This window comes from Nyctibius grandis, chromosome Z (genome assembly GCF_013368605.1).
Source record: "Nyctibius grandis isolate bNycGra1 chromosome Z, bNycGra1.pri, whole genome shotgun sequence".
In the NCBI taxonomy this organism is placed as follows: domain Eukaryota; kingdom Metazoa; phylum Chordata; class Aves; order Nyctibiiformes; family Nyctibiidae; genus Nyctibius; species Nyctibius grandis.
In genome coordinates, this window is record NC_090695.1 from 7,402,065 (window position 1) to 7,472,767 (window position 70,703).

The 70,703-nt window shown below is 50.8% G+C and overlaps 2 protein-coding genes across 2 annotated transcripts in view; one reads left to right on the forward strand and one right to left on the reverse strand.

The window, feature by feature from the left end:
- Nucleotides 1–6,516: 6,516 nt before the first annotated feature.
- NOL6 (nucleolar protein 6) lies at nt 6,517–35,806 on the reverse strand. The gene is made up of 26 exons (XM_068422103.1): nt 35,801–35,806; nt 35,516–35,722; nt 33,647–33,763; nt 33,202–33,381; nt 32,384–32,552; nt 31,469–31,603; nt 31,161–31,324; nt 30,469–30,589; nt 30,093–30,151; nt 29,832–29,933; nt 29,177–29,292; nt 28,593–28,770; nt 28,068–28,190; nt 27,760–27,908; nt 26,922–26,997; nt 24,933–25,073; nt 24,516–24,633; nt 24,150–24,304; nt 23,759–23,922; nt 23,198–23,350; nt 21,931–22,028; nt 20,444–20,568; nt 20,194–20,283; nt 17,451–17,648; nt 8,156–8,257; nt 6,517–6,904 (listed from the first exon to the last, which is right to left on the reverse strand). The coding sequence occupies exons 1-26, from the start codon at nt 35,804–35,806 to the stop codon at nt 6,755–6,757; spliced, it is 3,396 nt and encodes a 1,131-aa protein (XP_068278204.1). The 3' UTR covers nt 6,517–6,754.
- Nucleotides 35,807–56,253: 20,447 nt separating this feature from the next.
- Nucleotides 56,254–70,703, forward strand: part of LOC137676066 (ubiquitin-conjugating enzyme E2 R2) — a 55,414-nt gene continuing 40,964 nt past the window's right edge. Inside the window, exon 1 of the mRNA XM_068422579.1 lies at nt 56,254–56,449. Within this exon, the coding sequence (XP_068278680.1) occupies nt 56,273–56,449 (177 nt within the window). The 5' untranslated portion in view covers nt 56,254–56,272. The remainder of the gene's footprint in view (nt 56,450–70,703) is intronic.

Here is a 70,703-nt window from a genome sequence, read left to right on the forward strand (position 1 = left end):
CCCATGCAAAACCGCAGCCAGGCCACCCCCTATTTCCAGGGGTGACCACCTTGCGGGGGAAATCCCTCCACTCAGGCAGGGCTCTTCTGCCCTGGTCACAGGAAGGACGGCAGCTTTGCAGCTCCCATGTCCACAGAGCTGCCCCGCAGCTGCATGCCAGCACCCGGAGGTACAGGAGGGGCCTCGCAGAAGTGTGTTACAGGCTGATAGTTTATCTTGGATCGCTCCCAAGAGCGAGCAATCCCACACCCCTTGCAAGAAAACTCTCTTGGCAGCTTTGAATGTTATTCTTCAGGTGCAGCAGCAGGCGCGTGGAAGTATTTTCATGCTCGGGAACAAGCCATTTTTGAGATGCTGCTCTGCCCTTCCCAGCCTGCAAAGCCCGAGGCAGCATCAGCTCCTTAGCAGAGGGGACGAGAGCAGCTGGAGCCATGTCCCCACTCTCAGCCCTACCAGGGACTTGCCCTGTGGCTTTGGCCCCATCACCTCCACAAGCCTCACAGCTGCCAGCTGACATGAGAAGATAAAGGCAGCCACATCCCTGCATCACCAGACCGAGGCTGTAAGGCACTTTTGTAGCGCTTTTCGCATACAGGTTGCGAAGAGTGCAACCATGCAGGGAAACTGCCGGGTTTGCTCCCTGCCACTGCTTTTCCCCAGCATGGTGGCAGCATCAGTGCCACAATCCCACCCTGGGATGGAGAGCACATTGCCAGGGCAAGCAGGGATGCCAACACGCTTCTGGATGCTTTTGTTGAGGGATGAGAAAAGGTCTGTGTCCACAGCAGGAGAAGGGGCCCTGCAAGCCCATCTCGCTGCAAGCCAGCATAAGCAAGAGAGGGAGCCAGGCTGGGACTCTGAGGAGTCCAGACGAATCCTTCAGCCTCAAATGACAAGGACGGGCTCCCTCCATTTTTGGGATCATTCCAGGGCTTTTCAGCCATGGCAGGACCCACGTCCGTGATGTACCACCCCATTCCTGCCCTGGACCCCATGCTCCCCCCAACGCTCCCTCCTCAGCTGCCACTCACGCCCTCCATGTCTCATTCCGTCTCCCTCCAACCGTCGGTGCTTCAGGGCAGGGAAAGTATCTCATTGCCTCTTTCCGAAGGGCTGTGGCAGATCGCTGGCACTAAACAAATTGCAGCTCCTGATGAAAAACATCACCGTCACGAGGCAGGAGTTGGGAGTACTACTCACTCTGGGAATTGCTTCTGGCTGGGGCAAAAGGGGCCGGGGCCAGGAGCTGCAGGGACGGAGACCGGGAGCCCCTGCTCTTTGCTGCCGGCTGGTGATGATATGGCACAGGCCACCGCTCCCCCTGCTACCTGTGCCAGGGAAAGGCATGTGGTTCCCCAACACCTCGCCATCCCCCAACAGGTACCCAGGCACCCTCACAAAAGTGAAGGAAAAGGTGCAGGCACACCTAGAGAAATATAAGGTACAGGGCAGGTATAAGGCAAGGCAATATATTGCCCTGTGTCCCTGCAAGGGAGAGGCACCAGGGTCTGTTTTGACAGGCACAGGGAAAGGAAAGGTCCTTGGGATGGGACTGCCAGGGGAAGAAGGGATGAGGTCCTGGTGCCCTGGTTGCGGGAGGAGGGTTAACCTTCCACAGCCCCAGGTTGGTGTGGGAGGGAGCCTGGGATTCGGTTGCCCATTATTCCACCTGGCTGAGCCTTTAGCAAAGCTAATCCCCACCGACAAGACCTAACAGCGAGAGCTGGCTCGGCCCTGTGCTGCAGGACACCCCTCGCACCAGGCGGTCCTGCCCACCCCACTGGATGAAGGAAAGCCGGCACCCCCTGCACCCCCTGCTCTGCCTTTGGTTCGGGGTGTCCTTGCTCCAGGATGGGGTCTGCTGCTCCCTGGTGTCACTACGGGGCTGGCTGCCCACCAGCAATACAACACCCCTCATCTCTTGCCCTGTAACAGCACTGAGGACTCCAAGCATGCAGAAGGACATGGTTACCCTGTGGCAACATCTCCAGCCCATCACCATGGTCTCACCCTGTGTTAACACGAGGCAGGTCAGCATTCAGCAAAACCAAGCTTGGCTATCACATGTTTGGGCAGGGAAGAGCCAGCAGGCTACAAACTCACAGCCCAGTGGAGATACCACTGCAGTTTTCCTCCCAAACACTGCAATCCTCAATGATTTAATATGCACGGAAACAGCAGCCAATGTAGCCAAAAGGGAGAGACTCCAGCTAATAAATCAACACCATCCCAGACTCCTGCCATGCCCTTTACTGACACCTCCCTCAGCCTTTCCAGGCACATCCAGAAGCAACATGAACAGGAACAGTCTGTCTGGTACCTTTGGCAGTGCAGGAGCCACCAGCACAAGGCAAGAGCGTTTCTGTGCCAGCTCATGGCCAACGTGAGCCCTTGGCACCTTCGTTAGTGACCACAAATGAAGCCCTGAGGAGCAGATCCCCCCTCTCTCGCTCTCTGGTGGGAAGAGGCAGTGAGTTTGCTGAACCTAGTCGCAACACTCAGCAGGAAAGCAGGGAAATTGAGAGATCCTTGATGCACCCCCAGTTCGTTCCTCTGCAAGAGTGCACCATGGCATCACCAGCCACGCAGCACCTCCCCACCATGTTCATGGACGATACTTGTTTTCCTCCTGGTGGCTGCTGAGCCTTTAGCACTTGGGTTTGGTGCAAAGACTCCACGGCAAAGGAGGCTGCATTTTCACGCCAGCCAAGGTTCATACTCTTCGAGCAACTTGCAGTTTCCTCCTGCTCCCCCAGCACAGCCTTAGGGTGCCAGCAACCAGCATCTCTTCCTCAGCCCCTTTACAGACCACATTTCTCCCACTTTTCAATCCCCCCCCCCCCCCACCCCCCCCACCCGACATTTTGATTTTCCTTTCCCTCTGTGCGCCCTGCACTTGCCAAGTGCCACCCTCACTCCTCGAGCAGCATCACTCTGCCTTCCCGGGGAGACCACATGCATCGAAAGCTGCCGCCCACCAGAGCCGCTTCGCTACTGGCACTTCCAAAAAGCTGCTGCCTTGGCCAGGAGAAAATCACTTCAGGTCCAGAGCATTTTCCTGATAACAGAAACCCTGGCAAAGAAGCCAGCCCCCAGCCAAGCAGCACAGCCCCTGTGGGAACAGCAGACTAGGGGAGGATATTCCCTCTCTGTGCCAAAAAACAGGCAACCGCTCCTTCCCTGACCAGCCCTGGAAATTTAGCCTAAGGGTTTTCAGAAATGACCAGTGATCGTGGGTGCCCGAGCAAAATGCTCCCTACGAGTGCCTTTATTTCCAGAAGACACATGCTTCTTGCCTTCAGGGGATCAGCCTGACGTCAGACAGCCACAGAGACCCCAAACTGCCTCTGAAAAGATCTCAGTGGCCCCTATGAGCAAGGGCTAAACAGTTCAGCAGGCAGGAAAACCCCACAGCACTCAACCTGCTCTGATCATCCCATCAGCCCAGCTGTGTTTCATCAACTAATTTCCCCAGCTTCCTTTCATAAATCTTGCGATTGCCACTCAAAACTATCAAGAGCGCCTGGCAAGCAGGGGCCTGGTGGCAGAAGAAAGGCTCCATCCATCACCCTTCTCCTGAGCCAGCACCAGCTGCATCCCAACAACCCCTTTTTCAGACAGCATCGTTTTTGCAGTGATGCTGATCCTTTTAGGATAAAGCTGTCCAAAGGGTGGCTTAGCTAAAGGCCCATGAGGACACACCAGCTTTTGGAAAAGTCTGCTAGAATGCAGATACCACTGAGCCCTGTCTTCGCTGACTCCGTCCACCTGCTAAGCATATCATTGCTCCAGCCCAGCCTTACATTTGGAAACACCTTGTTTGCGCTCACCCCCCATGCACGAGGGGCTCGCCGTAAGGAGCTTCAAAGGAGCTTCAAAGGTGGCTTTGCAAAATCAACATGGTAGCAGCAGCAACACATCAAAGCCCACTGCTATCACCTCAGCTCCCGCGCTTCCCTCCCCTTCCCCTTATCCCACCTCTTGCAACACACCAACGCATGGGCTCTCCAGGGCAGCAGTGTTTGTACAGCTCTTGTTTATGGACGGGACCACAGCTAAGCAAACACCTGCAAGCAAGCAAGTGCCCACGCACTGCTCTGGAAGTGGAAACCCAGCACGGGTTGTCAAACAAGCGTGCTCTGAATAACCCATGCCCTACCCCAGCTTCCACAATAGAAATTAGTCACAGCACACCAACAAGAGCAGTAAATTGGGCAACAGGAGATAAAGTTTTGCAACAGAGACCTCACTTGTCCTCTGTTACTTACCCAAGACACCCTTTTCCTTTGGATCTTGCCTTTCCAGACCCCTTAGAGGCACAGGGACCCTCTGCTCCTGAGGCAGAGGTGCTTTCCAGTTTGCTTTAGATATCAACTGTTGCTCAAGAAGTCAGAAAGCACCAACACCCAGTCCCTAAGAGCATCTTCCACCCACATTGGCCACAAGGGTCTGACTTTAGCAGAGATAAAACATCACGACCACCTCTCCATAAATATCCCCAGGCAGGGAATAAGCCAGTGAGGGGCCATATCCGTGACAGCCCTGGGGAAGGGGCAGTAGGACCTTCCAGTCTGCCTGGTGCAGTAGTGGGGGTGGAGAAGCTCTGCTTCCCTGCAACCTAACACGGGCTTTGGCACATGCCTCTGCCCTAGGGAAATGCACAGACATACGGAGCGAGGAGAGTACCCTGGCTCAAGATCATTTACGTCCGCAACATACAGCAAGGGGAAAAGCGAGGGCAGGACCAGGCGGGGAGGGAACATGCAGAGCTCTAGCACAAGCAACCGCTGCGGCAACTCAAGTGTCGTCCAACAGTTGTGTTGGCAAATTTACAGGATCTCAATGTCAAACCACGTGTTCAAAGCGAGGGCAGAGGTACAAAAAGCAGGAACAATCTGACTACCGAAGAAAACCACAGCCATCGCTGAAGGCACATTGGGTGATTCCAACATGTAGAGGATGATAAAACAGAACAAAGAGAAGCTTAAAAACTAATCCTTAATCAACTGCTTCTGAAACCTGTTAAAATCCCTGCCTGCACCTCATTCACTAATGGACCTGTCAGAAGCTTCTTAGGCTGCAGGGGTCATGGTAGCAACAAAAAGCCCTGCTTTGCTCTCAGGTGTGATATCTGTTTTGTGCACTAAGTGCTTTTGATGTTTTCAGTTTAGGTGTACTCAAAAAGCTCTTGCACGCAAAGCATGGGCAAAGGATTTTACCTACAGCCTCCCCTGAGCTACCAGCACAGGAAAGAGAGAAAATGTTTCTTGTGATTTTAATACAGCAGATATAGCCACAGCCCAAAACCAGGGATGCTGCCCACACGTGTCTGTCCCATAGGATACACTGTGTCTCCAAACACTGGGTCAGTGGGCACGAGGTAGGCAGTATGAGCCCAGCGCTGCGTCTCTGCCACAGCCCGCTTTCAAATGCTTCGGAGAAAAGATTTGAAAACCAAGTCGTGAATCTCCTCCACAGAGCCTCAGATCCATCTGCAACAGCTGGAGAGGCCAGCAGGTCTTGAAGCAACAGATTTAACCTTCTATCCCATCCAAAATGCTCCTTATCAAGCAACAATTGTCTACAGTTATCAAACTGCCTGAACATCCAGTTGCCATTCCAAGTTATAGCTATTTTTGGTTTCTGCAATATCTGCTGTTACCAAGTCTGTTTTATTTACTCTGTATGTGACTCACCCGTGCTTTGCTGTTGGAACATGTGTGCTGCCTCCACCAGAAGAGGGGATGGGACTAGTGCATTTGGTCTCTCTTACTTTTCTCCCTTTCCCCATCACGAGTCCCATGATCACTTCAGACGAGAAATATTACAGAATAGCTGACGTTGAAAGGCACCTCTAGAGATCGTCTAGTCCAAGCCCCTGCTCAGAGTAGGGTCACCTACAGCAGGCTACCCAGGACCATGTCCAGTTGGGTTTTCAGTATCTCCAAGGATAGAGACTCCACCACCTCCCTGGGCAAACTGTGCGTGTGTTCAACCACCCTCATAAAAAAAAAGTTTTAAGTAGAATTTCCTGCATTTGAATTTATGACTCTCATCCCATTAGTGGGCACCACTGAGTGTCTTCTCTACTCCCTCATCAGGTATTTATACACTTTGGTAAAATCTCCCTGAGCCTTCTCTTCTTCAGGCTGAATGATCGCAGCTCTTGCAGCCTCTCCTCATAAGACAGAGGCTTCAACCCCTTTATTATCTTCATTGCCCTTCGCTGGACCTGCTCCAGTGCGTCCATGTCTCTCTTTTACTGGGGAGCCCAGCACGGCAAACAGCACAACAGATGTGTCTCACCAAGGCTGAATACAGGGAATAACCTGATCATTTTTGAATGGCTCAGTATGTCTTTGGTTTTGCTAACCACTAGAGTAACAGCAGCTGCTAAGAACTCTCTATTTAACCAAGAAACTGCCTTCCCAATGCACACCTCAGCCAGAATTTTCAGGCCTTGACATTTTCACGTGAACACAGCTTTGTTTCCTACAATGAACAGGAACGCTTACAAAAACTTTATCCCATCTTTATGTTTTCTTCAAAATAAAAAGGCATTTGTATTCTTGAAAACAATAACAGGTCCCTTTGCTTTTCTGAACAACGCATATAAAGATAAATAGAGTAAAGCACACAGTTCTGGGATTTAAAAAGCTGAAAGCCTTTCCTCGGACTGATTTATAAAAAGGAACAGTCCCAGTGTGAACAAACCCTGCTTCAGGACGGGTCCCTCTGACACCTCTCAGTGGCCTCAGATAGTCCATTTCTCTGTACGAGCTTCCACACTTTTGACCAGGCCTTCTCCCAAAACCTCGAAGTCCTCCAGAATTGCCTCCACATTGGGAACGCAGACCAGCTCATTGTTCAGAGTTGTCACCATCCTTCCTTTCATGCTGGAGACCTGGAGGACACACACAAACATTGCACAAAGGGGAGCACCTCCTCAGAGCTGCTTCGCAACCTCTGCAAACCCCAAATAGGAGAAGTAAATTGCTCTCCTGCCTTGTCACATCCAACCCCTGCCACACCACTACACCCAATTTTCTAAGCTTCACTTCTCAACACCATCACTGGTTGTTATGAGAGCTAATAAACTGCAAGAGTGGTCCTTCTAGCCCCTTTTAGGGTGTACCCTGGAGCCACAGTCCAAAGACTGCAAGGGAAGAAGAGAAGCAATGGCCAGGGGCATAGTGGAGATGGGAAAAGAATGTGCAGGTGCACGGCAGAGCCTGTGTAAGCAGAGCAGACGGGGTATGCAAAAAGGGTTCATGCATCGTGACCCCAAGTAAGAGCTGCCTGCTCTGCTCTGTTGTTGGGTGTCAGAACCTTGAGTGGGAAGAGGTCCTTGGCTCCACCAGTGTGAAAAAAAAAAAAACCCCTCATGTTTAATCAAGCCACATTCAGCTCAGATACAAGCATCTCCTCCTCTCATTTCACCACTGTGAATAACTGGGTTTCACAACAGCAGCTAGGCTGAATAGCCAATGCCCTCTGGCCATGAAGAGAGGGGAGATAAACCACCCAGAGACTGACAGCAGAAGAGCCTGCGCTGCCAACTCTGAGCCATGAGTCACTGGTTTCTTTGCGTCTTTTCTTCATAGAAAGCAGCATGAATCACTCCCGCATGCCTCACACCTAGCTCAACCACCCTCTAGAGTTTGCCAACCCACACAGCGCAGCTGGAAAATACCTCTGTACATCAACAGGGCCTGGGCACTATGAACCTAGGCTTGCCACCCCAGCTTCTTGCAGGTTGGGTATTTCTGGGTAAGACAACCAAAGCCATGAGAATGGGACAGCCTGCTGCACACACCAGATGTCTTTGGCAAATGAAGCATCACCCATCTCCCAGGTGGGGACCAGGGAAGAGCACCTGGGACAGAGCTCTGTTCTGACCCATGATCACGGTGTTGGGGCTTGTTCAGGGACAGATGTTCCCTTCTTAGCTCTGCTGATGACTGGGGGCACTGTGGCCACAGCCCTGTCTTGATTTCATCCTTTCTAAGAAGGGACAGAGTATGAGCTCTGTTTCTCAAAGGCCTTTGGGGCTGACAAGATTTAGACAAAGCAATTACAATGCAGATTAAAAAACCCTCCAAGCTTTCAGGGTATAAAAGGTAACATGAAGCTTAAAGTAGAGTCAAAAACTCACCTTAAAAGGCTGAGGTTGAAAGCTCAAAGGTTTCCACAAAACTGCAATCACTTCCCCACCATGCTTGTCATAGAAGAACAAGGCGAGATCGCTGAAGGCATCCTAGGGGAGAAAACAAACAGAGGTTGTGCCAGACAATCCAGAGCCAGAGCCCATCGCTGATTCAGTCTCCTTACACATCAACACACAGTAGCTGCACACCAGCCAGGACCAAAGCTGCAACCCTTCCAGTGAATTCCCAACAAGGAAAGCAACTGGCAGCCCATGGACAAGTCCTGAGTGCCTTCTGCTGCCCTTTCTAACCCAGCCTTGATGGACACAGTGCACTGCCTCCAAGTTTTGCATGCAGACCTCATTACTGACTACTTCTTGCTATCCCAGAGTGCAGAAACATGATCCACCACCTTCCACAGCCCTGGAAGAGCACCCAGAAATCAGCATCCAGCTTTAGGACATTGGTGACACCCTTAGGTGACAACCCACTGAGTGTTCCTTACCACTGTCCCCCACCAGCTGGATCTGGCACTACCAAGCTGTCTCACCCCAGTGTCCAACAGCCATGTCCAAGATTTCACAGTGCATCAGATGGCAAGTGGTGGGCCCTGCCCAGCATGCAATCCTGCCACAATACGTTTCACTACATGGCAGCAAAGACCAACCCCAGTCAAGGATCTTCGAGGTCAGCATCTCGAGTTCTGCAATCTGTGCAATCAAAGTTTCAAAGCTCCTTCTCCCTCAGGACAAACCCCACATGTCCTGTTAGCACAGGGCATCCCAAAAGGAAACATAACAGCAGAAATTGTAAGTTACACAAAGTCCTGTGAGGTGCAAAGAGACAGAATGCTCAACGGAGGCACTGCAGGAATCTGCTCTCCTTGCCCCTGTGTTTCAGCAGCTGTGTCAGCGAGTAGCTAGCTCAGTAGTGCTGAGCAGGAGAGCTCAAAAAGAGATCTTGCACAAAGAGATGACTAAAGTCCACGATCTGGTTTCCCCCAAGCCCACACAAGCTGGATTCCCAGCACTGCAAGAAGGCAGGGGATGAGCATTGCAGCACAAGTAAACAATGCTCTGTGCAAGCAACTTTTCAAACTCAAAAGTCTGGCCCTACAGCTCAGCACCCAACACACTGGTACCTGGAGATATGCACCCTGAGTGCAGCTGAGCAAGACAGTGAAGAAGCTGCTCCCTGACACTTGTTCATCTTGGTGGTGATTAACATCAGGCAATGGCACATGTTTACCAGGCAGAGCAAACAGTACAGGACAAGTTTTTGCACATGGCCTCAACAGCTTTGGAGCAACCTACTACAAGAAATACAGACCCTCTGCTCCCTCTTCATCCTTCTCCTGCATCTCCTTAGTTTCCTCAGCTGCAACTTGGCCACGCTCTTACAAAGAGAGTTCTCTGCAGGCATCATTGTATCATGAGGTTCTCACGATACACGAGAACCTCATGAAAAAAAAAATCAACATCAAAAGCAAGCTTGGACGGGGTCTTGTATGGACATACCAAGATTGCAGTAGGAGCACAAAAACATGGATTGGGTTGGTATTACCAGTGATCCCAAAGGGCGGGGTGGCATTTAAGAGTAAAGACCTGATAAACAGGCAGGGGTGGTGGTGTCTGCAACCTTCAGAGCCAGATTTATGAGTTCGGACTTGAAGCGCCACAAACAGAGGGCAATAGAACTAGCCCATCAAGCTGGGAAGATCCCGAGACCTGCCAGCTCATCCCATTTCATGGGATCTTCACGGGGGCAAGGCTGGTCAAGGTATTATCTCGCCAAACTGGCTAGAAAAAACAATGTCTAAAAATACATTGAGAAAGAGGCAACCCGCCCTGGCATTTCTCAGCTCAGAGCGAGGGGTTACGCTCGGAGCCCAGTCAACAGAGAATACTCCTCCTTTTGCCAAAAGGCAAACAGCAGGAGGGAGGGAAAGCTCCACGAAGGGCCAGAAAGCTCAGGGCACACTGACCGCCAACGTGCAGCTTTCCGAACCAAAGGGGAGCAGAGCATGTGAGAACCTGAAAAAGCCCCACTACTCTACTGGGCGAGGTCGAGTGCCACGCGATGCTCCCGGAGAGAAAGGTGTTTTTTACGGGCATGTCTTGCTGGACAGGAGCCAGGAGCATTTGCAGGAAAGGAGCCCTCCCAGGCTCAGCTCATTTCCCAGTAAAACCACTGTTCGGCCTGATACCCAGCACCTTTTATCGAGGCAGCAGGGAGCAGAGAGCAGATATTAAAACAATGGCATCCACTCCAAAATCCCAGCAAAGGGCAAGCTTCTGCACTTGTGCTGCTCCTGGTGTTGTCCTCATCATAGCGCTTCGGGCCAGCTCCCCCGAGCTCTGGAGATGCCCATTCAGCTCTTGGGAAACTGCAGCATTAAACGGGTCTGGTGTATTAGTCACCACGCTTGTTTGTACAGAGGCTTGTGGAGCGAAAGCAAACAGTTCACCTCCCTTTCCACAACCCATGTTCTATGCCTAGCACCAGTGGGCTTGCCTGAGCCTGCAAACACCTTCTTCAAGGGAAAGTTTAGGAGAAAAGGGACAAAAGGCAGGGACTGTATTCGAACACCTATTCCCTTCTCAAGCTGCTCTATCTTTGGTTGCAATTCAGCTTTAAAGGCCCAGAAAAAGCTCTCCCTGCTCAGGAGGATCCCTGCCATGAGCAAAACCTACAGCTGGCTCCCAGCTCACAGAGACAAAGGGGACCTGCAAGCTCAGGGCTGCAATTCAGAGGAGCCTCACTGTCTGGGAAGAGGTACATGGCGCCTGGAAGAAGATTAGCTCAAGGTCTGTAAGGAGCCATTTGGGTTGTAGGAATGAAAGGATAGAGAAAGGTGGTGAGTAAAACAATACCTGATCTCAAATGGGATTACTGGATTAAGCAGCTCAGGCTGAAGCGTGGATTTTGCAATGAGGTAAGAACTCACTGCTAGTTAAGCAACTACATCATTGTTGTTTAGGGGTGGGTTTTTTTCGCCTAACCATTTATCCATCCTTTTTTTCACTGCTCCTACCCAGGCTCATTGCACCACAGCTGCTGGAAAAAGAGCAGCCATTTAGGGAGGTCTCCAGATCCGAAATGCACCTAGTAGCTCTTCCTGGTGTGAGGCAGTTCAAGTGGCATCAACCAACATTTGCTCAGTGCTCTCAGTAGGGATCTACCAGTATAAAACCCTATTAAAGCTACTTACTTCCAACAAACAACTACATTTGTGGTTAACACTTTACGGTCCTTGTCATCCTACTGCAACCTGCCCTGATGCTCACAGGTTATGTGATACACAGAGCCTTCCCCCACGCCCAAACAGAGCAAGGAGCCCTGTTAAGAAAATCAGGCTGAGGTTACTCCTGTGTCAGAGAGGTTTTAAAACTGAAAAGAAACCCGGGTGTTAGGTTTAGGATTCAGCTGGTAAAAGGCATTTCAAACTACCCAAATTTTTCCATCTTCAAGTGCCTCATCAGAGCAACATGCACATCCTTGTCCCATGGGTCTGGGGCAGTGGCAAAGAAGCACGGCAAGGAAAAAAGCCACCCATGTTCTCCTGGCTGCATTAGCAAACACGACTTGTCCACCAATCCACCAAACCATCTGAGACTGAATTCTTCAGTCACTTCCTACAGGACAAATCCAAGGCAGACCTCTGGGAAGGCATTACCAACATGGAACAAAAGTAGCCACAAGTACCCTGTCAGCTCACCCAAAGAGCACAAGGGGCTGATGCCTCGCTAAGTGCGTGTGTGCCCATATGTGTACGCACATGTGTGTGCATCCACACCCAACCCTGGACACTACGCTAAGGGTCACATAGCTGCTCTGCAGCTGTAAGAGCGGGGAATTTCCTGCCACCTCTGCCCCTCCAAGGGCGTAGATCCAGACAGGATGGTTTCCTCCATGCTACGAGAGTCCACAGAGCTTTTTCAGTTCGTCTCTGCTTGTCTGGAGTCGCCATAGGAGGAGTCAGCCCTGTCAGTCAAAACAGGAAGGGAGCAGTCTGACCTGAAAAGCTTTCACCAGTTCCAGTTACATCCCATAACCACAGCTTATATATTTTAAGAGACCAAGAACTTTTAATATCATTAATTCCTTCCTAACGTGCAGTAGCAAGATACACATTCCTACACCGTGGGAGGAAGAAAGGAAAGGGCTGTAAGTCTTCCAGATAGGTCTTGTCTGAAGGTGCAAGAAATGCAAAACATTGCTTTAGAGGCAAGGATGTTTACAGCAAAGCAGAAAACATTTTCCTGCTTATCCGTATAGGACAGATCTCTCGGGTACAAGATGGCCAGCTCCCCTTCCACAAGCTCTTCCACAGGCATGTGCAGCCAGAGAAAGCTAAATCTCAGTGAAAGAGAGCACTTCACACCCAGCAACCTAGTGAGACCACAGACCCAGTAACAAGTGTTGGGTCTTTTCACAGCCATTATAGACACACAGATGGACATGGCACAGGCAGCTTCATCTGATTTTCCCCACCATGAGAGAACAGCTCTGGACCTCAGGGAGGGGATCAGAGCATTTGGGCTTTGTGAGCTCCTGAATGCACACAGATGGGCACAGCAAGCATATCCACAAGTCCTGTGTCCTCTGGATTGGCTCGTGAGTCTGGAGAACAACCAAGCCACCCTGGAGCAAAAGCTGCACTGACTGACCCTTCCCACGCCAGATCCCCAGCAAACGGCTGGGGGTTCTGCAGCTCAACAGCCGCCACGACACAGACCAGCAGTCATGATGGCGATCCAACAGGAGCCTCACTTGAGACACTTAAATTTAACGTAGCCTTGCTGGAGGATCCCTGCCATGGTTTGCTCACCAAGGTGCTCAGAAGCGTAAGTGGCAGGGAGGCTGGTGATGGGCTGAGGCTCCAGGGAAGCCCTCTCTGCGGGACATCTGGCACCTGCTTTCCCTCAAAAACATCTGTCTGCAAAGCCTTTTCATCTGGACAGACTCCCAGAACAGGCCTCTTCTATCAGATCTGTCCTGGAATTGAAGAATTTGCCATCTGAACCCCACCACCAGCTTTCATCTCTACCCAGAGTCTCCCAGGCACCAGAGCATCTCAATCAGACCAGCTCCTGCAGCACATCTCCTTGAAGCAGGAAAAATTAAAGTAGTCAGGACTCAACACTTCCCCTCCTTTCATTTTCTCCTCTGATTAGGCTCCTTGGGGAAGGCATGCAGCAATCCTTCAGCTCCAGAGCACTCCTGCCTTACTAACCCCTTTGATTTGAGAACAGGGACGTCTCAGGAGCAAACAGGTTGGGCAGGAGAAAAGTTGGTCTCCTAGTTGGTGGGCCAAGGACACTGGGGAAGATGTTACTCTCTGCCCCTCTCAGTGCCCAGGCATTTAAATCCCTTTTCATGTGGGAAGCTCAGAAAAGGGCAGATGTTTTTTTTCTGCCCATAGAAGAGACTAAATTCCCGCAGCATGTCTCCCTTTGTTGCTATAAACTCACCACGGCTGCACTATCAGCCTTGGCTACAATGCTGTTGCTCAATTCTGTGGTTTGTGCTATTAAGGGAGAGCAAATTACTCTGAGTCAAAGCCAGCCAGTTCTGCATCCAAGTGCCTTCTCAACAAACTGTCTCAAAGATTCACTGCTGTCACCACACTGTTTTCCAGCACCAACTTCTTGCTGCTTCTGGATCACCCCTGGGAGCTCCCAGCCTGCAGGATGAGGAGGATCTGAACACTGCTTAGAGCAGCGAAAGCCAGGGAAGGAGAAATACAAGGGTGCTGGAGATGCTACCAACCAAAGCCAGGCCAAGGCACAAAGCCAATGCAAAGGTCTTGCCTTCAAGCAACAACATCAGTACACTGAGACATGAAGCCAGATGATTTCTGATGGGGAAGTTTCTACTGACAGATCAGCATCACCTGCTTGCAGGTGACCCCACAGTGAGAAGTCGGCTTGTGAGGCCCTCCAACAGAGGTGGACGTGGCTGAGTTATCTGAGAGCACATGCAGCATCACCTCTGTGATTTTTCCAGAAGAAACACCTCTTGCCCAGAAAGATATATTCATCAGCACCTTCAGGTCTGCCTGCTACTGATCTGGAAGCTACACGAGCCAAGTGAACTGGTACTGCAAGATACCTCCGAAACAACTGGTGCAAGTGAACACAGCCATACTTATCTCAGAGTCTTCAAGAGGAGGAAAATACCCCCAGACACGGCTCCCAAGGCAGATTTCAGGCTCTCTACCCCATAGCTCGCTCTTGGGAGAAACCCGTGACCAGTTCCTGCTCTGTTCCCTCCTGAGCACCCTCAGGCCAAAGAACAAGAGACACTAAGCGAATGCAACACTGCTTCCGATGAGGCAGTGTGACCTTTGCTCATATCCATGTTTCTTCATTGGGATATCAGTATACTGGATTTAGGACCAGCTGTAATTTGTAACCCAATCAAAGCCTATTCCAAGTCTATTTATTACCTGTATTAGTGAAAACAGGCAGTAAAAATCCAGACAGTTTGGATGTCACTATTGACTGGGCCAATTAAGTCATAACTGCTTAAAAGATAATGAAAGCTGCTTTCCAGGGAAGTCTCTTCTGCACCTTTCACTTCTGGAGCCACTTGCTGAGTTGACTAGAAGCACAAAAAAGTCTTATAAATTGCAACACACCCCGATGAATTCCCTGATCGAGTGCCTCCATATACAGCGTGATTTGCTGCAAGCCTGTTCACAGCCTCCCCAGGGAGCCTGCTCTCACATAGGCTTGCCCACCAGTCTTCAGCTCCTCTTTGAGCAAGAAGCCAGCCTCCTGCCAGTTCTCTGTGAGAGCTGCTTAGTCCCGACCCCTCTGGAGACATGGAGGCTCCGGCCCCATGCACGCAGGCACCTCCAGCGCCTTGGCAGCTGCTGAAAGGCTCTGTTCAGCTCTAACCCCCCTGCTTCCAGCACAGCATGGAGAGGGATTTCAGGCTTAAGGAACTCCATTTCCTACCCAGATCTATACCTCCCGATTAAGGTTTCATGGTGGCAGGTCAAATCCTCATCACACACAGAACAGAAAAGAGGGGCCAGTCTTGATATTACTCCTCAGATCCAGATGCCAGGAAAGAGGGAAATAGCAAACGGTTTCTGATCGCTCTGCTTCCTGCTCCCTTTTAGAAGTTTTGTGCAGTGTGCTTCTCCCACTCCTTCTTGCATATCCTGAACCCCAAGAAACCCCCCAAATACTCTCTGCAATGTGTCCTGCAGGACCTCCAGCTTCAAAACCACCTTCCTCAAAGGCAGGAGAGCACTGAACACCTTCCCTCCCCTCTCTTCTCCTCCATGACTTTTCAGTTAAACAAGCAGCACTACTTTCTGGGAAATCGTGGGACAATTTTGAGGTCTTTCTCAATTTAAAGAGGTCTTGCATGCAGCCCTGTCTCTCACTTCCTTGCCCCCATCCAAGCCTGTCCCAACCTGCTGTGGGTGACAGAAGGACCAAGCTCACACCTTGCTAGACCAGGCAGCTCTACTGAAGCCACAGCAGATTCCCATACACTGGGCAGAGATCAGCATGAAACGCAGCTGGCAGGCGGCTTGGGAGGTAACGGAGCTGGGCCTAGAGTCGAGGAAACCTTCAAAGAAATCCTGGCATGTTTTTTTTAGCCATCTCCTAAGCTACCTGGGTTAAGATAAAAGGGAAGCTTGAACCTAAAGGGCCCAGCCTCTTCTAGCCTGAACTGGAATTTTAATTCATGCACCTTTGCAATTCCTTCTATGGAACTGGAGGCAAGATCTGGCCCTTTCTGCTGTCCCTCCTTGCAGCTGCCACCACCGCCAAGCCTGGCAGCGGCAGCAGAAAAACACTTGGTGGCTGTGCAGGATTAGCCATCTTGGGAGCCAGCAAATGCTAAATGCCGCAGAGCTCACAGGAGGCAGCCCAGGAAGGGAAGAGATGCTACCCAAAAAATACTTCTCTTTTGCAGGCACACCACCCTCCCCAGCGCAAGCTTGGAGAGAAGCTGATACCACATCTGCAGGCAAGAGAAGCATACACGAAGGTGGACAAAACCTTCCCAGTGTGTCAGCTGGGAGAAAGGCAAGAGGAAAGCCCTCTGACATGCTATGTTGCCCAGGAGAGCTGGCAGGGCTGGCTGGGAGCTGCCAGAGCACAGCTAAAGCCCCCCCAGCTCCAGCTCTGCCTTCTGCCAAGCTGCCACTAGCACAGCCTGACTGCCACAGGGACCTGAGGAGCCACTACACGCTGTAACAAGGGAAATCCCAGTCAGGTATTAGGAAACAAATTTTCACAATGGCAGCCAAACACTGGGACAAGGAGGTGGGAAATCTCCATCCCTGGAGACAACTGGCATTCAGCAGGGCTGGGCTCTGTGCAGCCTGCTCTAACATCAAAGTTGGCTCTGCCCCGAGCAGGGAACAGGGCTGGAGACCTCCGCAGCACCCTTCCTGCCAAAGCCAGCCTACGATTCCTACAGCAGTTCTGACACTGCTCACAGCACTTCTGTGGGTGATGATGGCACTTGAAAGTCAAGCCAGGTTTTGAAAAAAGGGCATCACAGCCCCACCTCTCTGCGCACTAACATTTACTCAGCTACTGCACATGAAGCTGGGAAGGGCCAAAGAGGCAGAGGCTGCACATCTGCAAAGTACTGGCTGTCCAGATCCAGTGTGGATCACCGCTGCCACGCAGCATCGTGTGTATCTCCCCAGCCTGCTGAGGCTTTGGCATGGCCACGTGGTGGAAAAACACTGGGTTGATGACTTTGGATACTGACATTCTCCATATATCCACATTACCAACTTCCCTCTGCCATCATGCAGGTAACCAGCCACAGAGAAACCACCCTGTGACCAATATTCAGCCTCTATGGCTCATGCAACCACTGGCCTAACAGCAAGAGCCCAACTGGTACCATGCCATGGATTCCTGTACATCCCCCCAGAAAACACGGGTAGCTACTGTCCATCATGCACCCCAGTTGGTGCAAGAAGCCATGAAAAGTCAATTAACTGACTAGAGACAAATGACTTACAGATACTTTTGCATTCGAATATCATATTCTTCAGCAAAAGCTCCAGGTGCTTTGTATCTGAGGTCATTCTCACATCAGCAGCACTCCCATTTCCATGGAACAGGTGGTGCATTCACCAGGTGTTCTGCTGAAGCAGTGATTTCAGATGCACACAAAGAATGACCATCACATGAAAAATACATAAAGATGTCACCAACTAGGTCCTGCAGTGGCAGGCAACTAACGATCTGAATGCCAGAAGGCAGCTCCCCCTCAAGCAGGTAGCCCCGTGCCTCCCCAACAGGCCATGCTTACTCTCAGCTCCTGGAGGTAGCACTGTACAGGGTCATAATCCACCACAGGAAAGAGGATCTTCACAGCAGTGCTGTTCTTCACCACGCCCCGGAAAAACGACTTCAGTGGCCGGTCCACGCTCTCCAGATGCCGAGGAATCTGGTTTGGATTCAGGTGGATTAAGACATCATAGAAGTCCAAAGGAGGGCGGAAGACCATCTGCAGGGAGAAAAGACCAGTGTTACTCAACATAGGACACAGGCAAGTAGGAGAGATGAGAGAGGTTTCCCAAGTCCTTGCTTTTATTTTATTCCCTTCTCCTTAGAAAGCAGTAAACAAAGCCAAAATTTTTGTGAGATTATATCAGAAGTTTGCCAAAACATCCACAGGAAACACATGGCTGTGATGGAGCCACAGGGAGCTCCAGCCCGTATTGGTCACCACATTCCCTTTGGGTTGAGACACATCCCTGATTCAGCATGGGCTCTGCTGACATCAGAAGGATGTGACCCTCATTCCCCTATATCGCATGCAAGTGCTGTGAACAAGGACTCTGTCAAGAGCAAGGTGGTTCCCCCGTGGCCATCTCCTGGTGGATAGGCTAAATGTTCTCTGGACCACCAAAGCGCAGCAGGAAGGACACACTCGATTGCCACAGCCCAACTGTACAGCAAGCTCAACCCTTACAGAAGGGAGATGCTCCCTACCCACATCAGACATCCAGCCAGAAGGACTAGATTCTCCACCCTATTGGTTTCCCAGGTCAGAAGAAAAATCTAACTGCTGTCCTCAGGACTGGGGGACAGTCCCTGGAGAAGAGCTTTCCACAGGGCCAACATGCTCCTCTCCAGCCCTGACCACAGACCCCAGGAAGCCCACCTGAGTGCATGGCAGTGAGGTGAGCAGTCAAGAGAGGGACAGACATTGAGCTGAGAGAGGTAACTGCGCCACATGTGGCAGAGTCTCAGAACAAAGAGGGAAGTCAATAAGCTAAGAGGAGCCAAACGACACCCAGGGGACACAAGGAGCTGTGTAATAACAATACAGTCCCATCTGTCCAACAGGAGTTGCCCCAGAGGACAGCAGCATCTTCCATCAAGCAGACAGAGGGTGAAAGCAAGCCCCGTTAATGGAGGGGAGCAATCCCAGACACATAAATATTTGGACAGGCAGGATCTGGCACTGTGGATGCAGCTGTATTCAAATGGAAAAAAACTTAGAACTACGTGCGCTTTTTTGTGGAATAAATGATGCGGGGACATGAACAGAGGCATGAGACACCACCCAACTTGGTGCTGGCAGAAAACCCACTGCTTGGAGCCGGTTTATAGCCAGGTTGGGGAGAACACACATGAAGAACATCAGTGACCAGCACCAAGTCCCAGCTCTGGTCCATGCAACCCTGCTTTCCCACCCAGCTGACCAAGTCCGTGGCTTATTGTACCCCTCTGGGAGCAAAGAAATGGATCTCACAAGCCCATGTCTGCATACCCATGAGAGCAAGCACGTCCCCAGGCAACCCAAATGCAGACAAAAAAAACATGGGAAGAGAAGACAAGTCCAACTTGCACTGGAAAGGCTTTTCCCTCCTCCCATCCCCACGCTTGCTTTGCTTACAAACAGATTAGCAGCCCTGGAAACAGCGTCCTGTGTTTATCCCTAAGGAACGCTGCAGGCCTGGGAGGATGCTGGTACATACCAGAGGAACACCCTGGGGATGAGAAAGGAACCTGCTGCAGTAGCCGAGGGGAGGGGGAAGGAGGACTGAGGAAGCTGAGTCGAGGGGTTGGGAGGATGCTATGGACAGGCAATGGCTCCTAACCACCCCCAGCTCACACTGCAACTCTTGTGTTTCAGTCTTCTGTCCGCACTGCGACTGCGGCACACCAGCCACAGCTCACATGTGCAGTGTCTCATCCCTTCACAGCCCAGTAACACACACCACCCCCTTCTCAAGCAGATCTCACCCCTCTAATACTTCCAGCTCAAACTGCAGAACTGAAAGCAATGTCAGTAAATCCTTTTTATACTGTCTAGGCAGGAAAAAAAAAACCACCACTCTGTGGGTTTTCTCCTAATGCAAGTCTGTCATATCTAACCACTGTTTGGTTTTTTGAGTCCTCTCAGGTTCAACTGCCTAAGTCACTACTTGGTACGCCAACAAGCTCCTCTCCAGAACACATATATCTCCCTTCAAAGGGCAAATAATTGTGTTTGCATCTCCCAGGTCCATTTGAGTAATGGATGTTTTAACTTAAAAGAGAAGATGAAGAGAGTTAAACTACATATGGCCTTGCTCCTCTGCTCAAACCAAAACAACATCTTCCTAAAGTGCCTGTTAGCGTCCTACCAAAACCACCACCACTCTGGGCTTGGTTAGACCTGAGCACACAAGCCAGATTTGCACAGTTACACCAGGGCAGAATCTCCCAGATGCACCATTTGTTCCAGCCATGGACATGCAACCAGCTCCGCACAGGAACATTGCAGGTTTGCTCACACTCCAAGAAAACCAGAGAATACAAAATAAATTTCCCCAGTCAGTGATATTTCACCCCAAGTTGCTATCCAGAGCTGAGTCCTCCAGAAGCAGTGTAGCACAGCAGGGTAACAGCCTCCCAGCTCGCATCCTTGCTGCTCTTCATCCTGGGGCAACCACGCATGGCCACAGCCTGAATCCTACTAATCCATTCCAGTGATCACTGAAGACCAGTATGCTTTGCCAGAGCCTAAAAACCCTTGGGCTGGCACCCCAAGGGGTTACCTTCACATCCTGGCTGTTGAGCGGGTCCATGAGCTGCTCCTCCAGGGCCCGGAGAGACTCTGAGGCCAGCACAAGAAGGCGCTGCAGGATCTAGGCAGGGAAGAAAGCCGGAGGGTGAAACTCAGCAGTCCTGGATGTAGTAGGGACCCCGCTCACCCACAGGGCCATTGGAGCTGGCTCCAGCACTGGGAGCAGTGAACTGCCCCAAGCCGGCAGCCACCACAGGGCAAGGACACAGGGCCCAGCTCACCTGCGCTGAAGGTCGCTCTTGGGTCCACATGGAGCTCCACTGGTCTTTGGGGGTGGCAATGAACACGGCAGGGAGGCGAGAGCGAGCAGCCGCAAACTTGTGCTTGATCTCCGTGCAGTCAGCATCTGGAGAAGGCAGGCAGACGAGTGAGATGCTCTGCCCATCCACAGCCCTCTGGCCTACTCGCCCATCCATGTACTGCAGCCCAAAAAAGGGCAGTACTACAGGCTTTTATCCGCTCCCACATCACATGCAACGAGAGCTCCATTGCCATGGGCTTGCTCTGCTCTCACGCTTCTCTCAGCATTCGCCTGCATGAAGTTTTGGAGACAGGATGCAGGGGTAGATGGACCTTTGCTCTAAACCCACCCAGGTGGGCCCAGACGTGGCTCAAGACATGGCAGGCAGTGGGACTAACATGGGCTGGCAACTCACATTATAACCTAATGACAGAGTTTGTACCCAAAGAGTTTTCCACTTTTTGAGGGGTTTTTTTGTCACATGAGAGGGGGAAAAAAATATAGCTCTTTGGCCAAAAACCCTTCTGATTTTGTTCATTAAAAAAAGCTGGAGGGTAGAAAAATACCAGTTTCCAAAACCCAATTCTCTCTCTCAATCAAGGAAAAAAGTTCATGGAGTGCTGAAACCCACAGAAACAGCTGCTCCCTCCAGCATTGCCCACACCACTCCCAAGCAGCTTTACCTTTTCTTATAAATCAGCTTTAAAAGCTGAGTGTTGCTATCTCTCCCACCCCACCACCACCAAAGCCAAAACAATTCCGAGGTCTCTGGCTCCTGGGGAAAGACAGCAAGTATCCAAAAGACGATCAGCAGACAAAACACAAGGAAGAGGGGAGGACCTCAGCTCCACTCGGATGCACCAACGTGCTTCTTTGGAAACCAGAGACCTCTACCAGGAAACCCTCAATGCTCAGAAGGTAACAAAACCTGGGGGACTGCAGCACTTTTCCCTTGCAGGTTTTGAAATCAGGGACTGGCAGATCATCCCCATGATCTGAGCAGCTCAGTGGGACTCTCAAAGCAGACACAGCACAGGCGGCTTTGCTGCTCCCCATTCAAGAGCCTGACTGCTCTCCCAGCACAAAGGAAGGTTTGGCCCCCAAAAGCCAGGGCAAAACCCCAAGCAAAAATGCCAGCTACAAAGGAGCAGAGGGCTTCAAGGACACCACCACATCCAACACTGCCCAGGCTCATCACAAATTTCAGCAAGACCAGAAGCAGCAGAGCATCATCACCAAGATCCACCTCTTCAAAGGCAGGCTGTGGGAAAAAAAAACATGCCACAACCAAACCCACCCTGAAGGCAAGTTAAGCATAGCGGGACAGGAGTATGGGAGTGGAAAAATCTCCTTGACCTCAACAGAAGCTGTGACGCCTCCACGTACACAAGACCGCTGGAGCCAGAGGCTGACCAAAGAGGGCTCAAGACCATCACGCCACAGCTCTCCTGCATGCTGCCTGCTCACCTGTGAGGCCGGCATTCAGGTTGACAATCAGAGGGTTGTTTTTCCAGTCAAAGGTTGCCAGCAGGTCGAGGAAGCGCAGGAACCCCACCTGGGGAGAGCTGCAGGCAAGACAAAACAGTTCAACACTGGAATTTGCTCCCTTGGCAGCAAGAGGGGCTTGGGGGGGACTTAGCAATGCACAGCTGACACACAGCCCAAGAACAGATGTCTGTGGAGGGAGAGGAAAGCACAGAACAAGCATGAGGTGCTTCCCCTTCTCCAAATCCCTGGGGAAAATCTTTTCCCCTTGTTCCTCCCTCCCCAAGTAAAAGAAACCAGCAGAAAGCAAAATATTGCCCCAGGTTGCCCCATCTCCTGCCACTCCCTCCACTCAGGACTCCCAAGGCTGGAGCAAGGGCGAAGTGGAGAGGGCTGCTCCCATCTCCAGTGCAGCTCCGAACAACGCCAGCCAAGCTCCCCCGTGCCTCTTCCCTGCGACACATGTGCACAAAGCCAGACAGCTGGGAAGATGGGCTCCTGCTAGCAGGGTATTTTAGGAGACAAGAAAACATTCTAGGCATCAGGCTGTTACTCCTGCTACTTAGGGGAAGGAAACCAGACTCGGAGCGCAGGGCAGAGTAACCTTTTGGCTCCACATGGAGCAAAACCACTTCCTTTAACTTCATTTCACTCACTCTGGGCCGCATCCCGTCCACCTGCCAGAGGCCAACAAGCAATTGGCTCCATGGGGTTACTTTCCAACACACTGCTCCATTCAGCTTCCAGCAGCCAACCTCTCACCCTTCCCTTGGGAGTCCTCTCCAAAAGAGAGGCTGCAGCCACCAGCACCACTGTAACACGACTCACAGGGAACTGAGGAGTCCCAGCACACTGGTACCCACCACGCAGCCTTTGCCCCTGCCTCTCCCAGCCATCACCCCCAGGACGAGGGGTCCCACCACTCAAGAAGGCACAGAACACCCTGTGGTTATGCCACCAGCACTCACAGGCCACGATGATACCTTCTGCCATCCACACCTGCTTCCCACCTTGCTCCACAGCACACTGGGCAGGGGAAGCCACAGCCCTGCAGCCCCAAGCACCTCCATCCCCTCTGGCAATCTGCACCCAACAGGGCTTGGGACAGCATTCTGGCAGCACAGGGGCCTCACACTCACTGCTGTGCACCCTCCCAGCATCTCCTGCCCTAGCAGCATCCCATCCCTCCTCCATCTCAGGAAAAAGGCACTAAAGCCCTATCAGACAAGCCTGGGCCCCCCATCCTCACCTGGGCGGTGTGAAGGGGGCCGGGTGGAGGAAGAGAAACGCCACGAGGAGGTCCACACACTCCTCAGAGATGTTGTCGCTCAGGAGCTGGGCGCTGACCCAGCGCTTGGCCAGCCGGCAAGTGCTGCCAAAGACAGGGTGCTGCTGCTGAAGCCTGCGAGGAGGGAGACAAGCAACTGATCAACCCACAAAACGTGCTTTTGGCATTTGGCAGGAGAGAAGTGAGGGGCAAAAATCTGCCAGGAACATGTGGCAGCATCACAAGCACAGGACACTATTTGTGGGGGTTGAGATTTTGGGGCAACAAAGGAGAAATGCTGCCACACGCTCCTAACCATGCTGCTCTTTGGTACTTGTCTCCCCATGCCAGTGACCTTGGATGTGAAAACAGGGACAACCAGTGCCACCCCCACCCACATTTGTCCCTCCATCCTCCCACAGCGCCTCTCACAAGGTGGGCTGAAGGGCCACTTCCCACAGTGAGCTTCTCTCCCACCATCCCCCTCCATCACCCAAGGGCACTTCCACGCTAGCTTCCAGTCATGTCCCCTGCCTCGCCTACCCGTGCAGGGAGCTGGTTAGATAGGGCAGATGCAAGGTCTCCAGCTCCAGCTGCCGAGACTCCTCTGTGTCCTGGTACTTCAGCATCCCTTCTGGGGTGACCACTTCCTTCAAGATCAGGGGCTCCCGGTGGTAGGCTACTTGGAGACGGAAAACATAGCCGTCCTGAGATGGAGCAGAAGGTTAAGTCAGGCTTGGTGGTAACACAAGCAGGCTGGTGTGCTACGCTGCACCTCAGGGACACAATAGCAGCATCCTGGCATCAGCGCAGCCTCTTTCCCAGGCCCATCATTCAAATCCTGGTTTTGTCCAGTGGGACCACTGCCACAGCCCCCCTGCTTGCCTCCTTGGTAACAAGTCAGGTCTGTAGAAGGTCCCTGTCACCCCCCTACCTTGTACACGTCGGTGTGAGTGACTGCAGGTCTGCAAACCAGCTGGTGCTGCTGCTGGAGGAGCTCAGCCAGCTGGAGGTGGAAAGCCGCCTTGATGCGCTTGATGGCTTCTTTGTCCTGTGGCCACTGGCCACTGCCTTCCATGTGGCAGATGACTGGGGACAAAGGGACAGCAGGAGGCCAGTGAGCCCCACGCAGAAACGAGGTGTTGGATGGGGGTGGCTGGGACTAGAGGTTACAGCAGGAGGAGCCAGGGCTCTGCTCCTGCCTACAGCACACCAAAGCAGCAGTAACAGAGCCAGCACTGCCACGTGCCTCCACTTCCCCCCACCAAATCATCTCCCACTCACATCTCTCCCCACTTACTCTTCAAAGGGGCTATGTAGGCCGGGCAGGGCTTCTCCTCCGAGGGAAGCAGCAAGTGCTTGGTCCTGATTAGGGTATGGAAGGAATAAATCGGCTTCATGGGAATGGGAGGGAAGACCTGGGAGAGAACAGCCAGCCAGGACTGAGAACACGGAGCAGAAACCCCACGGCACTGCACATCCCCTCACCCCAAACCTCCCACTCCCGCAAAGCCCCTCTGGCATGGAGGGCTTGACCAACTTGTGCACAGCCAGCCCCAGGGATGGGACAGCAAAGAAGAGGCACTGCATCACCCCAAGAGCTCTCAGGAGCCACAAAAGCAGAGAGTGACTAATTCTCTCTGTCCCTCCTCAGCCCAGGGCCTCCCCCCATCTCCTTGCAGACCCCCACGCACAGGCTGTGCCCAGGGACACTCACGTCCGTGTACCGGAGGGCTGGATGGACACCCTGCACAGCTGTCACTGTCAGTGGCAGCTCCTTCAGGTTCCACAGCTTGCGGCTCAGGTCATCGTAGGAGCAGACGACGCTGACCATGGCCTCTTCGCCTGTCCCTGATGCCTGCAGACACACAAGGAGACTCTCTGTTCACCTCTCCCACTCCTGCTCAGACACCCACCTCGCCTCCCTCTCAGGTTGGCACCGCAGCCAAGCTCCGAGGAGCCAGGACTGCCACCCTAGGGAGCAGCTTCTGGCAAGAGCACTGAGCGAAATGGGGAGGTAAGAGAGAGAGGGAAGCCAAGGGAAAGACTGTCTGCAGCTCCCCAGCATCCACAGGCATTCTAGAGGTGGCGTTTCAAGCAGCAAGTGAAATTCTTTCCTGTGCAAGACACTAAGGCAGCACCAAGAGCTGTACTGCCAGCATTCTCCCTAGGAAGGGAGAAGCTAAGAGTGATTGGAGGGTAAAGAGATCACACGCTGGCAAGGTGAGAGCTCTGCTACTGCCTCCCTGACGGTTACCACGATGCCAACAGAGACGGCAGTTAACAGAAGACTGCTCTGACTACATCCTTAGCCAAGGCAGAGCTGTGAAGCACAGCAAAAGCAAAGACAGAAAATATCCAGAGCATCGCAGGAGCCCTGGGGAGGACGGATGAGAAGCACCAAAAGGAGAATTGCTGCTGCCCTCACTGCTTCCACCTTCCCAAAGCACAGCAGAGGAGCCAGAAGGAGAAGGAGACATCACCAACACCAAACCACTCAGCTCAGATGCGGCTCAGTCGAGCAGCACGCATCTGGCCAGCCTGGGCTTTCGGGCAGAGCAGCAGCACCCTCTGCGGGGTGCGCCACGAACGACAAACCCCGGTCCTGCCTGTCTCTAGAGCTGGCTGCACCATCCATCTTCCCTCCACCACCGCAGACTCCCCACGCTGCCTGCAAACAAGCAGCTGGAGGAGCAGACAGCCCTACCCGCTGCCCTGCGCACAAGAGCGAGTTTCTCCTTCGTTCGTCGAGGACTGGCAACAATCAGACACCTAAACGCCTCTCCAGCTCCAGGAAAGCGCACCCCTCTCAGTGTGGGGTTTATCCACCCTGCTCACCCCAGGCTAGCTTGCAGGGACACAGCACACACAGATTTTGATGTCTCACCACACAGCAGGCCATGAAAACCAGCGCCTCATCCCAAATCTGACATGCAACTCTGCCCAGACCACAACTGGTCCTGGCACAGGAGACCTTCTGTCAGATTTGGTCCCCTTTGCTTTTAAAAAGGGGAAAGGAAACTATTTCTTCCTCCATCCAAACACCAGATAAAAAGCTGGTCTTACCAAAGACCAGCAAAGTGGTGCCAAAGTGCTCGTGGCTCATCTCCAAGCTTTAATTTCCCAAGTTGGAGAGCAGAAGTAGGGAGGGGGACATTTCCCAGCCTCCAAGATGCATCTTTTTCTTTGTTTCAGATGCACATTCAGCTGCAACACTAGGGAGGGCTCGGTGGGCACTACTTAGCACTTTGCAGAATGACAGGAAAGATCCTTCTGGGCTTCCCATGTGGGCCTACGGGATGAAGGCACAGGAGTCTCTGGCCCAAGTCCTGAAGGACACGGGACCTGAAAGGTGCAGATGGAGTAGCACCGTGGGACAGTGATATATCCTCAGTCAATGTGGACACAAGCAGAAAGAGGAGGCCAGTAGGATGCTTGCAGGAGAAAATGGGGTGTGCGGGCTACCAGAGCAAGAGGACTTCAGCAGCTATGCCTTGGTTGGCAGGAAAGGCTCAGCAGATCCAAGCAGAACACCATGCTACCTATCCAAGCGCCCACAGGCAGGCATTTTCCTTACCCTCGCTTCCTCCTCTTGGGAACCACCTAGCTGCCTCTGGGCCACAAAGCTAAAATGACCACCCCCTTAGCCCTTCCCATACCTCCCTTCCCTGAGAAACTCACAGCCCTGCTGGGGGAACAACTGTACCTCTTGCCCAGTCCTGATCACAGACTCCAGCAGGGCTCCAGTGTAGCAGATGGAGGATTCAGGAATATCCATGTGGCTACATGGAAGAAGACAACAGAGCACCAGAGCTATGACACATCAACCCATCCATCCTGATGCTGCATGCTGTGTTCACAGGCAAGGGTCAGTCCAAAACCAAGAAATCCCTCCATACAGGAAGGTCATGGTGAGGAGACCAATCTCTGTGTGTCCCTCCCATGCCCAAGTTATCCACCCAAAGCAGCACAAGAACTCGTTCAGCTTCACAGGATCGAAAGCCAAAGCCACCGATGTGCAGCCTTTCCTCACAAGACCCCTCCTTGCTTCAGGATAAAGAGGCCCAGGCAACCTCTTTGCTCTGTGCAAGAGGGTCTCGTTTTTGGCAGAAGGTTTAAACTGCTACAAGGAGGCTTTCCAATGCTGTCGGGAGACCCAGCCTTGAAACACTACAAGGTCACAGAGGATTTCATGAAATAACCTGCAAGGTCCAGACGCTTCTCTTCCAGCACTGCCAGTGAGTGTCCCAACATCCCATCTGCATGTAAAGGCAGGACCATGCTGCCTCCTTGCCCTTAGCACTGCCAGAACCTACAGCACCACCTGCTTGCCCTCCCCACCTGCTCTTGGGAAGCAGCTTGCAGCATCAGGACCACAACTGAAATTACTTCCAGATTTCACAAAACCAAAACAACCCACAACATCCCCCAAAGCACAAAGCTGACAATCGAGTTACCAGGGAGGTGGCGCAAGCCAGGAGAAAGGCAGTGACCCCACACAGCGGCAGGTCTGCCAGCCTCGGCTGCTGCTCGGTACAACTTACAGCTTCAGCAGGTGCCTGACGATCTGCTCAGGTATGAGGCGTTTCCGGCAGGCGGTGTCAGCCTCCCACACCACCGCCTCGCAGATGCTGCCATCCTGGAACCGCCGCAGCTCTGATTTCTCCCCCCAGAAGGTCCGGAAGTCCAGGGCCTGTGGGGGAACATTGACCAAGCCAGGCCAGGGACACAGGTCACCACTGGGGCCGGCCAAACCATTCCCACAACCACCAGCCAGCCCTGCAGCGACCAACAACCACAGCACAACACCGCTCTGCTCTGCTCCCCTCGGCACAAGCAGGGCTCCCCTCACCTCAGGGCAATCGGCCTGCGGTCCCTTCTCCAGCGTGCTGGTAGCAAACTCGGGGACAAACAGGAGTCCAAACGTCAGGGACCCGACATCCTTGTGTTTTGGGGGCTCAGCATCAATCGGCCACTGCGGGAAAATGGGGAACATGAAGCACAAGGGAGAAACGAGGTTGCTGGAGCAGTGGCTGCCGGAATATCAGGCCACTAGATGAACCTCCTGCTACATGCTCTTGGGTGCCTGGACAAGTACAGACAGGGAAAGCTTCATTTAATAGGTCTCCCCAATGAGAAAACCAGCTGTCTTCACCCTGCCCCATTGCTGGGCCACGAATTCTGCCCAGACCAAACCTCCCAGCTGCACCTCACACCACAGTGCAGGGCCTCAGGTCCTGTATTCCCCACAAAGGGGACAGGCCTGCCCCCTTCCTCAGCGAGCAAAGACCCCTTCCCCGTGCCCAGCAGTGCCACGAGGGACACACAAGACCCCACATGCCGTGAAGGATGCAGTGTCATTGCCGAGCTGCATTACCTCGGGGATCTGGGGCAAGGAGTGAGTCACGAGCAGTGCTCTCCCGGCCAGCCCACGGGCCAGCAGTGAGACAATGAAGGGAAGGGCCGCAGCCACGTAGTTCCCACCCCGATCCATCAGCTCGTTCAGCAGCTGCATCTTCTTGCAGGCACCCTGCAGCTTGGAGACATGCTTCAGGCTACAGGAGAAGGAGAGAAGCTGGTCACCCACCTCTGCCACCAAATCCTTTCTGAGAGAGATATGCTAGAGGACGGATAAACTGGGGAGCTGATGGTGGTGGCCCAAGACCAGGGCTACAAGAAGCAGCACTGCACTCTGGCATCTCAGGATGGCTGAGATGGAGATGCGGTTCCTTGGGACAGTCATCATTCCCAAAGGCAAAAATCATTGCCCTCCTCTTGGGAGGCTGTCTAGACAGTAAAAGAGGAATGGCCAAATGCAAGAGGCACCAGTGTCTATCTCAGAGCTAACAAGGCCACCTCCCACCAGGCAGGTCTGAGCCCACCCCAGTCCAAAGCCAGAAGCAGCCCACTCCTCTCTGAACAGCCTCCTCAGCATTACTCCACCAGCACAGCGAGACTTACTGGAAGACATGGTCAAAGGCTCTGAGCATGGGCTTTGCAGTCATGAGCAGCACCTGAAAGCCGTCTACCATCCGATCATCCAAAATTTCCATGGAGCGCTTGGCTTCGAACTGGACCTGAGCAACGAGACAAGACAGAGCAAGAGCATGAATAGGAGGGGAGAAGGAAAGCAAATCCCTCCAGCAGCAGTCACCAATGTTCCCCCATCAACCATGGCCACCCTACCTCCATGGTCACCAGCAGACCCTGATCCCAGACAGCTTCTGTCCTCAGCATGAAGCCAAGTCATCAACAGCTGTTGCTGCTGGCCAGACAGTCCTCCCCTTGATATACCTGCCATCAAGGTGGGGTTTTTTTCTGCTCCAAAACAGTTATTTCTGCTCAACAGCTGCTTGGCTTCACCCAAAGTCGCCCACAAAGAAAAAAACAACTTTCCTCTGTCATTCAAGCAAGACAGGTATGGCAGCGCTACATTCAAGTCTTAAAATTCACTTCTAAGCTTCAGAGCTGGAGATGAATATTAAAAGCTTAAAAAGCAACACTGAGCCCCCTCCCCAAAGCCAACGACCTCCTCCAAGACGTCCAACCACCCTCTGCCTGCCTCAGCTCGCTCCGACAACAGCATCTCAGGATGCCATCACAACCTGCCCGGTACCTGGTGGTACTTGCTGGTGGTCATATCAGCGCAGAGGTTCACCAGCCCGGAGGGATCCACAAAGACCACTTCAAACGCCTGGTGGAAGTCATCCAGGACAGGCTGGAAGAGCAAACACAGTCTTTAGTGCCACGGCAGAGACAGACAGGGCACCACCACCTCGTTGCTGTCTGACATCCCTGTAACAGGCACATCCCTATCCAGGCAGCACTGGCGGCACAGCCAGACATAGGCATGAGACCCCTCCAGAGGGCTGCTTACCAGGGAGGCATCCACATCCTTCACTAGGCTGATCCCTGTCACACTCAGGTCAGTGGTGGCTGTGGGCAGACAGGAAGGAACAAGTCACGCTGCCATCCACATCTCCCTCACTGGTGAGGGTGGTACAGCTACATGCCAATACCACTGTGGTCTTGCAACATAAACGGTGCTACAATGCAATGCTGGCCTCCACCACTACCCACCCCTCTCCAAGCTGCTCCATCCAGCCCTGCTCTGCTGCCTCATCCCCATCTGTCCATCTCACCCACAAGGTCTCAACATCAGAGGGAGAAAAGCCACAATTCTCCCTTGTCCCCACTGTGTTCAGTCTTCGTACAGAGGCTCTGTTGACACCAGCCTTTCCCTGGAAACTCACCCAGGAACTGCAGGGTGCTCCTCAGCACCTGGTACCCACTCATCATCTTGACAATCTTGCGTTTCATCAGCAGGTAGGCAACCAGCATTGAGACCAAGAAGCCGCTGAAGCACCCCAAGCCCTGTGAAAACAGAGGGCAGAGTCAATAAGAGCTCAACGAAGCACCACAAGCCCCAGAGCCCACCCCGCATGACTGCTCCTGGCCTCTGTCATCACCAGCAGGGCAGCCCCCAAGCCCCAACCCCACCAAGGAGACATTGAGGTAAAGCCCTGTACAATGAGCAGAGATATGGATCCTCTTGCAGGAAGGCAACACCTCAAAGTTCTTTGGGAAATGGGATGAATTCCAAAAAAAAAACAACCAAAACAAACAACCAAAAAAAACAAAAACAAACAACCAAAAAAAACCAAACAAAACAAAACCACAACAAAATAAACAACCTAAACCAAAAATCCACTACATCATTCCAGGGATCTCAAAGCAGCACGACTATCCAGTACACACAGACTCATTGCAACCCACTAGGTAAGATGGAGATCCTTGAAATCTAACAGCTCAAATCACTCACAAGCCCACCACACCACCCACCAAGACCAAGCCACCACCTTCCCAGCCCAAGGAAGGGACAGCAGGCCAAAGGCAGGTTAGCCAGGTGAGAGGAGCCTGCCCTGTCCCTTGGCACAGGACATACCTTGCTGAGCTCCCGCTGGTTCAGCCAGACTTTGAGAAGGGCCACACCATCCTTCATGCCTGGGAAGTCAGTGGCTGCGCTAGACAAGAAGTGTAGGTGGGACAGCAGCACCATGTCGCAGAGGATGGAGTTGTTGTAGTGCGGGGTCGGGGGCTCGGTGGCTCCTGTGTGGGGAGACAACAGCACGTTGGACCCAACCACAAACCTCCTGTTGACAGAAAAGGGCTGCAGCAAACTCGCTTCCTGGCGCTGGGTGCAGTCTCTGGCTGAATAAAGCAGCGTCGTGTTCCCCCAGCCCCAGGCCCTACCTTCTTTGGGGGTGCTCTGCTCCATGAACCAGGCTGTCCGGACATTGTTCTTGCTCGGATAGAAGCGGCTGGGTTTGAAGAGACCCGGGGCAGGACAGACATGGAGTCGGACGGTGACCATCTTCTCATCCTTGCCTGTAAGCACCAGGGGACAGATGCGCAGGAAGAAGAGATGTCAGATGCCCAGAGACTAATCTGAGAAAACAGGGAGCATCCCCATCTTGGGGAAAGGAAAACCTCCTTCCCAGTGAAGCTCAGCAGCAGTGGACATCATCTCAGAGCAGAATGACCACATCCCAGAGCCAACAATAACCTTAAAGTCACATTGTGCAGGACCATCTTCCTCCATCCCTGCTGGCCAGTCCAGTACCCATTTGCTCCCTCAGCACCCTCCTGCCTGCCTTGGCCTTGCCACACTGTCCCAGATCCAAACTCGCTATCGCCTTGGGTCTGTGGAAACAAGCAGCACCTGGCAGCCCATGCATCCCCCATCATCTCAAGAGAAGAGCCAGCGAGGCTGGTCACAGCTGCCTCTGGAAGGCAAGAGGATGGTGGGGAGCAGGGGTGGGGAAAGCAGAGAGGAAGGACAGTGCTAGACACAGACATGTTTTTGTAAGGTCTTCTTTACTCCCTTAGGTACCCACAGGGTGGGCCAGCCAGCAAGGCCAAGGCTGGGGAGCCCAGCCAAGCTGTGAAAGCAGATCAGGAACCATAGCAAGGGAAGAGACCTTGAGGACTAGGACGTGTGAAGGAAGAAGAGAACTGGGAGCATCAAATCTCCAAAATTTATCACTAATTGCAATGACAGCCCCAAACCGACCCCTCTCTAAAGGGTCTGTTGTGAGACCATCACCACTCTCCAGCTAATGCCAGTACCCACTCACAGCCCCTGCCAGGGCAAGGCTCAAGCGCTACCTTGTGGCCTCAGGAGCAGGATGGGCTTGAGATGGTTGCTGTTCATGTAGGCAAACTTCACGCTGCCAAAGAGCTTCTCCTTGGAGAAGTGCTGGGCAATGTGGGCCAGGTACAGAGCTCTCTTTCGGTGGTAGCGCTGGTTCAGGTTATCTTTGTCCTGGAAGATTTCCTGGGAAGAGAGGGACAAGGCAATCCCCCTTCACCTGCCTGCAGAGCCCAGTTCAGCCAGAGGCACTACACCCCCCACCCTTTCACCTGGCCCCACAGGCAGCCCTATCTCAGATAAGTGGTTACAGCCCCAAGGACCTCCAGGTCAGTCAGGAGCACTACCTTGCTGCTGGCTCACCAGGCTCTAGGATCACAGGAGACAGAGCAGAGCCACACAGCCAAACAGGGCATCGCTTCACCTCAAAACCCTGTTAGAGCAAGTCTGCGCAGCAAGGGGAGGGAGCTCTGGAGGGCTAACAGCCTGCAAATATCACCTCCCGTGTAACACAGTCTTGAGACCTGGGGAAGAAGTGCAATGGGGTGCAAAGCTGGACAGCATCTGTCTCCCTGGCAATGTGGAAGAGGTTCAGCCCAGGCAGAGAGAAGAAAGATCCTCCTCAGGAACTAAAATCAAAGCAGCTGCAAGCTCCAATTGAGTGAGCAGTGAGATTGCACTCCCCAGCTCCTCGTGGGAGTCACCACACTGCACGCCCAGATGCTGTAACCTCACTCAGGAATGGAGAGAGCAGGGCAAGGGCCAAAGGGGACAGGAGGGGATGGTGCTCAGACAGGCCCCAGGCCACTCGGGAGGCAGGCATGGCCAGACTCACCCGCGGCATGGTCACTGCCACGTCCACATTGATCTCTGGCTTAATGCAGGTGCCCAGCAGGTAGCTGCCCACCACCTTCGGCTCGGCCGGTGGCAGGAAGCGGAACCGCCCCTTCACGCTGAAGGGCACCTGCAGGAACGGGACCCTCACGCCCTTGGGGAGCCAGGCCTGGTCAGTGAGCTGGGAACAGACAGGACACACAAAACATTCTAAGCATCACCAAAGCAGATGTGCAGAGAGCAGGACCCCTCTCCCCACACAATTGCAGGTACCCGCACCCAGGGCATAAGACGGAGCATCCCCCTCTCCCCTCCAACATAAAGTAAGGTAGTATTTTTTCAGTCCCTAAGGGAGATACTCCACAGGGACCTCTGCCTGTAACAGCAACAGCAGAGCCTGCTCCATACAGGGGTCTTGCCACCTCCTCCATCCCCCTGGAACATACTTCAGTTTCTGGGGTCTCTGGGATGGCACTCAGTAGGCTGTTAATTTCATGGAGAAAGGCATCAATCTTCTTCTTCTTCGTCTCCTTCAATGTCACCTCCTTCAGAAGCTCTTCAATCTGTAGGGGGAAAGCAGACCATGAAAGGCAGCTGCAACCCTGGAATTGCTCCTGCCCTTTACCTTGTCCTCCACCACCAGCCACAAGTCTGGTGAAGAGGGCAGTAGGTGAGCTGGGGAACACACCTGAGCCTCTCCACAAACCCTGACCAGAGCTGGGAGTCCAGTCAGCCCACAGGCAGAAGGATAACACAGCTCCTGCCATCTCCTGTGAAGTGCTGGATGGCAATCAGCTCCATCCCAGTGGCTTCTGTGTGAGGTCCAGCCACAAAAAAAAAACGGTGTGATTCATGTAGGCATCGTTATCAGAAAGGTTTTTGTATGACAGAGTATCCCCTGCAGGAAACGACCACGCAGGTTCATACCATGAACCCAGCCCTAAAGATCCTGCCACCAACATCACCAGGTAACCAAGAGATCAAAGGGGCTCCTCATAAAAACCACCAACATTACAATCACCAGAAGCCATCTAGTCACCAGTCTGACCTCCCCCTAACACAGGTGGTTTGCTTTCCCACAACATAAACCAACCCTCCTGTCCTATCCAGAAGCTGGTCTAAGACAGGAACCGGGTGCACATGTTGATGTTACTTCCTCACCGTGATAAGCAATAAATCACAGCAGCAAGGGATGCGACCGTTGCACTTCGACCATACTGCAGTTACAGAATCACAGAATCAATCAGTTTGGAAGAGCCCTCTGGGATCATGGAGTCCAACCATTGCCCTGACACCACCATGTCAACTAGACCATGGCACTAAGTGCCATGTCCAGGCTTTTCTTAAACACATCCAGAGATGGCGACTCTACCACCTCCCTGGGCAGCCCATTCCAATGTCTAATGACCCTTTCTGAGAAGAAATGCTTCCTAATGTCCAACCTGAACCTCCCCTGGCGAAGCTTGAGGCTGTGTCCTCTTGTCCTATCGCTAATTCCCTGGGAGAAGAGGCCGGCTCCCACTTCACTACAACCTCCCTTCAGCTAGTTGTAGACTGCAATAAGGTCACCTCTGAGCCTCCTCTTCTCCAGGCTAAACAACCCCAGCTCCCTCAGCCGTTCCTTGTAGGTCAGACCCTCCAGACCCTTCACCAGCTTGGTCGCCCTCCTCTGGACTCGCTCCAACACCTCAACATCTTTCTTGAAGTGCGGGGCCCAGAGCTGGACACAGTATTCAAGGTGCGGCCTCACCAGTGCTGAGTACAGAGGGACGATCACTTCCCTAGACCGGCTGGCTACACTATTCCTAATAGAGGCCAGGATGCCATTGGCCTTCTTGGCCACCTGGGCACACTGCTGGCTCATGTTTAGCCAGCTGTTGATCAGCACCCCCAGGTCTCTTTCCGCCGGGCCGCTTTCTAACCACTCTTCCCCCGGCCTGTAGCGCTGCATGGGGTTGTTGTGGCCGAAGTGTAAGACCCGTTACGTGCTGGATGGGTTAACCCGTTATGTGCTGCATGGGTTCAATTTCAGTGGTGTAAAGAAGCAAAGAGCCTAGCACGGGATGGGAATAGGAATTACGGTGAAAATATCCGTCATATGCTGGGTGCCTTGTAAAGGCTGCCCCTTCTGTCCCTGCCCCGTGCCCACCTCCCGCAGAGGAGCGGCCGCTGCCCGCATTTACAGGGTCCGGAGGGCTCAGGCGCCTGCCAGCGGCCCGGGGTCTCTCCCCCGGGTCCGGGATCCCGCTGCTCCCCAGCATTCCCCCACCCCCAGACGAGCCCCCAGAGGGGCTGAGCGCGGCCCCCCGGCCGACCTGCAGGCGGAGCAGGCTGGAGTGGAAGAGATCCTCCGTCTCCTTCAGCTGGCTCAGCTCCTCGCTGGTCGGCGGCTTGTAGAGCTCGGCCCGGCTCAGCTTCGCCGGCTGCAGGGCTGCGGCCCCGGCCTGGGCCGCCCTCTTCCCGCGCCGCGCCGCGCTCCCGGCGGGGGGCTCCCGGCCCTGCGCCGCCGCCTCCGGCGAGCCCTGCGGGGAGAACACAGCACGGCTCGCCCCAGAGTCCCGCGGGCCCCCGGGCTGCCGGCCCCCTCCCCGCCGCCTCACCGCCATGGCCGCCGCCGCACACCCGCGCGTGGCCCCGCTCGCCGCGTGCAGCGCCACTCACGCCCGCTGCCCGCGGAGCGCCGCTCCCCATTGGCCGCGCGTACCAGCGCAAGGCTCCTATTGGTCGCGCCGGCTGCGCCCCACCTTCCCGCCCCGCCTTTCTCCCCCGCCCACGCAGCCCACGCCCCACCCACGGAGGAGGGTGTTTCCGCGCTTTGCGGCAGGTCGTGCTGGCAGCGGAGCGTTTTGCGGCGGTTGGGGGTGCTTGACGGTAGCGCGGCCTCCGCGCCGAGGGCAGTGCGGAGGTGGGGCGTCCTCTCGGGGCGGGGGTCGCTGCCCCCCGGGCCCGTCACGGGGCACGGCCCCAAGGTCGCCCCGCTGAGGTGCCCTCGCCTGCCCCAGGCCCCGCAGACCCTCGGCTGGGCCCCCCCCCCACCCCCTCCCTCGGCTGGGCTGGAGCCCAGAGCTGCCCCGGCTGGCTGTCCGGGACGAGGGGGGCTGTAACCCAAATTCACAACTTTTAGCCCCCAAAACGCAGTTCTCGGGGCAGCCCGGGGTGGTTTCACGTTCAGGCTGGCCGTGCATGGGTGCCACAAGCCAGCTTGCCCCACGGGACGAACTCTGCCCAGGGCTGGCATTACCCCCTTGGCCAGGGCCTGCCTGCGGGGCCTCGTGGGGACCCTGATTTAAGCAGCGCTACATTTTTAACATTGTGTTTGAAAGGGACCTTAAAATAATAGGGGAGGGGGAGATGGAGTATATCAAGCTTTAATAGACATAGCAGACTCTATTTTCAGTTTTCAGTCCGGTGTGACTTCATACTTTAGATATGGGGAAAATCTGGGGCTGTTTGGGGTTAGGTGGGTAACCAGGGCACCAGCGGGGCTCAGAGCAGCTGATGCCAAGGTTGTGAGCTGCCACCTGTAAATAAACACTTAGTAAAATAAGCTGCAGTTTGCACAATATATGTGATTCTGGCAAAAAAAAAGGCTGAACCGGGTCTGGAAAGTCATCCCTCTCCATTTTCGAGCCTCGAGTGGCTCAGCAGTAGAGCTGCATGTGCCTTCTGGCATGAGGATTTTCTAATAACCCTCAGTTTCTCGATGTTTTCAAGACAGTGAGGACAGAACTGTTTCCTGCACCCAGAAAACAGCTTCATTTTCCAAAGCAGCCAGGCTGCAGACAGCACGACCCGGTAGATCCTGGACAGGGCGAGCGCAGAGCTGCCTGTACGCCGCGGAGCCAGGCTCTGGTACTTGGTGATTAATCAGGGTGGACATCGCCTACGTGACCTGCAGAGAGCACAAGGCAAAGCCGCGGCAGCCTGACCCGGCTTGGCCAGCTCCCACGGGGCTGGAACAGGCACGGGGAGCGGGGCTGGGCCAGCAGCAGCCTGTGTGCAGATTACTGCAGCAGGAGAAATATCCCCTATATGCCTTTACATATATATGCCTTTACAGAAGCAACTCTAAACCCCAGGTCTGACCAGATTTGGGTTGTCAGCCCACCCCATGCGTGTCCCTGAACAGGAGGTCACAGATTTGGGACTCAGACAATTTTAGTACTCTTTCCAGCTCTTTGACTGGCTTTTGCATAACTGTAGACAGTTTAATTCACTTCTCCACACCCTGCCGCGAAACAGGGATGTTGTGACTCCAGTGGGACCACCCTTCTTTAGAAGGACTCTGCTCTGGGGTAGCAACCCAGCCTGAAGTGTGTCATCTCCACACCAGGTCCAAATCCTTCTCCCTGAACCCCAGCCACCTTCAGTTCAGGTTTTTTCCTGCACTGTGGGAACACTGCAAGCAGGAGCTCTTCAAGAGCAAGCATGTAGGCATGTTAAGACAGAGTATAGAAGATCACATATCCATCCCAAAGGTAAATGTGGGTGTTCAGAGAACTCCCAGTGAACTGGGCTGAGCTGTCCCCTAAGCCAAATCAGCCCACTCTGCTCATGGGCTGTGCTTGCAGGAAACACGAGCAGGTTTGTGGAAAAACAAGCAGGTTTAGGGAAAACCTAAATGGGAGGTTTAAAAAAAATCTTGGCCACAGGAGGTCCCATTCCTCCCCCTTCCCTCCCACCCCGAACAGGACCAGACCCCTGCCCTCCATCTCTGCTCCTCTCCCCCATTCCCGGTTCATCGCGCCCCATCCCCGCTGTGCCGCTCTGCTCCCCGAGATGTGATTCACTGCCTGAAACCCCTGGGTGCTCTGGGCATACCTGTGGAGTTGGGCTCCCCTCTGATTTAAGGTGAGGGTAATTACAGCCCTGCACAAGATTTTTAGGAGTCTGGGAAAACCAGTTTGGTCATACCTGACCCCAAGGTCACATCCCTGCACTGCCTGAGAGCAACAGGGGAGGAGGGACTGGGTCACTTGGGGAATAAATGGCAGGTCCAGGGTGCGTGACTGGGGTGCCCATCATGCAGACCCTTCAGCATCCCCCCTTAGCCCCCACTGTCCCTGGGACAGGGTGTAACGCCCATCAGAAGGCAGAAGGGCTTAGGGTCTGAGTTGGATAACGGGGCAGTGCCTGGAGCCTCCCCAGCCTCCTGCCACCCCCCAGCACCCTGCATCCCCCCGGCTTCCAGGTGAAAGCCTCCACCCCGTAGCCTCTAGGAGGGGGCATGTGCACACGCATACACACACACAGAGAAACATGTGCGTATGTGCACACACACGCACAACTGCACACACAGGCACACACACAAACACATACACACGTGCACATAGATACACACATACACATATACACAAACACATGCACACACACGTATGCACACGCACCTCTTACCCCTACACGTACGTATGTACACACAAATACATACAGGCACACACACACATGCACACACAGAGGAACCTACATACACACAACTACAGACACGCACACTCACGCACACAGAGCCACAGCAAGGAGCTGCCAGCTCTGCTGGAGCCAGGGGGCCCTGGGGACCTGGGGGTGCTGGCGGAGTTTGGGGGACTGAGGGGAGAGCGACAGGTTCAGTCCTGGACGTGCCACACCGGGGCAGCCAGGCAGCCTGGCCAGCCCTGCAGCAGAGAGCTGGACCAGTGACGCCTTTCCCGGAACAGGTTATTTAATAAAGTATTTCAGCACCTAGTGAGTCATTAATTACGCCCCATCCTACAATGCTAATACTAGTACTAATAATAAAAAAAATCTTACATCATTCCACACCCCATGCCTGCCCTCGCAGGCATCACACACTTCCCACCATTCCACTTTGCCCAAATTGCCACAGCGTGGCCCCAGCTGCCCACCCGCTGCCAGGCTCCTGCTTCCAAACACGCTTCATCCTCACCACCTGAAAACCCCTAGGTAATCGGAGGAATCCATCCCCTGACTCCATCCTCAGGAATCTGGGGTTTCACAGCCCAGATGAAGCCATTCCCAGGTGGTTTCTCACCGAGGGTGAGCACCCCAAGCTCTGTGTACCAGCATATTCTCAGTGTGGCATCCCAGAGCTCCTGCTTTCCTAAGAGGTGCAGATGGATGGCAAACTTACAAACGGCAAAACTCCCCCAAAACAACATGCATGCTTCCTTTAAAACATCTACGTCGCACTACAGAAGCCACGACACAGCCCCTGACTACTGTCACATAGACAGCCAAGCCAGCCAAATACCTGATGCTGTGTCCTACACAGTCAACCCAAAACCCCAGAAGGTCCATGACCACCAACGACAGGGCAAAAAACACAACCCATCCCTTCACTCCGTGCAAATCGACATCACGCCTGGGTACACAGCCTGCCGCCCCACACTGGGGCAAGCTGGTGTGACAGCCAGTACCCAAAATATCTCCCATGAGATAACAGCACTGGTGGGACCAACAGGCTGGGGCTGAGTTTTTTCCCCTCCTCTTTAGGTTATTTTCTGTTTCCATCTGTTCCTCACTTGGTTCACCCATGCTGGTGGAGCAGGGCTGCCCTGTCCCCTGGGACGCAAGGAGGGCCAGGGGTGCTGTAGAACCACTGGCAGAGATTGCTGGTGTCCCAAGAAGGGGAAGTTGCAGAAGAAAAAGGGGGTTGCTGCTCCCCAACATCCCTTTACACTTGGCAAAATGAAAAGCCTGGTGGTGGTTTGTGGACGTGGTTTCTGCGGGTTTTTTTTCGAGGGGACCCAAATCCCTTTGGCCTGCCAAAGCTGTGCAAACAGCATGCTAGATCCCAGCCCAGCAACCTTCTGCCACAGGCTCAGACCTTTGAACCTGCTGAGCTGGAGCGAGGAGAGGCACAGGGCTGCTTGGTGCTGCCATTTCTGGGAGCATCTCTCAAAAACCTGCGCCCCTCCAAACCTCAGCCCGCTGGGGTGCCGATGCCCTCAATGACATGGCTCAAACCGCTGTGCACGAGGGCACGCCCGCACACACACCTGCGTGCACACACATCCTTGCTTTGCTTCCTCTGCTCCCGCCCCGGGAATGCCACTGGCACCGGGCACGTAGCCGGCAGGAAGGGGCTGCGGTCGGGTCGGATGGGGCTGTCGAGCAGGTTTAGCCATCACGGTGACCCTGGCTCATGCTGCGTCCGCCCTCCGTCCACACCACCTCATCCCGCCCCGGGGCCTTCCCGCAAACACCGCTGCTGCGGAAATGCTCCGGTCCCATGGCGGCTGTGGGGAAATAAACCTCAAGCTAAAATCTCAGCACATCTCTGAGGCTCGGCATCACCCACAGATGTCTCACACTTACCCACAGGCAAAGCCAGCTCCTGCCCAGGGATCTCCCCACCGGACCTTTGTGTCCATCCCTTACCCTCCTTGGCCACCCCATGGCCATGGCTGTTTTCTTCCAGGCCCCCCAAAACCTGATCTCAGCGATAACGCCTGGAGCGAGGCAGAAAGCCACAGTTCAGCCATGGGAGGATGCGGCACTTCTCAGCATGGCCATATCACAGAAATGTGTAGCTAATTAACAGTTTTCATGATGGCCAAGACGTGGGGGATCTCATCACGGCAAAGAAATAGGGTAAAGGAGATGTTTGTAGCCACTGAAGCTTTAAACAAAACCTCAAGGGCATCACCCCGGGATTCAGGCAGGCACCCAGCACATTCCTGGCAGCCAGCAAAAGAAAAAAGATACCAAGAGAGTTGGAGCACAGCTCCTGGCTCGGACATCACCAGCTCCTCGCCTGTGGAATGGGATCAGAGGGATGCCAAGGTCCCTCCTGGCACTTGGGAACCACCCAGGCAACTCAGCGCCGCATTGACTAGGGTGTCTCAATCATCACTCATTGCTTGGATGGAAGAAGATTTGTTAAGTCTTACCTGGTTCATTAAGTCTCACCTGGCTGCATGGGGAGGGAGCAGCTGCTTTGCATATCCCTACCAGCAGCAGCAGTTCCAGGGCTTTATGAGGGTAAAGCCAAGGTTCATGGGATGGTGTGACAGCCAGAGCCCTCCTCAGTGGGTCATACACTTGGCGGGTGTGTTATACACTCGGCGGGTGTGTTATACACTCCTCCTTATGCAAAAAAAAAAAAGCCTAAAAGGTCAAAAATTCAAAGAGGACTAAACCAATCCATATATATATGTCAGGGGAGGAGAGGAAGAGACTGATTTTTGACTGCCCAAATTCAGTGTCTCTGGCAATTGTATCTCAAAACTGTGGTGACCTGAATTAACACAAAGAGAAGTAACGGGAAGTTGATACATTTCGTAGCATGCTAGCGGTGTTTTGCCTCCTTTTAAATCACCAGTTTCCTTTTTGCACAGATTGTTTTGTGTCCCTTGTTTTTATTTTCTGTTCGCTTTTGTTTGCTTTCTGTGACAGGCTAGAGAGCGAATTTATCTGATTTCACGGCTGTTGCTGTGGGCTTTACACATAGCAACAAGGAGAAAAAACGCCTTTTTTTTTTTTTTTCTGATAGTAAGAAACAACCTGCAGTCTCCAAAAATCACATTGGAGACACTGAGGGAGGGGAAAATCTCTGACCCCTCTCCTCTTGCAGTCGTGCCATATTTTATCAGCAATGGTTGGTTTGCCTTGTCTGTCCCACCAAAACAGCCCTCAGCAATCTCCCTGCAGCAGAATATTGCTCTGTTTCCCCTCAAAAAAATAAAAATTCAATCTCCAGGGCAGCTTCTGAGACCAGATGTAGTGGAGAGAGCCAGGAACATGCAAATGCAGCGTTTATTTATTCATGGCTTAAACCACCGAGTGCCAAACCGCCTGGCAGTGCGAGTGCCCTCCCTCTCTCCCTTTCAGCCAAACCCAACCCACATGGCACTGGGCAAACGTCAGAGGAGGTGATGATAATAATGATGATGACTTGATTAATTGAAATCTTTAGGCATGCTTGGCTCAGATTTAACAGCTCAGGCCCTTTTTTCCTTTGTCCCAGCCCCCATATTCCAATGACTCTTCAAGACAGGTATGGTCCATCCTTGTTCACCTGATGGGGAAACTGAGGCAGAGCAGTGGCAGGGGTTTGCCGGGGTGCAGGAAAGTTGAGTCAGAGCTGACATTGTCACCAAAATCGGGAATAAAACTCCTTAACACCGGCTATAGCGTTAACGAGCAGGCATTACTTTATTCGGCCAAGGGACGTGAGGGATTGCTCCACCTAACATGTTCACCAAGGCACAAAAGCACACTCATTATATACATTATAGAAAAATGAATATTCATATAATTCCTGAAAAAATCCCACCTATTCCAAGAAACCTTATGCATATGCTAATACATTATGTAATGTCTTTGTGCATGTGTACTAAATTGGGGAAGGGGTCTGGGGTGGTCTCTGGGGGTCGCAATCCCCCCATAGTTGTGTTGTCTGCTGTGTGACACCGCTTCTGCCCAAGCGTGGTTGGTGCCCCTCTGTCGACACATGCAAGGTGGCTCCGAGGAGAAGGCCCTGTTCTGGTTCCTACAGGATTTATCTCTTGTCCTGGCATCAGAGCTGTGAATGAAGTCATTTAAGACACCACAAAGATGTTGTTCGCAGTCTTGTTTATCTCTGGCCCTTCTTTGTAATTAGTGCGGAATTTAACAGAGACCTCAGATTCTCTGAGACTGAGCACAAGAGTCAGTGATGACTATAACTCTGAGCGTTGTCAGTCCCAGAAGCAGACCCTGTCTGCAAAACATGCAGTTGGCTTCAGAAAGTGCAGTTATTTTAGCTGAAAGGAAAAGTACTGAAAGGAAAGTTGGTTCTGTCTGAAGGTTACACAGAGTAGGCCTTTTAGGGCCTACTTGGAGGCCTGCTTTTACTAAACCGTCTGGTATCAACATGGGCATTCAGGAAACTCCCTCACAGTTCCCCATTTTGCTCTCGCTTCCCACATAAACAGAGATTATGCAACCGTGTTGTCTGTCCCTCTGCCAGATCCCTCCTTGTTTGTGGTTTTTAACCCATGGGGGCAGCTTCACCCCCAGATGTAGGTGTTTCAGAGATGTTCTGTGGAATTAGGCAGCTCAGCTGGGAGGAGGAGAAAGACCAAAGACAGTGGGGCATGCTGAACCACGTTACTAGCCACCTGAAACTCCACAGAAGAGGGTGCTACCAGAAACTGGCTTCAAAGCTCTGCAGCTCCAGGAACACGTTGCAAAAGTCTTACCCTGCAGGTATTGAGGCTGTTCTCTTGGGCCTCCTTCTCCACAGGGATGAGTCCTAAGCGTGTGGCCTCCCCCCACAGGGTGCTTTGGGGCTGGAAGGACAGAGAGGAGCACCCTGGCATTGGGCTGGGATGAACCCCTCTTCCCCAGCAGCTACTGCCCCTGCAAGGCTGCTCTGTGAGCCAGAGCTGTCATCTGCTGAGGTCAGAGATGGCTTCCCCATCAGGGAAGACCCCTTTGAGGTCTACATGAGGGTCCTTCCACTAAAACAAAAACTGAGCACCGCCTTTGGGGAATCTGGGCAAATCTGCTTTTCTGCCCTTTAGGCTGGTTTGACCTCAAAGGGTAGGAGTTATGTGCCATTGCTTAGACACCTGGGAGAGACATGCCTCGAGATGAGTCAGGGGAACACGAGGTGAGGCCAGCTACCTGCTGAAGGCACTGAAGGCTGCAGAGGGAGCTGAGGGCTTTGTGCTGTTTAATGTCCAGGTCATTCCAAAAATCCCAAATGCCCAGACCCAGGAGTGACAAGCACCCTTGAAACTCCCAGCTGGATGCTCTCGCTCAGATACCCTATCTTGCCCTGCTGTGGGTTACCAAGCCATGAGCAGAAGGCTTACTTGCCCCACTGGGTGATGAGCCTCTGTCCTGAAACAGGCTGGTTACTGCACCCAAGTTTGGTGCTGAAGAAGAATGACTCTGCTGTCATTTGGGGTTTCCTTTGCTTCCCCTGTGCCCAGTGTAGGAGGAAACACAACAAGACACATCCCCAAGGCAGCAGGTCTTTCAGTCTGGGGGAGGACAGCAGCAGTGCCCAGGAGAGAAAATACAAGCACGGGACAATTTGAAGTCACTTGGGAGGTGGTGGACATCTCGCTGTGGTGGACATCGCATTTTCCTTTGATTTGTCTTTTAAACAATCTGAGGGGGTGTACTCAAGACTAATAGCGCTTATTATGAAAGGGATGGAGACAAAAGGGAAACCACCTTCAGGTGATCATAACATCATAAAGTCTCTGTGTCCATAGGAGGAACAGCTGTGCAGGCTGGGGCTCTTCTGTCCCTAAAAGATATCCACAGGAAAAGTTATGGTAGAGCCTGCAGAATTACAAGGGGCAGAGTGTGGTTGCATAGAAAAGGACCACTCATTGTCTTCTCCAGTGTGAGGATGAGGGAATCAAAAAAACTAGCAGGTGACAGGACCAAAACAAACCAAAGGAAATTATTCTGCACCCAGACAGGTCATTAGGTTGGGCAGCTTTTTGCCACAGGATGTTGCAAACACGTAAAATTTACTCAGCTTCAAAAATAACTACAGAAATTCATGGGAGAAAAATCTAATGAAGACTATTAAATACAAGGACACCTCTGACTCAGGGAGTCTGAGTCACAAAAAAATGTCGGAGGTTGAGGAAATATTCTGGGGAAGTATCACTTGTCCTTATGCCCTTACAAGGGTAGACTTCCATGAAGAGAGGTGCATGGCTAGATGGGCCATTGGGGGCCATTTCTATATTTAAGAATATAGAAGCACCCAGTGCTGAAACGTGGCATCAGACATGATGTTTTTTACCCATCGGCATGAATTTGCCCCAAGATCTCGCTGCTGTGCTGCGCAAAGCATCTCCCAGAGGCATAGGATCTGGGGAGGGGGGACACATGGCACCCAGCAGGTGGGGAAAGGAGATAGCGCCCAGCAGGACCCATGCAGGCAGGACCCTGGAGATAGATAGGGCAACAGCAGGGGAATCACTCAGTGCAGCGCCTTGATAGAGCACCAGCTGCTGGCTCTTGAGCCGAGAAACTGAGCCTGAAGGCTGTGAGATAAGGTGATGGCAGAGGGAAACCAGCCCATGAACTGGCAGTGAGAATTTCCAAATCTCCTTTTTCATTCCTGTGATGCAGGAAAACAAGATCAAAACGGAAAATAGTCAAAGCAATTAATACATACCCTGAGCAGGCACAGCCCAGCCCAGCTGCCCCAGACCCAGCTGACCCCAGACCCTTCAGACTCCAAAGGGGTGAGCAGGGCAGAGCATGTGCAACATCTTCACCGTCTTCATGATCTAGATGCCCTGAGAGTTGGATGGTGCAAGCACTGGCAGGAGCAGGATTCAGAGTAATCCCAATGGATGGTAGCACCCTTCCATCTTTTGGGCTGCTCTCATATCTGGGTCTATGAAAAAGGCAAGTCCATTGCCCCCAAAACAGCCTCCAAGTCTTCAAGTCATCCATTACCCCCATATTACTGTGCATCCACTAAATTGAAAGAATGCCATCTTCACATCAAGGGCTTTGCAAGGAGTTAACATCCCTCTCTCTGTGTGCAAAGTGTCTCCTGTGAAGCCAGTGTCAGCATCAGCAGAGAGCCTCGAAGTCTTGGGTCTCGCTCTGCAGCTATCTCCAATGTCAACAAAATGCTGCCGGCCACATCACCAACCAGATGCGCACAAAATACAGTCAATAAGTGAGAAGCTTCTTGTTTTCTCCTGCTTTGCCAAGCCTTTGGAAATACCTCCAAGGATGAGAGCAGCCAGGAGTGGCACGTTATATATATTTCCATGTCCTGTGTTCTGAAAGCCCCAGATAAAATATTACTTGAATGGTTTTTATTGTTTCTTAATCATCAGAATATGAAGAGTAACAGCAGGGTATTTTCTTTGTGCTCTTTTATCAAATCCTTCGACAGCTTTCACGGATTTTTAGACAGCAAGTAGATGTGAAAGAAGCGTATATGTATATATATTTCGTATATATGTGAGAGATGTGATGTTGATGAGTGTAAACAAAAAGGAGGGTAGGGCAGCAGAATGAATGGGACAATATTTTCACATATATGAAAAAAAGCCCAGAAAAATGACCCATGATCAAGTCAAGCTTGAAAATGGCTCTGGAAGGAACAGCTACTGTTAGAGGACAAGCTAGGCACGATGTTACTAAACCCTCCGTTCTAACTTCTTTTGCTCATAAGTGATCAGGTAAATGAAAATATATCTCACTCTAGGGAAAAACTGCATTTCTGAAGGTAAGCACGTGTTCTGCTGCCGAGGGAAGGATCTGAATGCCCTGGCAATGCTCACCAGTGCTGCACTTAAAGGAAAAAAAAAAAGAAATATATTAAAAATAGATGCTGAGAGAAGATCACGCTTGAGATGGAGGAAAGCTTTTACTCAAGTTGTGTGGCCTTCACGGTATTTTGGCTGCTTCTTTGCAAAGAGAAGGATTCATTCCCTGTAAGGTGCTCACTGCTTCCTCCAGTTCCCATTTTGCAGCCCCTGCTCCATATGTTTTCCCTGTGAGGGAGATGCTTTCGAGTCTCCACCCCATGGAGCTTCCCTGCTTTGCCCCACTCACCCCCTTCTCACATCAGAAGGGCAGCAGGAAGAAGGAAATAGCTAAAACATGCCCTTTTTGGTCCTTCCTGCCAGCTGGCAAGTGCATTCAGCTTTTTTTTTCTTCCCCAGGGCAAGAGCAAGGAAAGGTCCTTTCATTATCTCAGAGATACAAAGAGTGCAAACCAGACAGGACCAGGCTGCAGCCATCTCGTCCAGCTGAATGCCTCCCCTGCAGCACCAGTGAATGTGTCACCCTCTCCCACCCATTTTCCACCCCATACCCAAGACAAGAACAAGAGCATTTTAATTTAAAGCACTGTGCAAATGAGGGTTTGGATGCAAAAGCTTGGGTTGGCTCTTAAACTCCCTCCCTGCAACTCTTCTAGACCCTCAGGACATCCATGCGAAGACAAAACAAACCCATTTTGAGATAAAATCCACAGCTGATAGTTTGGGCAGCATCAGAGCCTTCTCCACCTTTAAAACTGGGGTGTTCTGGCAGAGGGGACTGGCCCTGATGCACATCCACACGCACAGTCTGATGCAAGCGTGCAGCCCAGCGCTGGCTCCCTTTGCACTCTGCCAGCCCTTGAATTTACAGCCAAGGTTTAGAGAAGAGGAATAACCCATACTACAGGTTAGGCAGAGGATGCTGAGGTGCACTAGACAGGACAAGGATATGGGATGTGCCAAACTCACCATGCGTTGAGAGCTTCAAGTTGGTGCTGCCAAGGAGTTTCCTGCAGGATGAGAAGCATGGGGTTAATTAATGGAAATCTCCTGGCAGGTAAACAATTCTGGAGGAGACTTACCTGCCCCTGGGGGCAGCTGTAGATGGGGATTGAGATGTTGGCACAGCAAGGCACTGAGGCAGAGCACCTACAGGGCACAGCCACCCTCAGCCCCTTCCACAGCTCCCCCAGGGACCCTCTCGCAGGGCTGAGCCCTCCAGCCACAGCCACAAAAACAGGACAGGGACATAACTGGTGTTGCCCCAAGGTCTACAGCGGCGTGCTGGTGGAGCAAAGGGGACCAGTAAGGGGTGGCTGGAGGGGACATGTGTGCAGGGGAGCTGGTGGGGCTGAGGGGCAGATGTTTAACCTCCAGTTATTGCCTCCTGAGCCCTTGTCCCTGCAGGCTGGCGTTGAGGCACCCATCCCTAGAGGAGGGCCTCACTTATCCAGGAGGACATGTGATCACCCCTCTCCTACACAGACAACGCTGGAGGGTTTCAGCCTTGTGAGATCAGACCAGTGGTTTTCTGGTTGTTTTTTCCCAGACCCCTCAGAAGCTCTTCCCAAATTTCCATGGGATGGCAAGCCCCGGGGTGGAAATGACTGCGCTGCTCAGTGCATTCAGGCCAAGCAGTGAGGCTTCTCCAGACTTGTTCGCCTGTCTGGGAAAGTTGCATTAATTACCCTTCTGGTGATTCAGGCTCCTGAAGGAAAGTTCAGCCTCCTCCTTGCCACGCTCGGCCACACAGTGCAGTTTGCAGGGCCGGTGCAATGGTCTTCCCCTCTGTCCAGCTCAATGCTGCTGAGCAGGGCTTCACACCCACCACAGTGTAGTTTCCAGAGCTCATAGCCTACCTGTGCATACAGATCAGTGAGACACAGCATCTACTACATGAACCCTGCAAGCATTTTTTCAGAACATCTCATTGCCAGGGGAGGTATAGAGTGGATATCAGGAAAAATTTCGTCACCAGAAGGGCTGTCAAGCGTTGGAACAGGCTGCCCAGGGAAGTGGTTGCGTCCCCATCCCTGGAGGTATTTAACAGATGTGTAGATGTGGTGCTTAGGGACATGGTTTAGTGGTAAACTTGGCAGTGCGAGGTTAATGGTTGGACTTGATGATCTTAAAGGTCTTTTCCAACTAAATGATTCTGTGATTCTATGATTTTTATAGGAAGCTGGAGGTGGAGGCTCTAAGGAAGCCCCATCCCTTCTCTGGACCTTCTTGCCCAAGGGAGTCTCTCTCTACTGTTCAGCAACCTGAGCCTGTTGCCTGTGCCTGGGTCTTGGTGCTTGCATTGCAGTTGGGTTTCCTTCCTCTGAATCTGTTCATATTTGTTGTGGGAATGGTCATGAAAAGGCCAAATTCAGCCTTGGCAAAAAAAAGTCCAGCTCAACTCACTTGGCCCTCCCTCTGTTTCCTGATGGAATCTCTTCTTTGTGGTCAGTTTTCAAGGCCCTGGGCAGGACCTGAGCTGTGCATCTTCAGCTAAGCCTAGCTGGCCATGCATTTTAATGGAGCTACTGGCAGAAGACGACTGCATCGCTGCTGGAGACCAGACCACAGAGACCACCAGAGGTAAGGCAGTGAGTGACAGCACTCGTAACCGCAGCTGATAGTGGCCGATAATACGCTGGAAGTCAAAGGTCTCAGTCCAGCAGGGATCATGATGTTGATGTGCACCCAGTCTCGGAATCAGGAGTGATGTGAGACCCAGAAGAGCTTCCTCCTCCCCCTTGCTCACCTTCTGCAAAATGCTGTCCCTTCTCACCATGGCTTCTGCCCAAATACAAGGAGCTGGCTGCTCTGAAGGTAAAACCAGGATCTGACAGACCCACTCAGGAGTCCACCAGGCAGCTGCTCTGTGGGCTTCAGCTCCTTCACCCCACTGCCAGTGCCTGCCTAACCCAGATGGCTCATCCCCAGGAATGGGGATAGCCGGGAGTCCCTGCTTGATGGTCACCCACTCTCAAGGCAAGGACAGTCCTGCAGAGCTGACACTGCAGCAGAGGTGAAGGTGAAGCACCAGGGACATTGGCTTATGCTGGTGCCTCTCCCAGAGCACACCCAGGGTCCTATGCTAGCTCATGCCAGTGATGCCGAGGGCCACGCCATCTCAGCCAGACCGTAATGCTTGAGACAGGGATGTCTTGAGCAGCAAGAATAACCTAAAACACCAGTCCTCAACACAGAAACTATTGCTGGGACCGAACAAGATGGGTATCTCAGTTACACCCTCATCAATAAAGCAATATGTCCCCCAGATTGCTGCTTTGGAGGGTGACGACGGTCACTTCAGGCTTCAACAGAAATCAGATCAGGAGCCTCTGAGGACCACAGCACGTACCACCGCTTCTGTGTGCAGCTGGAGGACTGTCCCCATAGCTGGCAGGTTGAAGAGGCTCAGAAACTTCCGTGCACTGAGTCCAGAACAGGAGGTGTAAGATGACCTGAATAGCTGGTTACAGAAACTCTTTGGAAATGCAAACCACTGTCTGACAGGCATAAGGTCACAGCCGTCACCCTCCCCAGGCCCTGGAATCACAGCTGAAATAGCATTGTAATGTGCTTATAATTTATTCATCGGCTGAATAAGAGCAGCAGCAGGCATTTTGATGGCACTCTTTTATCAAACCCCTGTGATGGACTTCATCCATTTTAAAACAGCAAACTGGAGCAGTAAGTAAAAAAAAAAAAAAAAAAAAAGGACAACTTTATTCCATTCAAATTTAAACAAGCAGCAAAAAGGGCAAATCAAAACAAGGTTAAAAAAACCTTCACTAAAGACCTTTTTTTTTCCTCTTCATTTTTCTTCTGCTTTGTTCTGAATCTTCCAAACTTTGCATTTCTCTGCTGGTGGCTACTTTGATTCAGGAGGCTCCCATTAACCCAGATGCTGCAGACTGATTCTCAAAAGCATCTTTTCATCCCTGTGATGAGTTCTGCCTGCAGATCAGCTTGCCCCATTTTTAGGTGAAAGAGAGCCAAAAGGTGAATTATGGACAGACTTTTATTCTCAAAGATTCACAGTTGCTTGCTTGAGTACTCGGATGCTCTGCTCCCCAAATATAGGAACTTATATAGGTGCCCATGTGAAGGTGAGGACTCTAGTATGCGTGTTCTCTTTTTCGGGAGGTGAGGATCAGCCCATGCAGTAGCACTGCATTGCTCACTTCGGTGCAAATAATTGCGCTTTGATTTCCCCCGTTAGATGCTCAGGGAGTTTTTTGGGGAAATCTTTGCTTGGCAACAGGACATTAGTGCCTGGACTGAGGTCCATCACCGTGGTGCTTGTCTGCCTTCCAGTCTGGGACTGAGGTATCTAGTGTAAATAAAAGAATTAACCCGCAGATTCCTCTATTGCTGATTCCTCTGGGGCTGAGAAACCAGCCTGCAAAGCCCCAAGTGGTGTATCCCCTCGGCCCATGAGCAGCATGTGCTGCTGCAGTGGGAATGATGAGCTGCCAACACCCATATGGCCTTGGCTGGAGATGTACCTCCAGCTTGGGCAACGGCACTCCAGGAAGGAGATGGAGGAAATAATCCTGGCCCCTCTCTCTACTTTCCATATCCCCATAGTGGTCTGGACAAGAAGAAACAGGAGGAGATTCGGGTGAGGGCAGGGAACACACACCTAACAGCTCTCTAACAAGGAGGTGAGCTGAACCTAGAGACATGTTGACCTAGGAGCAAGTGAATCTCCACTTTGGGCAGTTTGAAAGACAAATATTAAAGAACTGGTTGGGCAAATATGTCTTGGGCTGCTTAGGACAAGCTGATACTGCCTTGGGCCAGGAGGGTGGTGAGGTGGACCTCCAGATGTCCTGAGCTGCTTCAGTATAGCCCAAGGTACAGCTGTTGGTGGTTTGAGTTACAAAGGGCTCCTGAGGGGGGCTGTAAGCTGAGCAGAGCTCCTACCCTCTGCCTCATCTTCTTCATCACAGTACATCCATCAACACACTGGGGGTGAGATGATGATAAAGTCCAGGCTAGAGACCCCAGAACCCCTGCTGATGCCTTGCCAGAGCAGAGGAGCAGGGAAGAGGCATCAGGAGAGGAGATGGTGTCATCTTTTAGCCCAGGTGAGTCTGGTTCCCTAGAGGAAGAGATATCTCTTCCTTTGAGCAACTTGGGAAAGAAATTGGATAAAGTGCCAAAGAATATTGTGTGAGATGATCCTGCCCAAGAACAGACTCACATAGGTGGGACCTGCCCCATCTTCCCACCTCTTGTCCACTCTCTCTGCCAGCTCACGGGGCAGTAACGCTCTAATGTGACACCAAGATGGTGTTTGCATTTTCAAAGCTTCTGCTGTTGCTAAGCAGATGAGTTAACTCTCAGTTTGTTATCCTTCATGAAGGCGGCTTGCAGGAAGGAGGGAAGAGAAGAGGAAGAGAGATATTAAAAATGGATGATGAGAACAAAGCAGAAAGGACTTGAAGAGAAGTTTTCATCTCAAATTTACATAAGGTGCCGGTGGCATCTTGAGGTCCAGTTTACAGCTACAAGTTCTGCTGCTGGGAGCTGGATTAATGGCACATGTAGCCTTCTCCTCTCCTTGTGAGACTTCCCCTTCCACCTCTTCCTACACCAGACCCTATTTCTTGTTTTCTGAGACTAAAGAACAAGCCAATTTATTCAGGTGAAAAAAAAAATGGAGATGAAGAGGGAACAATACAGTTTGTGGCAGAGCACACCCCACAGAGAGCCCTGCTTGCAGGCAGGCAGTGACCATCCACAGGAGAGCAGCTAGAGGAGGAGAAGGACAAGGCTTCATCCTTTCATTGCAATATATCAGAGCTAATGAGGGGGGAGAAATGCCATATGATAAATCAAAAAGTTAGGTCAGCCTCAGGGCAGCCTGGGCTAGGGGAAGGGGACACCAGGCAGAGCAGCTGAGCCTCCCTGGGAGCACAGGCAGAAATGCAGGCAGGAGCCTCGGAGGGGGCTGCCCAGGCTTCAAAGTGCTCTGTTGCTGCAACGGTTTCTATTTTCTGTGATCAGTGGATGTTTTTGTAGGAGAGGGAAAAAAAGGTTGGAGGGAAAAAAAGGTTGGGGGGAAAAAGACCAATATTCTCTCTAAAAGCAGGCCTGATGGAAAAATTTCAGCCTGCCCTATTGAATACACCAGGGCTTTCTTTACTTTCCGCCTTGCATGATTACCTCTTTCGTTAACATTTGAGACAGACAGCAGGTGGAGATAAGTCCTGAATAGCTCCAAACTTTCCTTCTCCCATCTCTCCCAGCGTTAGGCTGGTTCAGATAAAGCTTGTGCTGAAGGCTGGTTGAAAGGAAAGGTGTTTCGATTACCATAGAAATAGGGGCACTGCAATCCCAAAAGGGCTCAGCTCTTGCACAATGATTCAACCCAACATTTTCCTCTGAGCCTGAGCAAAGCCATGTTTCACCGTCAAGCTGGGATGCCATGTAATGGAGCAGAGCATGCAGGTCCTTGCTGGCTGACATCGACGAGGAAGGTCACAGCATGGCCCTTTAGGTTGGATGCGTTATTAGATTCGTTAGCCACGAAAACTGAGCACATGGAGGTGCAGCTGGAAGTAGGCACTGGGGCCAGGGCGTTTGGGAATGATGGTGGCCATGACATTAAACCTGAGTGTTTGGGAGGTGGGGATGGAGGTGTGAATGGGGCTGATAAGGTTTGCGGAGTAGGGAGCAGTAATGAAGCATGGGCAGCTGGGACTGGGCTGTTGGGATTGGGAAGAACAGAGATGAAGCGAAAGACTCATTTTGCTGACCCTCATTACGGGGCTGGCTGGGACATAGCGGGCAGAGGTGAAGGGTTTTCTCTCTCATGGAGGAAGCACTGCTAAGAACATCGTGTCTAGAACCCTCCCAGATGTGTCTCAGATGTTGAAGTACTGAGAAGGGTGGCCAAACCCAACGGTGAGGGAAGCACCTGACACCTAGGAAGCCTGGCACCAAGTCAGAGGTTAGGTCCCGCCCCCGTGTCCTGCCAGTCAGCTTGATCCCATATGGACAAAACATTATGTCAATCAACCCAAGACATAAATAAGAAGAACACAGGTCTGAGCTCCCACCAGAAAATACACCCAGCACGGTACAGCCCGGCTGCTGAGGAGCTCCTCTGACAAACAGCGTTTTGGCCATGTAAGGCTTTTGTGATCCAGCCCTCCAGTCCCCAGGCTGAGGATGTGAGAGAAGAATTAAGCAGTTTTGTGTAAATCTGAGCTCACTCCAGGGTGGTAAGGAGTGAGTGACGGCAGCTGACCTGTGCCTGTGTGTACAGGAACACGCGCTTCTTCGCAGTATAGCCAGGCAAGCTGAGGATGGACGAGGGATGTTCCTCTACATTACCCCCACGGCAGTGAATGAGACCTCATCCCAGCTCATGAGAAAACCAGTGCCAGTCTCCGCGGGGAGAGTTGCCAGGGTGAAGTGCGATTTTGCAAGGGCCTGCGCCCCTGACATGTCAAGCTGGAGTATGTAGAATTACAGAACCATTTAGGTTGTAAAAGACCTTTAAGATCATTGAGTCTAACCAAGTACGGCCTGGAGGCAGTCGCAAGCCCTGGACTGGGTTCCAATGCCGGTTCTGCAGCATCTTTGGAGGAGGTGATGTGGCCTCCTTGGAGAGAGCCCAAGAGGCAGGAGGAGGGCAAGTCGCAGGGACGAGAAGGAGTATGCCAGGGTCGCTGCCGGGCTGGCAGCAAATTTGTCCTGGTAACTGCTGGTGCTTAGGGAAAATGGTCTGCCTCCTGCTCTCCTCCCTGGGCAAGGGTCTGGAGAAGGAGTGGTGGCTGCCAAGTGCCGGGTAGAGACCTGAAGGTCCACCTGCAGCAGAGGCTGCCCCAACCGCATGATCCCCCAACAAATGCAGGGAGGCCCCGATGTTGATCCCGCATCTTCAGGAAAGTCCATGGCTCTGGAAAAGGCAGGAGATGGGTCTAGTGGTCACCCATGCCCACAGGGCTGTCCTTGGGATGGGAAAGCAGTGCATGGCAAGAGAGAGGATCCTTTGATCCTACATAAGGATGTAAAGGATCAAAGCTACATAAGGATGTAGGGATGATGGGACGCATCATGCAACCCATTTGTCCAAGGAGCTGAAGCCTTTGTGAGGTGGACTAAGCCTTGCATTGTGCAGAAGGATGAAAGAAATGCCAAGCAGAAATGGGTTAAAATATCTCAAACATGAGGTGTCCAGTGAATCCCATTCCTTTCTACATGGTAACTGTGGTACTCTTGTTATTGTCTAAATACATGTCCTGCCTCTCTGAACGTCGCTGAGTTGTTGGATGGAGTAACATCATGCAGCAGTGAGTCCCACAGTCTAATGAAATAAGTATTCCCAGTTACCAGTTCCTACTTTCTGGACAGTCCCTGTTGACTCTCCCCTTGTTCTTGCTGTCTTTGGTTGCTTTGTTCGTTTAATTCAACTCTAAAGCAAACAATCCTCAATCCCTCTCGATGCAGGAGCATCTCAGGGTCTCTTAATATTTCATCCTTGGACTCCACGTAATCCAACGCCACAGATTTATGTTAAGGCATTACACGATTTTCACTTTTATTCATCCCCAATTTTTATTTGACCGCAAGTCCACAGACAGCAGAGATTTCCTTCAAATAACTCTTGATATTTTGGGGGAGACATTACAACTAATTTAGAACTCATCACAGCCTATTAGTTATTTAAGTTATTCCTGTTAGAACCACGTTCATTCTTTAATTCAAGAAAAACGCATCAGCTTTTCTCTGTCAGGGCTGTTGCATCCTTATTATTTCCCCTCTCCTGGCTGAGATAAGATGTCCAGCTTGCAAGGGTGGTCCTACACTCTGGCTGATGGGCTGGTACGTGCATTAATACTTTCAGAAGTGAAACCCAGATTTGCACCATCTGGAGCTGTGCTATGCTGCTTCTCCTCCTCCTGCATAATCTCGTTCTTATTTTTCTTTCTTTATTTTTACAACGAATAATATTTATGTTACTTGTTAGCGGCTTGCTAAGGAATAGGCGCTTGCTCAAGCTCACAGGTCAATGTACCTCGCCACCTCTGCTAAGGTTTTGCTCCCTTAGCCGGGTCGGGGAATGGGAGGAAGGACTGAAACGGCATTTTCTGCCCGTGGCACCTCGCACATCCGCGGAGCCACGTGAAAATAACCCCCGTGGGAGGCGGGCAGCTGCCTGCTCCTCTCCCGCTGCTGCTTGGGGTTGCTGCAGGATTCTCGGGGGATGCTGGGTCGTGCAGTGTCGCTCCCCAAAAACAACCCTTTGTACAAAAACGGCTCTTTTTTGGCCGCGGGTGTCCGTCAGCGCAACAGCGCGGGGCGCGCCGTGCCCACCCGCGACCCCTGCGCAGCACCGCCCGGCTCAGCCCAGCACGTGGCTTCTCCCCTGCCCCGCGGTCTCCTCAGCCAGGCGCCGTGGGGCCGGGCCTCGCCGGCGGGGAGATGCGGGCCTGGCCCGTGAGGGGCCGACGCAGCCCGGGGGCTCCCTCCCCCACACCCCCCACGCGCGGGGCGGCGGGGAGCGCTGCCCCTTTAAGGGCGCCTGTGGGGGCGGGGCTTGCCGCGCGGCGGGGCGGGGTTTGCCGCGCGGAGGGGCGCGGTTTGCCGCGCGGCGGGGCGGGGTTTGCCGTGCGGCGGGGGCGTGGCGCGGCGCGGCGCGCTGAGGTCAGCGGCGAGCGGGCGCCGTCACAAAAGGAAGTGGCGGCGGCGGCGGCTGTTAGCGCGCGGAGGGGCGGGGGCCCGCGGGACAGCGCGGCGGCGGCAGCGGCGGGAGCGCGGGGCGGCGGCGGGGGGCGGCGGGGGGCGGCGGGGGACGGCGGGGGCGGCGGGGGCCGCGCCATGGCCCAGCAGCAGATGAGCAGCTCGCAGAAGGCGCTGATGCTGGAGCTGAAGTCGCTGCAGGAGGAGCCGGTGGAGGGCTTCCGCATCACCCTGGTCGACGAGTCCGACCTCTACAACTGGGAGGTGGCGATCTTCGGGCCCCCCAACACGCTCTACGAGGGCGGCTACTTCAAGGTACGGCCTCCCCCCCCCCCCCTCCCCCCCACCCCGCCCCGCCGGCGGACCGGGCCTCCCGCCGCCGCGGTGGTAGCGGGGAGCCGCCGCTGGGGCCTGCACGTTCCCCGCCACCTTACTCCGCCTGCCCGGGCCTCCTTGTCGGGCTCGGAGGGGTCCCGGTGGGGCGGCGGGCCCGCGGCCGCTGTCAGCCCCTCCGCCCGCCGCGGGAGGGGGCCGGGGCCTGCGGCAGGAGGAGGGCAGGGAGGCCCGGCGCCCGTGGGTGGTGCCCGGCGGCGGGGGGCCGGGGCCGGTCTGCAGGGCAGGCTGCCTGGGGCCTGCGGGACCTCTCCCCTCCCCGGCGGTCTCCCTCGGGACGCGCTCTGGGGAGAGGGGCCCGCGCCACCGCCGACTCTGTTATGTGATTTCCCTATTTTAACCCCAAAGAAAGGCAGGTGCCTCGTGGCAGGGTGTAAATTCTTCCCTTCCACCCCCAAGCTGCTCTCTTGGCTCTGGTCTGGGTGTATTTCTTTCCAAGGAAGGGGCTTCCCTGCCTTCCCTCGATTGCTTTGCTCCTCGCCCAGGAGCATCCTGTGTAGGGTGACTAATTCAGGATAAAGGCTGTGTTTTCCTCAAAACTTCAAGGTGCTTCAGGACTGTTTTTTGTCATTATTTTTTTCCCCTCTCTTTTTCTTTTCTTCCTCTCTAAACTTTTAGAAGGCAGCCTTCAAAGGGCTATGGCAACTCTTCGTTGGTGAAGGTAGATAAATGCTTTCAATTCCTCTATCAACCTTCCTGTTAATCCAAAAAAACTTCTGTGGTTGTTATTTCCCCTCTTGCAAATGCAGTAAGCAAGAAATCTGGCACTGCTGTCCCAGAAAGGAACCAAAGGGAACAAACTTAAATGCTCAAAACAACTGGACGAAGAAGAGGGATTACACATTTTTCTTAAAAGAGCAATTAAAAAACCTGGATGCCTGCAGAAGATGTGTTGCATTGGGCATACCCCTTTGCACTTGATGTCTGCTTAGTCTCTGGCAAAATATTGTCCCCTTCAGCTTGCTTCTCTCAGGAGCTGTTGTTTTAGTAGTGGCTCCTGTGTCTCCCATTTCAAGCCCTTTGGCTTCTGTCAAACAGAAAAGATTTTTGGATGATCTCTGCTTGGCTAACGTGCATCTTTGGTGCCTCGTGGCCTCTCTGGGTCAAGGTTTAAGAGTTTTGTTCCACAAAACCACAATAACCTCTAGCTTGGGGAACAATAGATTTGAGTCACGTTCAGTTTGGCCTCCTTGTTTTGAAGGAAGGGAAGGCTTTGGCACAAGGCTTGACTTTTGTAATGAGCTGGCTGGATTACTCATGTAGGTGTGATAGGTATATTCTTAGACTCACCTCCATTATTACTTATACAGGAAGTTGCCCTCGTCTTGGGTTGGTGACTGGGTCATTTTTACATCCAAATAGTTTGGCGAACTCTTCCTGCACTTATGTTACTCATCCATTTGTTTTCAAAGAAATCACAATGGGTCAAAATATTTCTCTTTGGTTGGGGAGCTGTCTGGACTGTATGTTTATAATTGTTCCTGGGAAGAAGTTGAAGCAGCCTGTGAAATAACCTGAGGATGTGTGTTAACAAGTGCAGATTTAGGCAAGGTTTCCAGCTGCCTTATCTCAGTATTAAGAATGTGGTGTCTGGTTTTATATTTGGTGTCCTTGAACTGTTGTGTCTGTCTTCTAAATTCTTCTGAACCATCCTGTGATACTTCGAGAGTGGGAGACTAGGGTTTCATGATGCCTTCACCCCTCCACAGCAGAGACATTCTCTTCAAGAAGCATGGCTGAAGTCTGTCATATGTCATTTCTGTTCTCATCTTCCCTCCATGAGGAGCTGTGCATGGTTTGGTGGGGTTTTTTTTGTTTGTTTTGGTAGCATTTGATTTTTGGTTATGCATCCTAAATTTTCAGTCACTGGAAAAAGTGGTCTTAGATCCTCATCTGTTCCTAGGGAGAAGGAGTCCTGTTTTCTTGAGAAGTGATGTTCTTGGCTTTCTTTGTGTTGAGCCTTCAGGCAAACCTTTAGATGTGTTAGACTTGGCTTACTGAATTGTTTTGAGAGAAGATGAATACCCTAAACTTCATTTGGTGGGGTGACTTCTGTGATATATTCACTGTGTATGCAAGGTGAGCACTAGTTCAGATCAGATTTCTTTTTCAGGTTTCTTGACTTGATGAAATATCTAGCTTCATCTTGTTTTGTATTTATAGCCTCCTAACATTAGGTAAGCAGGAGTAGAAATATGCAATTACAGGATGTAACTTTTTTTTAAACTTTGTGGAGATGAGAATTTGGGAAATTTCTTCCACTTGAGGTGTGATTTGAGAGTAGGAACTGCAGGGGAAGTACAAAGGCTTCTAGTTAAGCTCAAGTGTAAGTATTTTGAGGAAAACCTGTGTTTAATGTGACCTTAATAAAGAAAGTGTTAGTGATGGTTGATTGGGAATACAAACACTTGATTTGTGCTCATGGAGCTCTTGGAGCTGGTAACATCAGCTTTTGGCACGTTGTTTATTCTTGGAGAAATACGACCTTTCTCTCTGGGCTGTTGAACTAGCTGAATAAACTGAAATGAGGAAAGTGCTCTCTCTTTGCACCTCCTTGACAGGAGCTACTGCTGCTAAAAGCTGGCTCAACATTTCAACAGATTCTGGTTTCAATTGCTAATCCTGTAGCTCTAGCATTTGATAAATTGAAGCAGAAAGCATGTCCCCCTGAATGTTTTAAATGGTAAGTTATCAAAACCTTAGTGCTGGCTGTAACAAAGTCAGAGACTTCTTAAAAAATGAAAGCACAGCATCTAAGCGTATTTTATCAGCTAATAAACAATGCTCAGATCTGCTGCAGTACTTCATAGTTTAGAACCTCCCAGCTAGATGGAAAGGGCAGCAGCCTTCAGAAGCAACCACTTTGGGAAGAGCAGCTTGTATCAGCGAGGGATAGGAGCGGTCCTGAACCTCAAGCCCCTGCTGTATGATCAGCTGAAGGTGCACATCTGCAGTGGAGGTTAAATCAACCTTTGCCTCATCTACTGACTTTATGTAGCTATGTAGTATGACCAGGAATAATGTTTTGGGCAACCCTTTGCTTAAGTTCCTGATTACCACCCTCAAGGAAGGAGTTGAGCTATTCCATGCGCTGGTTACCTCCCATTCCTTGCTGGCCAGGCAAAAGTAGCTCAAGATCAGTGATGTTAAGTCCTACACAGAGGTCCAGTGACAAGAACAAATGTCTGTCCCTCAGCTGCTGTCAGCAAGAAATTGCCAGTTTGACTAAAGTTTCTGGCAGAATCAGTTGTGTTGGGCTACAGGTATTTGATTGCAATAGGTGAACCTGATTTTTGGTCCCTGGCTAATTCAGAGTTTGTTTAAGGGTGAAAGGTGTGTAGACCTTGTGTTTCTAAGATGTTGATTTGCTCACAACTGTTATTGAATTTTTTTGAGTCACAAAGGGAAGATTTTTCTTGGAATGAAATGCTTCATGTCCAGGTCATAGATAGTGCCAGTTGCTTCTTTCTTAGGTCAGCTGGGAAGGATGTGGTGTGATAAGACAGGTCTTTAGATCAGACCCTGCTGGGCTGTGTGGTAGTTCTGAATTGCTCTGGAAACAATGGGAATGTTTCTCTGGTTTTGCAGGCAGTGCCTGAGCAGTAGAGAACCAGATAGTGCTGTAGTCTGCAGAACCACACATGAGCAGTTCATTGATGCCACCTTTATGCCATAGGCATCTTCCATTCAGCTGAGAGGGTTCTCTGCTACGTGGCAGGAGGACTCCATCACCTTCAATTATGGCAGCTGATACTTAAATGGGGACCACCACAACAAAGGTTATTAAGCTGTAATGTGGTGATGATAGGTGCTAGTTGGGCTAGATTTCAGTGGCTGAGGGCTGTGCATGGTGAAGCTTTCACCATCTCAGCTGCCTGTTGATCGGTCTCTCTGTCTGCCTTGAAATCCAGTGTCTTACTTTGATGCTTGGGCCTTGAGAGCCTGAAGGCTGGTAAACCTCTGCTCAATGCTTTGATCAAGAGATGTTTTCAGGGTACTTGCAGAACTATTAGGAGGGGCTTCCTGATGGCTTACTCAAAGCTCTGCATGTTTGGTCCAATTGCACCTTAGCATCACAGCTTTTGATTGTTTTTACAAAAGGAAATTCTTCTCATTTTTATAGTTGAATGGTATTCTTGTGCTGGGAACCAACCTTTCAGGAAGGTGCAAGTGAGAAATTATACAAATAGAAACTTCATTATTAAACACATAGCGCTGCCCAGAAGCATGGTTTGACCAAGTATGCTGTGTAAAGAAGCATGTTTAATGTAGAGCAAGAGTCAATATTAAAAGCTCCTTCAGAGGTGATGTAGGCTGGGTAGATGAAAATGAATACATCTAACATGAAAGGAAACAAGAAAAATTAACTGCATTGTTAGAGTGCTATTTGATAGTTCTTAAAGCAATTTTTTTCATAAGATATTTTTGCTACTTGAAGGAGCAAGTCTTGACACAAAGTTGGAGTGGGGGGAAAAAACTCCAAGCATTATGCTTAGTTTTCTCAAGTAATTTGGGTACTATTTAGTCCTTGTCAAGACATTATTTTCCTCGCTTTTTGTAACTGATTAACCACGTGCTGTTTAGAGTTCTGTATTGTTGGATCTCAGCTTCTTCCAACTGATTTGTTTTGATGCCAAGGCAATTTGCAGTATGTGGGAATAATTCTTTTTTCAGAGCAGAAAATCGATACGGAACTTACTTACGGATAACTGATGGCAACTATGAGCACCATGTTTAAAAGTTTGGTATTGTAGGCTACTTCCCAGAAAGCTTAAAATGAAGCAAATAGAAGTTTCTTAAGCACCTAGAATTATGTAACTGGTAGAACATTTAACTCCACAAAACTCTTCCTTGGTGCCAAGGAAAAAATGTGTGGTACTCTCGGTACAAAAGCTGCCTTCTGCAGGCCTCTGCGTTACATGGTGCTGCAGAGCTTCTCTTCTATTTTTGTTGCCTTTAGGTATCATTGATGCTAATAAGCAGAGGTTTGATGCAGCAAAGGGATACAGAACTGCAGGAGAATAGAGCCTGGATTTGCGCCCTCCAGGTCTGAAGAGCTCTTGTTCAGAGCAGGCTATCTCTAAAGCGAAAGAACCACTAAGCTGTCTGCAGGCAGGGAGGGAAGAAACTTCTGATGTTGGTTCACTGATTATAAGCAGAGTTATGACCTCTAACTCTCAGGCCTGGGAAATACCTGTTTGACCCTCACTCTGCTGTTGCATGTGTTTTTTTGGATGGCTATGTCTGTGGGCCCCACAAAACCCCCCAGACAGCTCACCCAGCCTGTAGCCTGTTTTGGACAGCTGCCCATCCTCAGGGGTAATGGGTAAGGTAATGATGGTAGCCAGCTCCCAGTCCTTTCCCTAGGGCTACTCTGATCCAGGTAGGGTTATTGTGTATGCAAAGATACTGATTTCCAGTTCTAACACGGCCTGAAAACACAAGAGCGTGTGCAATTAGGTCCTGTTGTATGGCAAGAGAAGAGCTGTAGCACAGCCCACCTCTGCCATTAGAATAAAAACGGAAAGCTTTCTGTTTGGAAAGATTGAGCACTGTCGGTTTGCATAACTTTTCCATTGTTTGGCTCTATTTCCATGAGTTTGCACAGAATGATCCTTGGATAAGGTAAAATAGAACCTGATTTTTTTTCTTGGATAACAGTGCGAAGAACTGTGCCTCTTGAAATTTCTCGCCAGTCTGTGCAAGATATAGTAACTAAAAGTATATGGATAGCTTTGGATTTGGTTTGTGTTATAGGAGTTAGTGGAAATTTTTGACTCTAGTGTTAGAAGGTTGTTCTTTTTTTTTTTTTTGTTCACCTGGTAAATCCTTAAGATCTCCTGTATTGCAGTGATGTTCTGCCAGTGTCTGAGTGTGGGACCATATCAATAACTTCTCAAGAGCTCAAACATGTTTTAGCTCACTGTTTCTGAAGTCACGCTTACACTGCCTGCTATTTTACATAGTGATATACTCACACTGGGTATCTTATCTTTAATAGCACTTTAGGTTTACTACATGATGCTAATTTTGCATCTAGAGGGTAAGAAATGCCAGAAAAAAACTCTTGCAGAACCTTAACTCTGATCTTTGACATGCAGTTTGGCTGTGTAGTTTACGATCATCATCAGGTATTCATAGTAGTGAATAGTATGGACTAAACGGTGGAGATTTTATGTAGAACTTACGTGTAATTGAGTTGAAGTTGGAGATGTAGCAGAGTTACAGATAGACTGCAGTGTCAATGGACTAGAGGTTATGTGACTCATAATATAGCAGGTCCTCTTGTAATTTGGGCTGCGCGTGATCAGATGTGCACATACACATATGCACGTGCACAAAATTAGCTTGCTATTTCCAGAGTGCTACTTCATTTTTAAAACCTTAGTGTTTTACCCAGCATTACGAGTTAGAGGAATTGCAGTTAATCTTACTAAGCTTGTGCAGTAGTGACTCTACTGAGAATGTCTCATCTCACCAGACCAGTTTAATAGTAATAACTTCGGCATTGTGTACCTCCTCTGAAACACTAGTAGCCAAAATGAGCCAAATTGATGGATTACTTATGTCCACATTTTCTGAAATACTTAAGATGCATAAATATTTGCCCAAAGTGGCCTACAAATAGGAGAAAAATGATAAAGCTACTGAATTGGCGTGCATGCAGGATATTTTGGAATCTTGCTTGACTTGAAATGTGACCTTAAGACTTCCTGGATGTTTTGGTTTTTTTTTAATTGAGGCTATCACATGGAGAGCAAGGGCTACATAAAGGGGCTGTCTTAAGTGGATGACACTTTCAGATATCTGAGTACTTGTGATTAATGGAGAACACTGCCTGACAGGGAGGCTGCGTCTTGCTCCTTAAGGTTTTAGTACTAAAAGCATGAACTGACATGTTCCCATTGATCTGTTTTGTTCTCTTAAAATTACACAAGTCATTTAGAAATTCAGGTAAAGGACTTTTGCTTGGGAGCTGGAACTTAAGTCCTTAGCAGTAGGAACGTGTCTGCAATAGCTATGTGACTCTTCCCCAAGTTAAGATATGTATCCTAGTTAAAGTATTTAAAACATGTTTTAACATTGTTAAAATGTTAAACCAGTTTGCAGCAAAATAAGTGGAGGAGTTGAGATGCAAAACCCTTAGCCAGAGTATTAGAACAGTAAGGACCAGTGTTTAGCCAGTTATGCCACTTGGGTCAATTCTTGTGTGGTAGACACTTGTTCGTTTCACTGTCAGACCTAGGCAAGGGCTGAAGTAATATTCTTTTGCAGCACTCTTTGGCCTTGTCAAAACAAAAGCTGTGCGTTGGAGTAGCTTTGACTTACAATACATCCTGTGAAGACACATAGAAGCCTCTAATTCATGGATGTAAACTACACTGGTGTGGAAATGTTTGCTTATCTTGGCTAGAATAACTATCTCTAAAAGCACTCACCTTTATTAAAAGAATGGGCTTCTTACAATGGATTGAAGAAAACGGAATTTCATTTCAGTGCTCATGGTTACTTCTCTTGCAGAATAGTAACTGTACCCACACTTAGCTGAATGCCTTTCAGGGGTGTATAGCTTGGGAGGTTAAGGTCTCTTTTGTACCCTTTAAGTGTCTTGTAGCTGTTTTCTAAGTCCGTTCTAATTTGTCTTTCATATGGTAACAAAACGCCCATACCCAAATGTTTCAGATGAAAGTGCATGGTGCTTTTCAATGAAAGTGGAAAGCGAAGGTCTTGTCTGTTCTTAATGACACTGCCAATTCAGTGGGCTCTCTGCCTAACCCGTTTTTTCTTTGTTGTGGCCATAAGTTATTCAAACGGCTAAGCAAAAAAAGGCTTTGAGGCTCAACTCCTGCTGAAAACTTGGTGGTCAAATTCAGTGGATGATGGTAATGTTTCTTTTGTATAATTCTTGAAGTGTCAAGTGTCTGTTCCCTGAGACAACCACAGTCATGTTTAAACAATTTGCTGTAGAGGACCTTTTGTCACTTTTTTGAAAGACCAGTGAACTTCTAAATGAAACTAGGCATTTTATATTGCTGTATGATCACCATTGGAGCATATAAAATGGAAGTTTTGAGACCAACATATGGAATGATTTCCATTTCTCAGTGTCTGCCAGAAACCTGAAGGCTTATGTACTTCAAAATTTGACTAATGTGCTTTCTGTGAAATTTAACTGACTTTTTTTTCTGCTGGTAGCAGTCTTTCATTTGTGTGGAAGAAGCTTGGCTGTCTGTGGCCTGAAATACAGCAAAGCAGGTCTACTGCGAGAAGCTGGATAGGTGGGCTAGACTGTGAACATTTGGGCTTTTACATTTTGGAACTTACTGGATTATTTTTGAAAACCTGTTAATATTGAAATTTGTTTTGTCCCTTGGAGGATTATGGGCAGACTCATCAGGAGCTAAAGACCAGCCTTGGCAGGGTCATTGTGGAGCATCACTCTGTGGAGCTCCATTTTAAATGGCAATAATAGCACAGTTCGCAGTCTTGAACCCATATCATGTATGGCTATTCTCCAGTTGGAAAGAGATTGTAGGTGTATTAGTTACTAAGGAGGGATGGGATCAAAAGGCTGTTGGTCTTGGCCACTTTCTTCAGGATGTTATGGAGTAAGTCTGGCTTCTGGTGTTGTTAGAGGTGATACTCTAATTTCACTGATTTGAAGCAGCCCGCTTAATGTTCAACTTGGACAAGTGATCATTAATTTTCATCCAAGCTGTAGGCTTATCCCATGCCTACTAAGTATTTAGTTGTTCACTTTGGCTCAGTTCTCTGGTGTGAGTGATATGCTTGTGCTTAAGCTCTTCAACCAGAGACCATATTTTGCCTGCAAGGGACAATTAAGTAGCATGCTGTCAATCAACAAAAGCCATGAAAAGCCATGCTGCTTAATGGTAATATGCATGGAGACCACAGCTAGGCTGGCTGCTGTAGGTATGAGCTGCCTACGTTAGACAGGGACCTGCCTGCTGGGAGTTGTAGGCATGTTGTTAAGTGGTGGGTCAGGTCAGGTTGGGGTAAGGGTTGCGAGTAGCCATCCCAAAGCATGGCATTGCCTGTTCCCAGGCCTCATGGGGTGCAGTGAAATGTCACATGGGGATATCTTGAGCAATCTTCAGCACGTGCACCATACTTGAGATGTTGCCTGCTGTCCAAGTAGGTAATGCTGCTCTGGGGTCATCTCTGTGCAATGGCAGAGGCATGGAGGAAGGCTCTAATACGCTTGGCCACAAAAGACCTGTCATTGTCATGCTACCAGGCCTCATCATCAGTCTTGAGGTCTCTTGCAATCCAAGCCCATCTCAGGTGTCCCCCTTTTCCTTTGTCTCTCTTCCTGTGCTGGACTGACTGTACTCTGGGGTATGACTGAGGGCTGACATAAGGTCACCACGTGTGACCTGATCAGAGCTCCTGGTGTCTCAGCCTTGTTCTGTTTCAGCTTCCCCTCTGCAGCTATCAGCTTTGCTGAGCATGTGGATGACTTTCACCTATTTCTAAGAGAACAATGAAGTATTTTTGACCTGCCTACTCCTAACCAACACTTCTAAGATGGCTAGTTTCTGCTACTAAAGCAAAAGTAAACTTGCTGGTGATGCTAGGGATAGCCTGTGAGTTACACTTCAGCAGATCTAGCAAAGCTCTGAATGGAGGTTTGTGGATAGAAAGAAACTCTTGAGGTGTTGGAAGGCTGCATCCGTTCTGTATCTTTAACTCTCATGTGCACGAATTTATTTGTGATCTCCTAGCTGTTTTCTTCAGCGTTGGTTCATAGCTGGGAGTCTTAGTTGTGGGGTTTTTCTTCCCTCTTCTTAAGTACAGAGCAGTGACTTCTCTACTCTAGAAAGAAGAATAGATACAGTATGTTTCCTGGAGCAAATTCTGTATGAATAGTAGGGGGTTTTGCACTGTTGTAATCTAAACACTATTCTAAATCTTTTTATTAAAACCAAAAAATATTATGAAGATGGTGTGTTGTGGCAGAAGAGCATGATGATGATACTGGGAAGGAGAGTCCCTATGCCTGGAAGAGACTTCAAGCTAGGCAACTGTAGTGATGCAGAAAAACTGAGGATGACAAGATTTAGGCTGAGCCAAAAGCCTGCTATTAACACTTGGTTGGCATGTTGAATTTGGATCTTAATTTGCAGATAAATAACTGGATGATGTCAACTTAAAATAAGAGGGTTATGGGAAATGTGCTTCTTCCAAGAAAGGTTTGTGTCTGCTAGATACTCATATGGTCAACCAAATACTGTCTTCTGCTAGGTAGCAGCCAACAAGCTTTCTTAGGTACATGTTTATTTGAACTTTGTTTGGTAAAGCTATTAAATATTGCTGTGTCACATTTACTCTGAATGTGAATCGCTAGGATCTGATGTTAGACTGGGTGAAAGGGATGCACAGTCCAGAATTCATCATCTGTTAGGCCCTTTGTGTGGGTGAAGCGTGGCACTTGTCGAGAATAGTCTGCGGATGCTACACAAACAGGATGAGAGAGCCAATGCAATGCATTGTTCTAGGTCTGTTGGTGAATGTAAGAGGTGCTCATCTGAAGGACACGGGGCTAGGATTGGAAGAGTCATGTAGGAGTACGGGGGCTTTGTACAGCTTTGATTGAATGTACAGTGGGGCCAAAGTGTACTTTGACAACAGTAAGAGGCTATAATTTGGTGAACAGGGTAGGGACTAAAAGTCTTATCTGTAATGGGTTTGTATTCATGATCCTGGATAAATTAACATTTTTATATAAAATGGATATATCTTATAATAGCATAGTTGACTAAATGTGTAGGTAGAAAGCGTTTTGCTTTTTATAAATAGCACATGGGAAAGCTTTCTTCCAAAACAAATTCTACTTGTATGTTTACAAGTACAGTATTTAAGTTTGGAATAGCTGAAGAAATTGTCAAGTGAATAGCTTACAGGCTGCTTAAGCACAAAAGCAAAAAGATTTTTGGAATAAGAACTTCTTATTCCTGTTTTTTTAAAAATATTCCTGAAGCTCCTCAGCACAGATCCTGATGTACTGACAAGTCACACTCCTCTGCACAGACTTTGTCCGTGAGGCAGCTGCAGCAATTCTCTAAGAGCAAAAAATAAAGCTGGGGTTGTGTAACTTAACCTGGGGGAGGAGGGGGACATTCCTGGTGGTGAAGAGAAAGCCATCAAGTCAAGGCCTGGGTATGTAGGCTTGCTGGGGGAGATGTATGCTATGTGGGCTTCACAAATAATTCTCAGAAAGAGTATCAGGGAGAATCTGGGTAAACTTCTCGTTGGAGGAGGCAAAGCTATGCCTTGGCTGCCTCTCTGTTTGAAATGTCAGAGGGATCTGCACTGATTTCAGAGCTACCCAGCTTCTCTACCTCCCACCTCTGGGGTTTCTTTCTTGTACTGTCTTAATTGCTCCAGCTCCTGTGCTCTTCTACTACAGCCACCCCAGGTCTTCTCTCCTGTGCTTTGAAGATTAGGTTCAAAATAAAGCCTCTCAGCTTAGCAAAACCGTCATGCAGATTTGGTGTCAAGTGTGGAAGTGTGAAACGGCTCGCGGCTCCATAGCATGGCCAGGGAAACAGCCTGGCCTGGCCCTTTGTGGAGCCGGCGCGTTCACAGGGCAAGATTTGGGTCTAGTAAGTTAAGACGAGGTTTAAAGTATGTTACTGACATGCCTCAGAGTTGTGCTGTGCTTGTCACCCGAAGTGCAATTACCCAGGCTATGCCACAACACTGAGCTTAAAACACGTGGGCACAAAGCCAAATTCTACACTTAGCAAGCACTTTAAATAGAAAACTGCAGCACAACTGACCTGCAGGTACCTTTCCTTGTATAAGGAAAGCTCATGTTTCTAACTGCCAGAGACTTATTTGCTTTAATTATAAATGCATTGATAAATGCTGTTGTATAATCATTATTCAATACAATAATGTTTGGTCACAGCTTAATGTGATTGCCATGTAGAGTTTGAGTTTCAGGCAGAATATAAAATTTTTCCTGTTCTAGTTTTGTTAACCTTGTATTAACAGGTACAGTGAAAGGAATACTTGAGGCTTTCTCCAGTGACATTTTGTCAACCACCAAGGTTCATGGCACTAAACCATTGAGATAATTTTATGGTGTTTAAGTACGTCTGCGTTGTAGCAATGACACATTCAACCTGTCTCAAGCACAGTCATGGTCTGGTATCAACAGCACGATATTTAACACCAGTTGTGAATTGACCCAGCTTATGAGCTGGTTTTGCAGCCCATGCTTAATCCCACGTTGCCATGGTTAGACCGCTACCAGTATCCATGCTAACGGATGCAAAGCTAGTACAGTTGCAGCTGTAAATCTGTGTGTAAGTCACGGCAGCGAGGGCCATGAGGACATGAACTTGGGAAGCTGCTCTCGCATGGCTTCGAATGCTGATGTGACAGAGATGCTGGTAGCTTTGTTGGTAGTAGAACTTAACCAAACCTGGCTTAACTGTTTCTGTTGGCTTATCCTATATTTTAAAAGATGTAAATTCTGATCAAAGCTCTTGTTGTGATTGAAGTTGTGATGCTTTCTTTTTTGGGTCTAACATAGATGGATTGGGGGAAGGGGAGTGCTGTGCAGGGTCTTATTTCCCTACTTTTGCTGTTGTGAAACTCCTAGAAACTGTGTTGCATCGTCTGAGGACTCGGGTGCTTGCAGTGCTGGGCTGAATTGGCCACCAGGTTTCATGGCTACCACGGCAGGAGACTCGGACAGCTTAAGCCTCACTCAGTTGAAACATGCATATAGCTATGGGGATTATCCACTTATTAATTTTTTTGTGGAAGTTCTGTGATATTTTTTAAAAGAGACACCTATATGGGCATGCATTTCAAGGCCTGGCTGAGTTTGATAAGTATTATAAGAACTATTGAGTCACTCTCTGCTGCTCTTGGTAACAAAACAAAATAGAAGGAGACTTCAGTGAGTTATTGAAAGCGACAGCATAGGCATGCATAAACCTGGTTTGGATGTATACCTCTGTGATTGCATCTTCCCCTTCACTGCCTCAGTGCCCTGGAATTTAAACTACCAGACTTCTTCCAGCTTTACAGGAGGCCTCACTTCTGAGAGTATAATTAAAACAAATCTGTTCCTATGAAAAGAACGTGAGATTCTTAGGACGGAAGATCTCAAAGGCTACTAAAAGTTTAAAAAAGAAAAAAAGCCAGATTTCAAAATGACTGTTTCTGGCAGCTGATTTCCTAGAAGTCATGGTGAACGGAAGGGAAGCCCAAGATAGATGAGCTGAGGTGCTGATGTTGATGGAGCGGTTGTCTTGGCAACTGCAGTCACTTAAAAATCTGTAGGAAAATAGCTAGCAAATGTTAGGATTGAGAAATGGCGACAGGTTGACAGAAGAACCAGGAGCAATGAGCAGCTTGAAGTTTATAGAGGGAATGGGTTTGACTACAGTAGGAAGTGTTGCTGTTTTCAGCAGTGGGATTCTTGAGTGATGCAACCCTGATGGTTCTTCTCTTGTAATGACAGTGTGTCTGTCTGCCCTCTTGCTGTACAAAGCAAGATCCTTGGGGAGAAATGCTGACCTCCCAGGGTATATTAATTCCCAAAACAGTGTCAGATGAATGTGGTGTGAATTCAGGTACTACTAGAGCACCTCATTTTGCAGCCCCGGTGTTTGATGGAGTCATACAAGTATTGCAGCAAAACCCAGTATAGAGTAAACCCTTCATGCAAGCAGATACATGTATAAGAATTGTATTCCATGTCAGAACTAAACTGCAGAAGCTGCAACGGTGTCAGGGATTGTTTTAGGCCCTTGTAGTGCTTATCATGGTGAGAAATGGAGACATCTTACCATGTGTGTTTTGCTAATAGTGACTGCACATGCTGTTTTGTGGTCCTGTAGGTAAAACTAGTAAGTTTTAATCCTTGCCTTATGGAGCGCTTATTTCTCTTTCACATTGGCACAAAAAACAAACCCCAGAGAAAGCCTGACTGAATAAAACGAGTGGAGTTGGAGCCAATTGTTTCCTGCTGCCACAAGCATATTTGTAGCTGCCAGCTATGACAGGTATTTCTACAGGCACTGCATCTTAAGCAGAATACCAGGTGCTCGGGGAAGTTACAGAAAACTGTGTGCTTTCTGCCTCTCATCTAATAGCTGGTTTCTGAGCTTCTATTTCTGTAGTAACTTGTGAA

Excerpts from the sequence above, each read along its gene's own strand:
- NOL6 (XM_068422103.1), bottom strand. Across the intron at positions 32,553-33,201 it reads TGGCAGTGACCATGCCGCGG|GAAATCTTCCAGGACAAAGA; the intron begins GTGAGTCTGGCC and ends CTCTCTTCCCAG. Across the intron at positions 31,325-31,468 it reads GCAGAGCACCCCCAAAGAAG|GAGCCACCGAGCCCCCGACC; the intron begins GTAGGGCCTGGG and ends CTCCCCACACAG.